This window comes from Dermacentor silvarum, chromosome 1, assembly GCF_013339745.2.
Source record: "Dermacentor silvarum isolate Dsil-2018 chromosome 1, BIME_Dsil_1.4, whole genome shotgun sequence".
In the NCBI taxonomy this organism is placed as follows: domain Eukaryota; kingdom Metazoa; phylum Arthropoda; class Arachnida; order Ixodida; family Ixodidae; genus Dermacentor; species Dermacentor silvarum.
The window spans coordinates 344,639,126-344,711,214 of NC_051154.1; the positions used below are offsets into that span (position 1 = coordinate 344,639,126).

The window sequence follows — 72,089 nt, forward strand, 5'->3', positions numbered from 1 at the left end:
TTCGCTCTTATACTGCTCACAAGCCGCAATATGTGTCGAAGGTATTTATACTTTTGCGCTTGTGGACACCGGCGCCGCCGTTTTTGTTATAGCCGCCAAACTCTGCCGTTCGCTGTGCAAGGTGACCACGCCGCTCTCTGGACTGTCGCTTCACACGGCAAGCGTGCAGCACGTTATACCTGTCACAGCCTGTACTGTCCGTGTGCTTGTACAAGACGTTTTGTACATCGTCAAGTTTATTGTTCTTCCTGCCTGCTCACATGACGTCATCCTGGGCTGGGACTAATTGTCCCGTCATCATGCCATCATCGACTGCGCACGAGCTGAAGTTGAATTTTCGCCGCTGTGTGACGCACCATCTCACGACGCTCTTGATCAGCCGCCTAAACTAGTCGTGCGTGAGGACACCGACATTCCGCCTGGCTCTTTTGCCCTTGTCCCAGTCGTCTGCTGTGCCGTCACCAATGATACGGCCTTCTTCACAACCATCTGACATCTTTAGGAGTCGCAAAGCCCTTCCACTGCATTTCGCAACGATTGACATCGCCGCCGGCATCAGCAATATTTTTGTGTACAATCCCCTTTTTGCGTCTCTTACGTTGCTTGTCGGCGAATGTGTCGGCCATTTTCCTTGGCGACTTTATTGCATGGCACACCGAGTGGGGGTACGGGCGAGATACGAGCAAGGGAATCAATCTACTCAGCGCCACTCAGGCGCACGAGTTACTGCTGCTCACACACCCGGGAGTTCCTACAAGGATACGCAACAGCGTGACTCGGGACACTACGCCGGATCTTACCTTTATCAACAATGACAACGGTGAATACCTGGAGTAACCTCGAGGAAAACTTAGGCAGCGACCACTACATCCTATGCACGATGGTGAACACGGCAAAGGTCCGCCTAGCCTTAGGGACGGCCATGCTGACGGACTGGAAGAAATACCGAGAACGCCAGCAGACAGCCCCCTCGACACCCACTACGGCAGAAGGATGGAGCAATTTCCTAAAGGAACTCTATACTGCCACCACTAAGGAGCTCCAAACCACACCAGACACGCCGGCTATAGACAACCACCTAGCCCATCTCTGGGAAGCTCGTACAAGTCTCAGCAAGAGGTGGAAAAGACAGCGCCACAACCGTAACCTAAGGCGACAAATCGACCGACTGGCGGAAGAAGCAAACACCTACGCTCGAACACTCAATTACAGCAACTGGCACAGCTTCTGCGACTCCGTCAGAGGCACACTGAGCACCAAGAAGACATGGGCCATACTGCGATGCATGCTGGATCCGACCAGTACGCGCACGGAAACGGCTAATGTCATGCGGCGACTCATGGGAGAGTACCAAGGGACGGAGACTGAGCTGTTGCAACAACTCAAGACCACCTACACCGGTGAGGCTCAAACACCTACAACAGCACCCAAAGAATACCATGGGGACGCCAACGAAGATCTAGACGCCCCCATCACCTATGCGGAACTTTACGCAGCCGCGCAGACTTTCAAAAGGAACACAGCACCAGGACCAGACCGCGTCACCAATGCGATGCTTCGCAATCTCAGTGACATGGCCATCGGACAGCTTGTGCATTTGTTGAACGATCAGGTCTGGAGGCAGGGAGGTGGGGTACCAGCGCCATGGAAATCGGCCAACATCATCATGATCCCAAAACCTGGTAAGCCGCGAGAGATCGGACAGCTGCGGCCCATTTCATTAACATCGTGCATGGGCAAGCTCTTTGAAAGAGTCGTGCACACCCGGCTGGAGAATCAGGTCGAGCGTAACAACCTTCTTCCCGACTCGATGTTCGGCTTTCGCAAGGGAGTCTCTGCACAGGCCGTCTTCCTCATGCTAAAAGACGAGGTCCTCGGCCCTCCCCCGGGCAGCCTAGACAGAATCGTGCTCGCCCTTGACGTTCAAAAGGCCTTTGACACCATATCTCACTCCGCTATACTACAAGGCCTTGAGGACGTCGGATACGGAGAAAGAACATTTCATTACATTCAGGACTTTCTGCGTGACCGCACTGCAACAACTGCGCTTGGAGCGTCACTGTCACTCCCATATGAACTGCCGGGCCGCGGCACGCCTCAGGGTGCAATTTTGTCTCCGCTCCTATTCAATATTGGAATGCGCAAGCTCGCCCTACAGTCACAGGAAGACGAAGACCTCGGAGTGGCAATTTTACGGCGACGACATTACGCTCTGGGCGACCAAAGGCTCATACGGGGACAGACAAAACACACTTCAGCGATCCCGAGACACGGTCGAATCATACACAAAACATGCCGGCATGAAATGCGCACCGAACAAATCAGAATACATACATATTCGGCCACCAAGAACCCAAGCCAACAGAGCTCCGCCGTTACAACTACTTCTAGACGGAGAATCCATCCGAAAAGTTCAGCAGCTACGAGTACTCGGAATGCATATACAGGAAACGGGCAGTGCCGGCATCGCCCTGTCCAAACTCAAGCGCACGGTTCGCAGTGTTACTAGCCTCATTAACAGAATAACACGTAGCAGAGAGGGAATGACGGAGACGGACACTATGAAATTAGTACAGGCCTTCGTCATAAGCAGAATCACTCACGCTCTTCCTTTCCAAGCGGCCCGACAAACTGACATCGACCAAGCAAATCGACTGCTCCGGATTGCCTGCAAGGCGGCACTCGGCCTGCCCGAAAACACGAGCACTGACCGTCTCAGCGAGCTGGGCATGATGAACACAAACGCAGAACTCGCCGCGGCCACACTCATGGCCCAGCGCGAAAGACTAAACGCAACACCCCAGGGGCGCTCCGTGCTAACACGACTACGATACCCTCTAACGCCGCAGTTCTGCGGAGACGAGACCATACTTATGCCACCTGGGGTGCGATCTTGTACACGTTCCAAAATGGAACGGAGGCGGTCCGTTCCATCGAGCCGCACACGATTGGTCAATTTGATCGTCACGGTTCAAATTGACCAATCGTGTGCGGCTCACGGTTCAAATTGACCAATCGTGTGCGGCTTGATAGAACGGACCGCCTCCGTTCCATTTTGGAACGCGTACAAGATCGCGCCCCTGATCTACGAACAAGAATCCATGTGAACCCCATCCCACGTCACATGAACCCTCACTTCCACGTGAAATGGCGACAAGCCCGAGCAGCCATCCTGTGAAAAAGGTAGGAGGACGCAGACACATACTTTACTGACGCGGGCTTATACCCCAGAGGTGAGACAGCGACTCCTACTTATGTGGCTGTCGCGACAAACCGGGGGAGACCGATCGTAGCAGCGTCCGTACGCACGACTTCAAGCGCCACGGCGGAATCCGCGGCCCTAGCCCTAGCCATCCGAGACGCTGAGGCCAAGAGCCAGTCGGCTTATATACTCACAGACTCGCAAGACGCCTGCCGGCTCTTCCTTTGAGGAGTTCTACCTGCCGAGGTCCTTCGCATACTAGGACCAAGCCTCCAAATGGACCAGGGGATAACCTGGTGTCCCGCGCACACCGGAGTGGAAGGCAACGATCGGGCGGATCGTCTGGCTCGAGGTATAACAGGCCGAGCCGCGATACATACCGCTCGAACGGACGCCTCTCCGACACCCGGCAGCACACCGAGAGACATACTTGAGGCACAACAACTAGGAAGACGAACCAAAGCTCCTCCACCTCACCCCAAGCTCAACAGGCGACAGGCGAGGGACTGGCGCCGAATACAAACACCTACCCACACTTATATAGACTGCACTGCACAAAATATTTCCTAACAAGCACAGCGACAGATGTCCATGCTGCGACTCCACCCCGACACTAGAACACATCACTTACCAATGCACGCAGCGTCCGGCAGACGCCGTCTCGCCGCTATTTAACGGTACACTTAGCAATTGGTCGTGGGAGGCGCGACTCTCCGAACTGGACTTGGGAAGCCAATTGGCGACCCTCGACCAAGCCCGGCGCGCCGCAATAGCCAGTGGGGCCCTGGAAGAGGGGCTCCACCTACATCGTGACCAAGCACGATCTTTATTTAAATAAAGTTGTTTCTCACTCTCTCGGCCACGTGGAACACCTTGACTCTTCGTTCTTTTTACCGTGCCAGACGAATATTTCCATCTTGACTCCAACGAACTCCTCGCCCTTTCAACGCTTGAAGAGTCGTCGCATGACATGTTCTCCAGTTCTATCCGCACTACACTCACCCCTGCCGAACACTCCGAGCTACTTCTGCTTCCACACCACTTTAGAAATTCTTTCGATGTTTCTCAGCCGCAACTGGGCCGAATGTCGGAAGTGCAGCACTACATTGATACCGGCTTACACCAGCCGTTGCGTCAACGACCGTACCATGTCTCTGCCGACGAGCGTCGCGTTATTAACGACCACGTCGACGATATGCTACGCCGTGGCATTGTTCAACTATCCCACAGTTCCTGGGCATCTCCTCTCATTATCGTTCGCAAGAAGGACGGGTCTATTCGCTTTTGCGTTGACTACCGTCGATTAAATAAAGTCACGCGCAAGGACGTCTATCCTTTGCCGCGCATCGACGACGCCCTTGACAGCCTTCAGGGCGCAGATTTTTTTTCTTCCCTAGGCTTGCGTTCTGGCTATTGGCAGGTTCCCATGGCTGAAGCCGATCGCCAGAAAATGGCATTGATTACACCTGACGGCCTATACGAATTCAACGTGTTGCCCTTTGGACTTTGCAACGCGCCTGCAACGTTCGAACGACTCATGGACAATACGCTGCATGGCCTCAAGTGGTCTATGTGTCTTTGTTACCTCGACAATGTCACGGTTTTCTCGCCTGACTTTCTGACCCACCTACTTCGCCTTAGACATGTTTTGACGTGTGTCACCAACGCTGGCCTGCAACTGAACCTCAAGAAGAGCCGCTTCGCCGCACGGGAGCTGACCATTTTAGGCCACACCGTGTCCAAGCAAGGCGTTCTACCGGACTCTGCGAAACTCCAGTCGCTCAGTTCCCGAAGCCTATTAACGCCAAAGAAGTTCGCGGTTTTGCGGGCCTGTGCTCATATTTCCGGCGCTTTGTCCACAATTTCGCATCAATCATGTCGCCCTTGACCAAGCTCCTACGTGGTGGCGCGGACCTCTCCTCCTGGTCTCCTGCATGCGACGCCGCGTTTGCTACAATGCGTCGTCTTCTTACCTCTCCACCAATTCTTCGCCATTTAGACCTGACAGCTGCAACTGAGGTACGTACAGACGCCAGCGTGGTCGGTCTTCGCGCCGTCCTCGTGCAACACAAGCCCGGCTACTCCGAATACGTGGTCGCCTATGTGAGTCGTTCGCTGACAAAAGCAGAGGCCAATTACAGCGCAACTGAAAAAGAGTGCTTGGCTCTAGTATGGGTGCTTCGCAAGTTACGCACATACTTATACGGCCGCCCATTTGATCTAGTAACGGATCACCACGCGCTTTGTTGGCTCGCCACATTGAAAGATCCATCTGGCCGCTTAGCACGCTGGGCACTCCGAATCCAGGAGTACGATATTCGCGTCGTCTACCGCTGCGGACGCAAGCACACTGACGCCGACGCCCTGTTCCGTTCACCTCTACTTCCAGACTCGGCCTGCGGAACGACTTGCACACATCCCCTGTCATCTCTTGACCTTAACTCGATTGGCACCGAACAACGCCGTGACCCGTGGATCGCTTCTGTTTTCTCCTATCTCCCTGGATCATCGACCACCCCTGTGTCCCGATCGCGTATTTCCATTTGCTAGTCGGTACAGCGTTTGACCGCTGGCGCCACGCTGCGCCGCTCGCGCGTACCATGTTTCGAGCCGCCGCCGTTGGAACGGAGGAGGCGTTGACGGAGAAAACGCTGGGTGGTGGTGACTTAGCCTGCTGTTGGGATCGGTGGTATTATAAACGCATCACTGTTTTGATGATCCAAATATAATCTCACTATCAGGGAGGGAGCAGTCTACCTGACTGGAGCAGTATATTTTTATTTGGGGTGTTGCTACGCTGCGCTCCGCAACGTAGCGACCGCGCTGGCAAACAGTGAGAGCAAAAAAAAAAAAGGGAAAAGCGTGATATTAAAAAAAAGAAAAAGAAGCAGCCAGAGCGGGTTTCGATCCCGCGTACGCAAGATCCCGAAGCGAGCGCCGTAACCACTCAGCCATACAGCCCACTTCGAAGGATTACATTCGTGCAAACCATATCATTGCGTTCGAGCGCCCTCGGTGAACGGAACCACCTAGAAACGCGGTACGTGCGAGCGGCGCAGCGTGGCGCCAGCGGTCAAACGCTGTACCTACTAGCAAATGTAGTGTTGCGTCCCGATCCCCCCAACGCCAAGCTGTTCATTTGGCCATTCGTAATCAGCTGCTCCACCGACGCGACTACGATACCGAAGGCCGCAGATGGCTACTAGTCATTCCCCGCAGCTTCAGATCACAAATCTGTGCCTCTTTTCACGACAATCCGCAATGTGGCCACGCCGGAGTATTTAAGACTTACGATCGCTACTACTAGCGGGGAATGTACACTTTCGTACGAAAGTTTGTTCAGTGCTGCCCTTACTGTCAACGTCGCAAATTACCACCTTTACGCGCGTCCGGCGCCTTGCAGCCGCTTCCGTGCCCGGCCAAACCCTTCGATTGCGTTGGCATTGACCTCTACGGCCCGCTTCCCACCACACCGGATGGCAATCGGTGGATCATAGTTGCTGTGGACCATTTGACACGCTACGCCGGAACTGCTGCTTTACCGAATGCTACAGCGCGGGATATAGCCTCTTTCGTCCTAAATCACTTCATCCTTCGACAAGGCCAACCTCGAGAACTCCTCAGTGATAGATGTATGTTCGCGCCTTCCTCTCCGAAGTCGTTGAAGCTCTGCTTTCGGAATGCAACATTATTCACCCAACGAGCACGGCATACCATCCGCAAACTAACGGTCTCACAGAACGGTTTAACCGCACTCTCGGTGATATTATTACGATAACATCGAAAGATGTTGAAGAGACGAGCCGCCGCGCGAAAGACGACGAAGTGTGTCTGTGCTCTTGGTGCGAGCGATTGTGGGCCTGGCTGTCTGGCTTCTGTGTAAATAGCCTGTAAATAGCCTCTTTCGTCTGTGTCCTTTCACACGTAACAATATGCTCGCGATGTACGTGGCATCTGATCATGGGAACTGGGACCGCGTACTTCCTTTTGTAACGTCCGCATACAACACCGCGATTCAAGCTACTACGGGATTTTCACCTTTATTCCTCCTATATGGACGGGAGCCTTTGCATACCATCGACACTCTCCTTCCATACCGTCCTCACGCTTCCGAGTGCCCACCTGTGTACGAAGCTGCCCGACAGGCCGAAGAGTGCCACCAGCGCGCGCGCACCTTCACATCACAAGAACAACAGCGCCAGAAGGAAGGCCGCGCCGGCTCACTTCCAAATCCCACGTATGCCCCAGGGTCTCTTGTATGGCTGGCTGTTTTTTGCCAAACTCCTGGGCTTTCCTCGAAAGTCGTTCCAAAGTACGAAATGCCTTACCGCGTCTTGGAGCGAACGTCCCCGGTGAATTTTCTCATCGAAGCCACTTTCTCCATCTGACGACATGCGCCGGCGTGGACGTGACCTCGACCACGTGGCGCGACTCAAGCCCTACCGTGACCGTCTGCCTCCAACCTCTTAAGTCGCCAGGATGGCTCTTTTTTTTGCGGGGACGATTGTGAAGAAGACGCGCCTCCATCCAGCGGCATCGCCAACGCTCGGCCCGTTCTGCTCGCGCTGCTTGTCGCTGGTGTCTTTGGAGACGGTGCCCACGCTGCCTCACCGTTCCTTGAACTCGTGGCGTCGTTGACGGACACCGCCAATAAACCTCTTCTCAACATGGATATCTACGGGGAATGTCATTTTGCTTTATACGATAATTCGCTATATTTTCGTTATAACGACGTTTCACTGGAACATATTTGTTAATTTTTTGTCTTACTTTCTAATTACAGGTGCCAAATCTTAGGTCAAGTATAATTTTAGGAACAAGTTGCATTTACAGCCGGTGCATCAGACTGTGGAACTGTATAGGCGAGCTCCCTGAATCGTGAAGTGACCAATATGTTATAACAAACCTCCAGAAAGCAAAAGTCTAGAAGGTGCATTAGAAACATTTTGCTTATGTAGTGGCGTGTTTTTGATTTGATTTAACAGAAATAATTTGACACCTTTCACCACTTAACGCTTTAATTGTGTGATTAATCGTGCTTTATGTTCAATCAAGCGTGGCTTTAACGTGTTATCAGTTTTAGGGTCTTGCCAATATTTCGCTGATGCTATGGTGGGTTGTAAGAAACGGGCCATAGGGATTGGTGCTGTCGGTACAGCCAAGATTTTCTCAATATTGGGAGGATTAGGAACATTCTCATTCATTTGTCCGTTTAGCAGGTAACAGAGAGACACTCAATTGCTTTATAATTGATGCTATATGGAAGGGTGTTCAGTGTTTCCATGGAGGAAGGAAACAAAACAGGAGAGGCCCTGACGTCACTTTTTTGAAGCCGGAAGTGCAGCCATGTTGGTGTGCCACCTCTCTTTGCGCCTGCAATCAGGGGTTCTGAAGCTCGCCGGAGCAGATGGGCGCGAACTTTGAACTTGCATCGTTACGAGCCGCCGGAAGTGTGTGCTGCCGACGCGCGTCAAAACAAAGCCTACAAAACTTCTGTAGCAGTTTTAGTGAAGCAGACGCGCTCCTGTGTTTTTTCGTGGCACGTTGAAGAAGACGACGAAGACCCGCGCCGTGATTGCTTGAGTGTATCTGTTGCTGGTTGACATTCGTACTCACAGACCCAAAACACAACTTTCAAGTTTACACACCAAACCCCAAAGTCAGCTTTTCTCGCGAACAAAAGGTGCTGCGGGAAAGACACCGGCGGAAAAATCTTATCTCACTTTTCAGAGACGGAGAGCAGCAGCGAAGCTTCAGGAGCGCGGTTGTCATGGCAACGTTGACATTTGGGGTACCCATCCCAGTGCTCCTTTGCGAAAAACAGCACGTGACTTCCGCCACACCTTCTCCAATACGCTCGTGCTGGCCAGGGCCGTTCCTGGGGTTTCCTTCCTCCATGAGTGTTTCGAAAGCCTTGTGCGTGCCACACATCCATGCAAGAAAAACTTGTGTGATAGTGTTGCGGGAGTGTTTGATATATTTCTGTCTGCGAATCTCGATCAGTGTTGACAAGGTAAGTAAAATGATCTTGGGTCTTCCAAGACCATCGCAATGTGCAGTGCATGCCGTTTCTAGGCAGATCACTGAAGCTAAGGAACATTTTGTTGGATAGTTGATATCGGAAGGAGACAGACCATCTGTATTGCAATGATATGATTGAATTTTAGCGTCTGGAGACTACTTAGGATGTCATATTTGTGCTAGTGCATCCCCTGGCAATATATTATGTGTTGAACTAAAATTTAGAGAGAAGTCCGTTGTACTTCATAGATGATGTATATATTCACTGTCACCATGTTTATTGCTTATTTGTTTCTTCAATTTATTTCCCTCAAGGTGAAGATTTAGTAACTTTATGGAACACATTCTGTGTTAAAATTCAATTGAAGAGCAGCGCATACCCACTGATCCAAGTTGGCGGCAAAGATGTTAACTAAAGAACGGCGCATACACCAGTGGCGCATACCCCGGTGTTCCATTCCCAGTTATCCAAGTGTTTTATAACACTTGGTTTCGAAGTCGGTTCCCTCAGCAGAGCAGCCCGATGCTACACCCATTAGACCATGGAGTATCCGGTGACCCATGTCGGCACTAATGAGTTAGACGAAGGCAGACATACCGCAAACTGAATGACGTTCCCATAGAATGCCCAACGTATCAAAACTGACACTGCATGACGACGAGCATGTGCAATCTAGCAGGTATGGTTGTCACAAAATATTCCTCACGTGGCGTTAAGCTCATCGCAAAGGAAAGCATTGTGTTCAAGGCTACATGGTACATGGTACAGCTCGGCGTGGAGACTGTTGAGGATCACTGAAGGAAGTGCGTGTAGATACGTGCGGCGTGCGCCACCCCGAGGCAAGGTATGCATTCCGTAAGCGCGTGTCGTCGGTATTCCAGTTTCTCGACAAGTTTATTTGGCTGATTTTGCACATTTGTAGTCATACATTGCGGAATTCGCATCGAGTCCAATAAAATTATTTTGATTGGCGTCCCACCGTTTCTTGCCCGTGAAAGGAGAACTCTTCCATGAGGCCAAGTAGGCTTCACACGCTAAGCACGCTCACATTTACCCTACTCCGCTTTCAACGCAAAACCCACGTGTCCTTTTGTACTCACAATTATTTATTCTGCAAGGCAAAACAGGTTAACCTGCTACGCTCTACCTGAGGCGTTGCATCATGCACTACCTTCGTTTATTAATAACATATATGCAGTCACGGATACCGGACATTTCTAGCGCACTTGTGTTGCTCCTGCTGTAAAAGAAGCCGACCCTGAGGGCGAATTGTTTGGAGGGTCCACATGTCTCCAAGGCACGTGATGAACGATGACACAAATATTATCTAAAAGTGACAGCTGGGCTAGTTGGAAGTTATATCCTTTGTGGCATTTCCAGAGCTTCAGTGGAGGGGAAAAAACACTTGAGAAAAAAAATACAGACGGGAAGGGCGCCGGTCTTGTTGAATAGCGGTGCCTTTCCGGTCCTGCTGTCCTTTTGATACGATATCATTTTAAATGGACTTCAAACACTTTGTAGGTATCCGTGTGACGAAAAATATGGGCCAATCCAGAAGGCAGTGCAGTCTAACAACAGTATCCCATCATAAAACCAGCTGCTACCCACTTCATCATTTTCTCCTCAGGACCTAAATAAAGTTCGTACTCAGTCACTCTAGATGTGGTAGCTTCGGGAGCATCAATAGCATAGTTATGCATTTTAACAAATATTTTTGTTACATTGGCATCGACCTCATTAACTTGCGCCCAACGATTCAATTCACAGCATCGATATCACGCATAAATAGTGCATTCGTTTTTTTTTTTCGAAATCAGTGCTTTTGAAGTTGTCGCGGTGTCAATGTCTTGAAAGTACAATCCCAGCGGAAAAAGATTGGCACAAGTGACTGGCGGCCGAAGCGGCAAAATCACGACAGGCTTTCTGACGGCCACCTGGGTTTTGGAAAATGGAATGTGCTGCTCCGGCCACCAGTCACTTGTGCCAAGTTTTTCCGCTGGTACTGTACATGTTCTGCCATCAAAGTGCATGTATTAGGCTGTGATGGTGCTCCATCATCAGTATTAAAGCGGTGCATAAATATTCTATGCGACCCCATAGCATTTGTTTTCTTCTTTCGTTTCTTACTTCGATGTTCCCTGAGCTAATAAAATTAACTAAGGCCATTCCAGTTTACAAGAGCGGGGATTGTGATAACATTAAAAGCTATCGTCCAAACAATATTTTAGGATGCGTTATACGACGTTTTAAAAACCTATGGCCAAGCGCGTAATGACATTTCTAGAACGTGACGCTATTCTTACCGATAACCAGCATGGATCCCCTGCTAAAGCTGTTTTATGCTTGACAGACCTGATAAACTCAAAATTAAATGATAACCTGCTGGTAATCGGCGTCTGTTTAAATATTAAAAATGCTTATGATGGTGTTTATTATCGTATATATTTTTACTCAGTAATTAAGAATGATATGGTTTCCGTGGTTTCATGCCTAAATTCTTTCAAAGTTTCCTTAGTAGGAGAAAGCAGCTTGTTTCTTTATCTCCACATTCAGTGCTTTAGAAACGGGTATTCCCTAGGAGTCTGTTGCATGGCCCGATTGTTTTTTGGTTGTATGCAAACGATTTTGCTACTATTCTGAAATGTTTTACAGCAGTGATATGTGTCGATGGCACTGCGCTTATCTTGAACATTAGTCGTCTGTCGAAGCTTTTGCAATGGCTAATAGCGAAACGGACGTCAAACTTACGTTAAATATAAAGGAAATCGAGCACGTTGTCTTTCATTACCCTTGGAAAAGCATTGACTGACGATAACATGTTGCTCACATTCCGCCCTACAGTTTTAGATTATATGCAATACTTGGGGGTGGTGTTGGATGAAGGTATTTAGTGGAAACGTCACATTGACACACTCTATAATAAATTATCCAATATTTGTTACCCACTGTATAAATGCAGCCAATACTATAACTTCCCTATGCTGTGTTTGATTTATTTTACTATTTTTATTAGCCATCTATCTGTTCTACTGTATGGTGTTCTGGGGTAGTAATTATCGCTCATATCTTGATCGAATAATTAAACTACAAGAAAAGGACAGTTTGGTTCATGACGTTTTTCAGTCCCAATGTTAAAACTATTTCGCTCTTGCAAGCATATATTGCCCTTTAATTTATTCTTAGATTTTATCACAGCTGTATGATACATAAGAGTACTGTTCCTAACTACCCCTTTCATTCTACGTACTTTAGTTCATCGAGTTAAAAAATACCAGGTATGCAACGCGGTAATTGCTTACACCAATTATAGAAAAATGTATACGGGAAAACAAGCACTTGCCGTGCTCGATTTTCTATTTGTAACAACCTTCCTGATGATGTAAAATACAATCCCGACTTCCACGTTTTTTCAAAAATGTATTTTGTGATCGACACTTCCTGTATCGCATAAGTTGCTTTCCTTTCTGCTACAATCTAGTATCCTAGTCTAGCCACTTTATGCCACGTTTTTGTTTTTTCACAGTGTACGTACTGAATGGAAGTTAATTAGCCGTTGGTTTGGGATTCAGATGTTTGCATACACTTTTGTATGACTCCTTTTTATTTCTGTACAAATGATGATGATGTTGAATAAAGAGTAAAAATGCGAGAACCTGGTAGATGATTAACACGCCAGGCGTTTCACAGAGCGACTTTGGCTCGAGAGAAGCATGCGTCCGATCGTGGCCTAATGGCGAGAGTATTGGACATTGCAATACAAATGTTCGATCCCACCATCGGTCACGCATTTCTTTCCAGCATTATCTGCAGACTTCATCCACTTTGCAGGTGTCTCACAGAAAACGTGAGGCGTGTTGAGTGAACGCGGTTGCGGCACAGTGTGCACAAAATCTCGAAAGAGATACGATGTGTGCAAGGTCGCCCGTGTACACACGCACGCAGCTGTCGAGACGTCACAGTTTAAGTAGACTGTCGCATGCTGGTATGACGGTGCTAAGTTCTAACCTCCTCCTAAGGGGGTGTTTCTTATTCCTATGAGCGCAGGAAATGCCACGAAAGGACGACCCAAATAGCTCAGCAAGCGATGAAGAGATTCACTGCCGCTTTGCAGAGCACTGATCTGAATTGCTGTCTTTGCTGCACTCTCCACTTTGTCGCAGCCAGTTCCACAAGATAAAAACAGCGAACACAGCGGCGGTGGCTAGGTTGACGGCTGCCAGCATCCGGTAAAAGTTGTCGTATGATCCTGCCATGTCGCGAAACACTCCTGCAAAGTAGAAAAGGAAAAGAAAACAGTGAATTGTGGTCGCACTCGGGGATTTCTGAACGCCGTAGGTACCACCTGCAGGAACAGAAATGAGAACACAAACGACAGAACTGTGAACACCTTCCGTGCTTAATAGCCTTTCTTTTTAGAGCCCAGCTCTTGGGCGCCCGTTCCAGCGTTGAGCGTCGGCGTTGTCCCTCGGCGTAACCGAGCGAACGAGCACAGCAAAAAATGTAAGAGCGAACGCGGAGCGCAGCGGGCGATGGAAGACGGCGATAGCGAAGAGAGCGCAACCGTGAAGCGGAAAACGGACGAGGGGGTATGGCGAAAGCACGAGAAGAAAAGCGTAGTGCCACGCAAGACGAGCGACGACCGCTACGAAATGCCACCAGAGTAGCGCGCCGTCGTCTGTTCGGCGATGACATGCGGCGAGCTCGTCCAACGATACCATACATAGAAACAAAGTGCTGCATGAGCGAAGGTCTGTCTGCGGCGGCTGCTGTGAATGCTGCGTGGGTGACTGCTGCGTCACCCACACACTGCCTCTCCCGATCTCCCGATTAGCAAAGCAGTCGCGCCAACACTTCGGTCCGTTTGCAACGTGCCCACGCACGAGACAGATTGTCCGCGCCAGCGAAATATCGCGAAATGAAAACACGTAGACAGTTGCGTTAAATTTCGCATTAGGGAGTATCGTAATCGTCGGTGAATTTTTTTTCTGGAAGCGGAGAGTACCTGCGCGAACCTTCTACGCTAGATTCACAGAACGCAGCGGATCGCTGAATGAGACCGCACACGATCTTGATGTGAGTTTGAGGTGCAACGAACAGCGCCGCTGGCAGATTGTATGCGGCTTCATTGTGTCCGACATTATTCAGCGGCACTGAGCCCCGTCATGCTCGTCCGCGAACTGAATCAGCGACCCTTCCCGTCGTCTGAATCCAGTTTTATGCGAGACACCTACAGGCCTGGCGTGGAAAACGAACCCGGTAAAATTTGGTGCACAGGCTCGGATTGCTGAAAAAAAAACGAAACAAGTAATTTAATTGGCGTTGGGCATTGTCCTTTTATTTTCTGGAATTTACCTGCACCACCTTTTAGTATTCCTTGTGGAAAAGATGATCGTGCCCCATTGGACACCACGGGTACAAATGTCTTCGTATAGTACCGTTTCGATCATTTCACGTGGCACTATTTTACACCACAATAACGACTTCGCGAGTTTTCACAGAAAGGTACTGATTACTGTGCACCGCAATGGGCGACAGTCATACTATTTCTAAGCATGCCGCAGTCCTAAATATCATTGTCGCATGGTGTCTTAATGAAACCGACGTCATGAGCTCCGGCGAACGTGGAAACACAACCTGGTGTTCTGGTTGATATTGAATTGTTTGTGCCCCAGTTTAAGCTGATGCTATAGTTCGTGGTGCTCACAGGTGTAGTACGGCGTGGGAAAGACAATATGCGGTAAACAAATTAAAATCAAGCGCACATGTGGGAATCTATGTGAAGCGAAGTTTTAGTGAATTGGTAAATTAAACGCTATACAAGTAACAGCGCTGTATACAATTTTGTTTACTTTCATACCATGCGACGTGTAATCTAACGCACTGTATATGTGTTCATCCGTCAGAAAGGTCAAAAATTAATCACGGGCATTATTTATGTTTACGAACTACACCTCTCACAAGTTATGTCGAAATGTAAGCGCCAAATCAGAGAAATGCACCGTGCCGGACGCCCGTGTGGCGATGTCAGGAGGACGAAATCGATGCCGAGGGAAGAATAGCGATGCACAGCGAAGTAGGACACATATATTGCTACATTTAGGTGACAGTGACAAGAATTTTTATTCGTCCTGAGAAACTGGCCAGGGGGAGCCGAAGGCTCCCTCAGGTCAAGTCGGTGGCTCCGCCCACGATGGCACCGGGAGGCGAAATCCCGTTGCGATGTCGTGGGCCCTCTGGACTGCCTGCAGTTGGATGTGGTGGTGGTCGCTTCTTAGGAACTCCTCCCACTGTTCCTTTATGGCAAGCATAGAGTTTTCTATGGCTGGGCACAGCCAGAGCATGTGATCGAAACAGTATGAGTCGGCGCCGCATTTGGGGCATGACTGCGGGAAGTGCGGGTCTATCCTGCTAAGGGACCGCGGAGTGGGGTACGTGCGCGTTTGTAACATTCTGAGCGTGCTAGCTTGTGGTTTATTTAGTTTTGGGTGAGGAGGAGAGAACCACCTCCTTTCCAAGCGTATCCTGTAGTTCCTGTGGCACCGTGTCACATACCCCTTACAGAGGATAGGCAACAGTAGGCACACATTCAATTGCACATACCGAATGGCTAAATTAAAGAAAATCAAGGAAGTCAAAGAATCCATTGAATATACCGCGCTATTCCGATGGATGGATGGATGCTATGAGCGTTCCCTTTGAAACGGCGTGGTGGGTTGCGCCACCAAGCCCTTGTTTTATTGCGATAGCAATTATATGGACACTCCAAAGCAGATTTCTGCCGTCGGCGTCGCCGTCGTCGTCGCCGTCGCCGTGAGGTTCCGTATGACGTCAATGGAGATGAAATCGTCGCCGCGCGCCGCCGAACGCTGTATGTGCGAGTGAAAGGGCGCTAGGGACGCGCGCTTTCACGGGGAGTAAACCCACGGCGGAGAACAAACGCGGGTTCTGTGCCGTGCTCCCTTAAGGGCTGCAGAAGTAGGCGTCTCTTTCCTCCTTTACAATCACCATATATGAAGAGCAAACGCGCCTTCTTCCGACGCACGAAAGGCCGTGGGGCGGAGGGGGAGGGAAGAGAAGCAGCGACGTTTAGCTGCGGCACCAAGTGCCTATTTATATCAGAGGCTCCGGCAACAGTCACCAACGCCGCACGCATTTTGTGCGAACGCGGGCAAAACGCCGACGGCGTCGACAACAGTTCTGCGTGTTGCCGGTGCTGCTGCATGTCCAAGTTTAAACAGCTGATAAAGCTACTATCATTACTCCGTATAGCTCTCTACAAATTTGCTATCGCAATTGATGCTTCGCCTTTCAGGTGAAACTGCGACAACTTTTTATTTTGCCTAATGCCCTGCTTTATTTTTTAGAAACACACAAATACAAATAATTCCAAGCATCAACCTTTTTGAACCATTACTGGGAACTATGCTTCTGTACGTTTCCGTTGTTTCTGGTCTCCCTACTTTTCTGCCACCAAACCTCCAACCGCCTTTTACTAATTTCTATAGCAGACATGTTTACTTTGCCCCCTGATATGCCTGAACCCAAGGGCTTCAAGGAGATCCGAGGAGCCTAGACTTGCAGCTGGGTAGATTTCTTCACATTCCAATAAAACATCTTCCACCGTTTCTCTAGCCTTAACTCAGCAAGCACATGCGTCTTCGTCCTTGGTGTACTTCGCTTTATAACTGCGCGTTCTAAGGCATCCTGATCTCGCTTCTATAAGTAACGAGCTTCCCTTTGAGTTATCATAAGTTGTTTCTTTCCTGATTGTGTTTTTTCCTTTGAGGTAGTTAGTCCATAGCAGGTTTCTTTTCCATTGCCGCCACCCATAACCTTGTCTCAGCCTCCCTCACTTTGCGTTTGACGGGCTTTGTTCCCGTGTTGCTGGCCATACCGGTCGCATATTTGCTGGTAAGCTTCCTAGTTGTTTTCCTCCACTGTGAGTCAATGTTTCGCCTGTACAAATACCTGAATACTCTTGCATCCCATCTACTTTCTTCCATTTTCCTCAGTCGTTCTTCAAAATCAATTTTAATCTGAGCCTCCCTCATTTGAAAATTTGTCCAGCCCATATCACCCTTCACAGCTTCATTAGTAGTCTTCCCGTGGGCGCCCAACGCGAGGCGTCCCACTGACCTCTGGTTGCCATCGAATCCTGATTGTACCCCGGACTTCAAGCAAACAACCGCATTTCCAAATGTAAGCCCTGGAACCAATACACTTTTCCACATACCCCGGAGCACCTCGTACCTATTGTATCCCCATAGTGATCTGTGCTTCATTATGGCCGCATTTCTCTTCCCTTTCGCTATTATTGTTTTTTCCTGTCGCCTTCGTTTATCCATATACCAAAGTATTTCTATTCTTTTACCCGAGGTATTTTCTGACCCTGTATCAACACTGTCTGTTCACTGTTTTCATTGAATACCATAAAACCTGCTTTTTTTAACGCTAAATTTTAATCCTAAATTCTCACATTCTTCTCCACAGATATCAGTCAGACGTTGCATACCACTTTGCTTATTAGCAAGCAACACATATTTTCCGCATTAAATAAACCTGGAAGCTGCTGCTCAACTATTGCGCCGGCTTGTTTGTATGAGACGTTAGACCCGATATTGATTCCTTCCAGCGCCCTTTCCATCTTTACCACGTACATCATAAACAGCAGCAGGGGTAAAGGGCAACCCTGTCTCAGTCCCTTGTTGATATCAACTTTATCCTCGCTCGTCATCCCTTCCCATTCAACGCAAACGGTATTTTCTCGGTAATTCTCGGTAACCTTCCCCTTCCAGAATATTCCACAAAATGCTGCGATCTACGTTGCCATACGCTCCGGTAATGTCTAGAAAAGTCACATGTAGTGGTCTCCTTTCTTCTCTGGATATTTCAATACACTGAGTAAGGACAAATGAGTTATCATCGAGACGCCTACCGATTCTGAAACCATTCTGAGGATATCCCAATATGCCATTATTCTCTGCCCATGCTTGCAGCTTCAATTTAGTCGCCTGCGTTGCTAACCTGTATATTACCGGTGTAATGGTCAACGGTCGATACGAGTGATTTCTATACTTTCCCCCCCCTTAGCTTTATAAATTAAATTCATTCTACTTTGTCACCAACTGTCTGGTATTCGCCTATGTTGTAAGCATTTCACAGCGAATCTGTTAAGGGCTCAGTCTCCGATGGTCATGTCCGCGTGTAGCAAAAAAAAAAAAAAAACAAAAAAAAACGTCTCATTGGCCGTATGCTGTATGAGAGAGTGAAAGCGCGCGAGGGGCGTGCGCTTTTACTTACAAGAATTTGTAAATTCTTGTAAATAGTTGTAAATAGAAAGCGTTTTTTTTTTCTCTCGTCATCTGTGTCTATTTCAACCTAGCGAACCCGTCGCCGCTATTCGTAGCGGCAGTATATCCTCTACTTGCGTCGACCGGCTCTGGCGGTGCGTCTCGGCAATGCCGCCTTTACTAGATGCCTGCCGCGTGGTCCGGTAAACTCGGTTCCGTGCCCTCTCTCTTTTCTCTTCTCCGCGAAAAGGCAACGAGCGCCGCTTGTGGCGCACATCTGCAACTTAGATCACGTGCTGCGGCCTCTGAAATTACTGTAGCATCTGTTACCGTCTCGGAGTCGGCAGGCGCTATAGAAGGGCCGGCGGAAGTCGTCCACCGCCGCTGCCACCGCCGCCGGAAGTTGAAAAGGCAACGAGCGCCGCCTCACGGAATTTATGCTGAACTAAGGGAACCGCCGCCCCAATGGGAAAGCGAGCAACGTGACGGGCATCTAGGAAAGGAGGCATTGGTCTCGGACGCCCAGGTAGAGGAGTGGTACGAGAAGAACCTGAACGTTACTGGTGTTTTCTTTATTTCGCCCCCATCGAAATGCGGCCGCCGTGGCTGGGATTCCATCCCGCGACCTCGTGCTCAGCAGCCCAACACCATAACCACTGAGCAACCAGAGCGGGCCATAATCTATTAATTAACAAAAATCACTAATTACGTTTTAGCTAATTACCTTACGGTACATATTGCAATTTACAAATTCTAGCCGGGGAGTTTGCAAGGCGTATCCACTTCGAACGAATTCTCAGGATGACACAATTAAGTTTCGATGTATTAATTCCCGAACTTTCGGAGAAATGCATTGGCGTTCCAGTTACTATCGTGCGTCAATGGATAAAACCACTTATCGTTAAAGGGGCCCTCGACAGGTGGCCCTTTTAAGCTGACGAGCGCAGTGCATACAATGCGCGCTAACGATCCTGCCTGCTAAGCATTAACGCGCCGTGGAAAGAGCTGAAATTTCAAACCAAACGCCTCTTTCCCTTCTCCTCGCTGGCGCTGCGCTCCCAGCCGGAGAGTCGACGTCACTCTCAGTGACACATGACTTTGAAAATTACTCAAGGGAACATAAATTATTTGTTTGATCTGTTGCTTCAATAGACAAATTAAGGTTTGGAGAAATAATAGAAAGTTTTAGAATAGCGTTTATCGGCTTACGTACGTTAAACGTAAGCACGTTTGCGCGACGTTACGGTGCGTGTTCTTTCAAGACTTTTAGTTTACCGCACGGGAACGCAAACGTAAGGAAGACGTTATAAAACTGGGCGCCTTCTGGTGCCTCGTGCCAAACGTATCCAAGCCAAGACAATCCATTAGCATCCATCCTGGTGTTGCTATGCGGCAGCGTATGAGGACGCGTCGCGGTTAGACCTACGGTCACCGGAATCGCCAAACGATCTCAGAAATTGGGCGCGCTATGCACTCAAAACTAACGTTTCAGGTAAATTTAGAGAAAGCGAAAGCTCATTTCTATAGTTACTGGTGATCTACGCCAGTGAGAGCGCAATCATCACGAGAATCCATGCTGAATCGGGAGCCAGTGGTGCCGCCATGTTTGACAACGTTATTTCTTAGCGTCCGTAAACATTACGAACGTTATTCTCGCCAAATAACGTACGTTATCATAGCGCACGTAAACCGCAGAAACAGTAGGGAGTTTTAGTATAGCGTAAAACAGCAAAGGCAAGGATTTAGCGTTAGCGTTAGCGTAGCGTCCTGCAAACTGCGCATGCGCAGAACGTAAACGTAGCCAGAACTCTTACGTATGTATGCTATTTCCGGAATATATCGTTCAACGTAGCACGCAAGGGATTCCGTACGTAAGGCAAAATGGCGGTGCCTGTTGAAGCGAGAGCCGTCCACTTCGGATCTATCGAGTCGTCGGCCTGCACTGTTCGGCTCATTCGTTCCCCACTAATGCTCGTGTTTGCTTTAGATTTGTGTGATGATGCTTTGACAGCGGCGTACAGGTGGCAAATGGGCGTTGTTTTCGATATACGTTCTCGATTAGTGGCGGAGTAGGCTTAACGAGAGGGTTTGCTTGCTCATGTTTGCTAATGTTTGCTGTATCCGCCTCGAGATGGCGCCCAAGTGTATTTGCGTTAGCGTTAGCATTTTGCTCCTTTCTGCTATTCTAAAACGCTACCTTGTACCGCGCAGTGCTGCCTTTCCTTGCGTTAGCGTTGCGTCGCACGCTAACGCTAACGTAAGCGTTTTCCGCTATACTAAACCTCCGTAATATAACGTTCAGAGCATGCGCAGTGATGACAACGCTATTTTTTGCGTACGTAATGCGTTTGCGTTTGCTTGCAAACGCTAAACTAAATCTGTCTAATAGTCCTTGCAAACTGAATGTCTGCGTGCCTTTGTTTTACCTCGTACCGTAGCAAGAGAGCTGTACTTCCGTTTCGTCTGCTTGTTCCCACGTCCTGCAGTCGCGCCCGCAGACGACGAAACTACGTCATTTTCTACCGTGTTCCAGCGCGATCGGGCTCTGTTGCGTCTGCCGCAGTTAGCACTGACTCATACCGCTAGCCCGGTGTTCTCGTGCACAGCGCGCAAAATCGTGTGCTGCGTGAAACGAGACAAACGCAACCAACTCTCAATCCAGACGAAGAAGTGGAAGTGGAGATAGTGGCTATGTTGGCGGCGACGCTCGCCTCCTGAAATCATGCGTTCGCGGCAATGAAATATTTCTGTCCTGGCTAGTAATGAAAATTCGTGCAGTAGAACGCTCTCTAGATGGCATTTAACAATTTCCAGTGTATAAACAATATTTACTATGTGGCCTGGTGAGGGGCCCTTTAAGGAAGTAAGTGGAACGACAGTGGATTTTTACCGCAGTTTGACGGCGCATATTTCGTAAATGATGTCATCCCCACAATTCTTTACAAGTGGATATGTCTTGCAGTCTCACACTCTAGAATTTGTAAATTGCTATATGGCCGTGCGGCAATTAGTTGAAAAATTAGTGGATTTTGTTAATTAGTCGCTTATGCATTTCAACTTATGCAAGTAATGTCCGCCTCTTGAGTAGATCAGCTCATGGACTAGAATTGTGCTATCTTCCAGAGGCAATTTAAAAACAAAATTGCAAAATGTTCGCTGGAGCACCCGGCCTATAGACCAGATTATTTTAGCCTCGCACGCAGGCAGCGGGCGCGTTCCAATGATGATGATGATGATGATTTATTGGCATCCCCTTTGAAACGGGGTGGCGACAAATAGTCACCTAGCCTGCTTGATTTAATCAGGTATACTACACATGTTCTTTATCTAGCATTTTTGTATACCTCTCATTATCTTTCTTTTTCAAAAATTTTGCTTGTACCGCTGCCTATGATTTTAAGAGATCAGAGATCAGGTCGTATCCATCTTTTCCCTGCTTTTTTTCCACCAGTACTCTAATCGTCTCTTCCTGATCTCTACGGCTGATCTGTTTATGTTTCCTTCCACTTTAAACCCAAGCGCTTCTGGGAGTTGCACGTTACCTACGGTTCTCGCTGGGTGGATCCCGTCGCATTCCATTAGGATGTGCTGAGTGGTCTCTGGATCTTTACTGCAGAGACCATTCTCGACACCAGGCGCCACCTCTCGGCCTGGACTGCGGGAATCGGCGGACTATCGTGTGTTTATTTGTGCGTGGCGCTTGGGGTGTTTGTGTCGTTGCTACTCACGGTTTGAGGGAGTAGCAACGATGTACAAAAGTTACTCGCCTGGGCGGCACTGTGCCATAGTCGGCATTCTTGATAGGAATATTTAAAAATTCCCCTCGGCGTTACTCATTGTAACGGTTCAAGGCGGAAGCCTGGTGAAAATTTAGTCATGCATGGAGTTATACATTAAGTTACACATTAGGTTATTACGGAATGATAGGCTTTCGCTACACGTAAAACCCCGTGTGGCGCATACCCGCATATCACGGACTTCGGTATAGAGCGGGGTATGCGCCACACGTGATCGGGTATATGCATTTCCATAGGGCCACGTGACACTTTTCTGCCATCCTCGGCGACGCCGGATTTTCGACAAGGCCATTTGCCAACTCTTTAAAGGACACCTCCGCATGAGACATATTAAAGTTTTGTCTAATAACTACTGGGGTTTTACGTGCCAAAACCACGATGCGATTATGATGCACACCGTAGTGGACAGTTCCGGACATTTCCACCACCTGTGGTTGCTTAACGTGCACTGATATCGCACAGTACATGGGCTTCTAGAGTTTCGCCTCCATTGAAATGCGACTGCCGCGGCCGGGATTGAATCCGCGTCTATCGCGTCGGCACACCCGAACACCGTAACCACTGCACCAACGCGGCGGCGCCGAGCGATGAGTTTTCAAGAAATGAAACGCTAGGAAACCAGATTATGTATATTGTTGCGCGGAACAAAGGCTCTTTTTTTTAACAGCGGATCTGTATGAGCCGAGCGTTAGTCCGTAACGTGCGAACAGAAAATGTGGGCCGATCCTAGCGGTAGTGCAGAAAGGGTCCAAGCGCAATGGCAAATACCCCTGTGAATCTAGCGAAGCTGAGCCTGGTTAAGTCTAGCTAAACATGGTTGGGACTACTGAAGCTTAGTCAGTCATCGATAGCCAATCAATAGCTAATCGATAATCGATAAATGATCAATAAATTCCGGAATATGATTGGGATGATTTGGCAGTCTCTTTAGCATTGCGCCTCCAGTGCATGCTACGCTATTTTTTTTCATGACCTTTTTTCTTGATACGTGAATAAAGCAAGCGCGCTTTGGTCACGTATCGCGTAGCCAACGAAGCTACTCGAGAAGCTTTCAGAGGCGGTTCAAAAGAAAACAAAGTGCTTCGCGGCAATATTGTTACTGTCATCGCATCCTTCACTCAGTAACATTACACGAGGTGTGAAACACATTTCGAAAACCGCTACCCTGTTTGGATAAGTATTTCGAGGTACGAATGAAATCTAGTTTTATACCTTGCGAGTTTTACTTTTGTCAACAACTAAAGCTTCGCCACAACACACTGTCATGTCACTGCGAAGACTCTGTGACAGCGCACAGCGATGTTACATGCAGCTGTAGCATGCTTATTGGCCCTAATTACCTTGCACTATGGCTGGCACTTGCCAGAACACTTAATCTAACAGAATATCTCGCTTTACGAGGCGCGAAAACCAATGCATACGTTTCCCGCAAACGAAAATGCGCCGCCCTTATTGCGACCATGATATCGCGAAACTTCAGAAAAGTCAAGCGTGCCCTCGATCCAACGCGTGTTCTTCTGCGTTCATCATGCGTGCATAATGCAGAAGTGAAATGAGCATGCACTGAGCAATTTTAAGCGTCAACGGTCCGCTTGAAGAACAATTCATTGCCACCGCTCCTGCTTCCGCCAGTGCCGCGATTCGCCGTGTCAGCAGTCCACAGCCAATGCTCGCACCGCGGCGCCACCGTCGCGAGAAAATGGCGGCGCCCGCGAACGGCTCTGAATTCTATTATTGCGATAGCAATTATATGCACACTCAAAAGCAGATTTCTGCCGTCGCCGTCGCCGTGAGGTTCCGTATGACGTCAATGGAGATGAAGTCGTCGCCGCGCGCCGAACGCTGTATGTGCGAGTGAAAGGGCGCGAGGGGCGCGCTCTTTCACGGGGAGTGAACGCACGGCAGAGAACAAACGCGCGTTCGGCGCCGTGCTCCCTTAAGGGCTGCAGAAGTAGGCGTCTCTTTCCTCCTTTACAATCACCATATATGTAGAGCAAACGCGCCTTCTTCCGACGCGCGAGAGGCCGTGGGGGAGGGGGGGAGGGGGAGGGAAGGGAGGCGCGTTTAGCTGCGCCACCAAGTGCCTATTTATATCAGAGGCTGCGGCAACAGTCACCAACGCCGCACGCATTTTGAGCGAACGCGGGCAAAACGCCGCCGGCGTCGACAACAGTTCTGCGTGTTGCCGGTGCTGCTGCATGTCCAAGTTTATACAGCTGATAAAGCTAATATCATTACTCCGTATAGCTCTCTACCAATTTGCTATCGCAATTGATGCTTCGCCTTTCAGGTGAAACTGCGACAACTTTTTTCTATACATACGGGGTTGTCATTTTTAAGTTTTACTGAATTTTTAAAAATCGGCTGTGGCCGATAGCATAATTCTTGTCCTTGAGCTGTATTATTCGAAGCGGTGGACATTACTAGGACGAAAAATGGAAACACATATTCAACTAATTAGGGAAAACTAACAAATTAACTTCGTAATTAATAACTTGACGGCACATATTGCAATTTATGAATTGTAGCCGGTGAGATTGCAAGACGTATCCATTCGAAATTAATTTCCAGGATTACACCAGCTTCGATGTATTATTTCCCAAAGTGTGAGATGAAATATATGGCGTACCAGTTACTTTTGTGCTTCAATGCATAAAATAGCGTTTTGTTTAGAACGTAAGTGGAATAACCGCGCATTTTTACGAAGAGTTTGATGGTGCGTATCTCCAAACTGGTGCCATTCTGGAAATTCATTCCAAGACAGAGGCTGGGCCTTTGTCAGCTGTAGCAAAACACCTTTAGCTCAATCTTCCTCGGTCTGCAGTGTATACTGTGAACCAAAATAAAATGCGTTGTTGCTGTTGTTGTTGTAAGTGAATACGCCTTGCAAGCTCACCGGCTACAGTTCTTAAATTACAATATGTGCTGTGAATTAGGTATTTTTTTAATTAGTTGAATATGTGTTTTAATTTATCGTGTAAGTAATGTCCACCTCTCTGAATAATCCAGCTGAATGACTAGAATTATGTCATCTGCAACCGGTGATCTATAAAAATTCCGGGAAAGCTAAAATTGATTACCCCGTAATCAGAGAAGTAATAAGCAGCACTAAGCGAAAGAAGATTGAGCAACAGCTATTACCGCCTATGAAGGCCGCCTAAAAGCCCTTCCAGGAGATAGTGAAAAGAAATAGGGATACTTATTGTAAGGCAAAGACAAAGGCTCAGAGATCAGACTTCCAAGAAAACGTGCAAATCTGCATACCTGCTAGGTTCAAGTGATAGAGGCGTACATGCAGGACGCTTATTGTAGGATGGAGGTAACCCATGTACCTGTGACGTGAAGAAGACCGATTGATGTTCTTGAGTATGATTTCTGGAAAGCGATGGATGGGTGAGCATTGTTGAAGTCTACAATAAGTGACCCGAGTTCTGTCTCTCCGTGGTGCCAGATTAAGAATACGTGGTCAATAAAATGTTTGTAGTTGCATGGTTTTATTTCACGTGTGCCAAAAAAATTCTTTTAAAGTTGATTCGTAAATATTTTAGCATAGTTCTTATTTTCGTGCTCATTGAGGTTACACTTCCCTGCATAAAGTGTGTGCCATCAAACTCTAAGTTGCTTAGCGTCATAAATTTTAGTAATATGGCTAGTGCAGTGCTGTCCATCGTTTTATCTGGAACCGTATGGTCGTAAGCCTATAATACCGCTCGGTTGCCATAATTATGCGGAATGTTACGATTTAGCGAGGCCACGTCTGGTACTACGTCTGGTGCTACGTCTGGTGCTACGTCTGGGGCTACAAGTAATGAACCAAAAGGCACGTCTAGGTGGATGATATCAGATAAGAAGTGGTTACTGTCCTTAACATATGAAGAAAAAGTAGGTGAAATTATCTTATTTATGCTGGCGACGAAGCTGGAAAGTGGTTCTATGGTACCAGACACGATAGGGCGAAAGGGATTGTTTTGATTTTGCATTTTCAGTAGGATTAAAAATCGACCCTGGACGGGGCTGAGAGAAACTAGTGAGCCTATCGCTTTCTAAATAATTTTGTAGTCTTTGTCGAGTTCCCTGATGCTGTTAGCAAATATTTGCTCGAAATGCTCCGTCGGATCGTTGTCAAGGCGCATATAAAACATTTTGTCATGCAGTCGGCTGTGGGCTTCAGCAACATAATAAGCAATATTCATTATCACTACAGCGCCACCTTTATCCACTGGCTTGATAATGATGTCCGTGCAAGCTTGTACCGTTTCTAGGGCTTTATTTTCACGAATTGACAGGTTTTGTTTAAATAAGGTATGTTTCTCCTAAGCCTGCAGGATCTCCCGTTTTACTACCAAAATGCTTAAGAAATTTGTCACGGTGCGCTGGCGGAGTCCAGTGCTCACCGCATTGCGTGTTATTGGACGCTGGCCGTTCATGAAAAAATTCTGGTAGCCTCAAGTTTCGAGCGAGTTGTCTAAGTGCTTCACCAGCTGGAACTCACTATAGCTGCCAGTCACCGGGAAGAAATTTAAACCGAGATGAATACAGCCAATTCGGGGTCAGATAAAGTAACATTAGAAACATTGACTATGTTAGTGGGCAGAAATATTTCTCTGTTGTTAGAAGGCGGTGTTGTGTGAACGGAAGCACTACTTTTATGTTGCGGAGGCGACGACAAACTTGTCAAGGAGCAACTTTTTGACCTTTTTACAGCAAAGCTGTATACCTCTACCAGCCAAGGAAATTTTCGTGTCGGCGTAAGCAAAAAACGCCAGGCTAAAAGTAGAATACAAACAGCATATCTCCTTTGAAATCAGGCATACAGCATACGGCTCATAACTCTTTTTCAAAAGAAAAACCACAAAACATGCAGCAAAACGACATGATGGATGATTAGGCGCGTGTGAACAATGATAACACCCTCCGACGCGTTCCGGTCAAGATTAGGTTTGCAGCTGCTGCGAAAGGGGTTGACGTCATTCAAAACACTCGTGAAACCAATGTCTCTGGTTTCACTCATTGTAGAGCCACGTGTGCGAATTCAAGCGACGTCACAATGGGTAATCGTTGTGGGTGTCGTTTACAGCGTTCCGTCTCCCGCGTGTGTTTCCCGGTAAAGATTGCGGTTGCGTAAGTTACTCCGAGTGGAAAAGTACCCAGCACCATAGAAATCACGTACTGACGTCACCATGGCCTAGCAACTCATTCAGTTCATTCCAGGCTACCATGGGTAGACCACGGAAAGTGAGGACGCCAGCCAAACAGCGTGAATATAATGTCGTTGTGAAGTGATAAAGGGTGTGGTTAAGTACATTTCACTTGTCTCTGGTTTCACTCTTTGTAGAGCCTCGTGTGTGAATTCAAGTGACGTCCCAATGAGGAAGGGTTGTGGGTGTCCTTTCCAGCTTCGCTGTCCAACCACCTTCACAGCGTAGATTGGAGCCACAGTTTTTTTTTAATCATAAGTTCTGGTGTTTTACGAGTCAAAACAACGATCTGATTATGACACACGCCGTAGTGGAGGACTAAGGATTAATTTCAACCACCTAAGGTTATTTCACATGCACCCAATTTGCATGGTACACGCGCGTTTTTGCATTTCACCCCCATCGAAATGTGGCCGCCGCGGCCAGGCCGGATATGATTCCGTGACCTCGTGCTTAGCAGCGCAACGCCAAAGCCACTAAGCAACCACGGTGGGTTGGCCCTTTTTGCGTGGATTTCAGTTTTCTTTCTTACCTCGTAGTAATTCAGCGAAGCGATGTCTGAAGGACTCATGGCGCGCACGGCGCGCAGTTGTCTTTCTTTTTTAACTAATGCTTTGCAAGATGATTTGTAGTCATGGACAACGACGCGTGTTAGGTCTCATGAGGCATTTCTTAAAATGCTGTTCCATTTGTCAACGCTAAGGCTAGACATTTGGGAAGTAGCTGGTTTCAATGAAAGCTGAAGACAATTTGGTACCGTTAGAGCAGTTATGTACGAAGTCAGCGTAGACGCGTGAAGTTCGTGTCGGATGCGTTTTCAAGCGAAGCTTGTATTGGCTCGCAAGTTTCGGTGGTGTTGTAGTCACGCAAAAACTAACGTGTGGCACATACCTACATTGCATATGCGGGTATGAGCCAGGGACAAGAAAGAAGAAAGGAAGGAAGGAAATAAATACAAAAAGAAAGAAAGAAAGAAAGAAAAAAAGAAAGAAAGAAAGAGCAGGTGCGGGGAAAGCTGCGCCGGCTCCAGATCACGTGACGCGCGCGACCAAGCAGGGTCGTTTGGTGTGTCGCGGGGAGGGAAAGTGAAGGAATTGGCGCGCGCTCCGCCGGGCTTCCCTAGCCTCAGATCAGTTTCGGCGGCCAGATGGGAAGGCTCCGCGTAGTGCGTTCTGCCTAGGAGCAGGCTGCGTTTGAGCAACGGCGCATAGGGAAGGGCTCGTCGTGGACGTGCCGATTCCAGCGTGAGGGCTTCCGAAGCCCAGGCAAAACGTCAGCGAAGAGCCACGGACCCCGAGTTGCGGGAGCACTATGTTGAGGCCAAACGTCAGCGTCGTCTTGCCTTCCAGGAACCCAACAACGGTGGTGCACGCCTCGGCAACGCTAGCGCCAACTTCCCCGGTGGGATTGCCAGGTTTCAACGCGAGTTTTTCAACCAAACTTCGGAGCCAGCTGCAGTGAGTGTGACCGGTTGCGTTTCGAGCACAACTTGGTACTCGTCAGTGCAATTCGTTCCGAGGAACACCGAAGAAACACACGACAAGGTTTGCTTACTCCCATTTCCTCGACAGGGGAGGGGCTGCTGATTTTTTTCGATTACTTTTCTAATTTTAGGGAAACCGCACGAACAGTTCGCTACTCCGGCAGAATCAGTAACTAGTCATTACTTGGAAACCTTAGCGGGGCAGGTGCGGCTGCCACTTCTAAGGATATTAGAATTAGAATTGAATTTAAATTGCCACTATGGGCATCCAGCTGGACTGCTGTTTGTATTTCGGCAAAGCGTGTGAGTGGTGTAGTGCTAAACATAATCATCTCACGAGATTACACATTGCATAAGATGACAATAAAATGGCTTGGCTTGACACATGGCATATAGTTGAATGGGATTTAGTTAGTCGCTTCACAAAAAGCCTCGCTTTGCATAGAGTTCAGCGTTCTTGTAAACCGCATCAGGTTTACGGACCAGCTAAAGCGCGTTAATGTTTCGCGAACGCTAGCGACAAGTATTCCACTCACCCGTGATTCGTGGGCTGATCAGGGACACCGGGATTGTGACCACTCCGATCACACCACACGCGACCGCCGTTCGCTCGACGCCCAGGAAGTCAGCTACCAGCACCAGCTTGATCAGTATGATGTATCCCACCGCAATCCCTTCCACCACGGTGAGTGCGACCATGGCTGAAAAGCTGAACACGTGCGGCGTCGCCACCATGCAAGCGGCTGCCAGTACGAAGCTGAGCGCGTACAGCGGACGTCGGCCGATGGGAGTGACTTCGGCCAACGCCGGCACCAGGAAGCGCCCCAGAAGCTGTCCAACTGGTGAATAGGTGATCAGCTGCCTTGCCCTGGCGAGGTCGATGCCCTTGTCGATGCCGTAGTCCACGATGGTCTTGCTGAACTCGGAAACCGTGTAGTCTCCGGCGGCCACGGTTAGCGCGAGGACGTAGAAGCTCGGCTCGCGGAAGATTCCCAAGGCGTGCTTCAAGGTACACGGCTCCTCCGCTGACGTTGGCTTCTCTTCGGGTTGTGAACCTTGTTGTCGCTCCGACCTTTGTGGAAGACACGTCATATGCAGTCAAATATTTATACATCAAAAGCAAAATGCGCGTCCTTTGGAGTCAATATCTGTTACGTTAGCCAACAGAGAAATTAGCGCTGAGTACCCGCTGTGGTGGCTATATGGCTAAGTCGTTTTGGTGCTGAGTGCTAGGCCGCGGTTTCGATTCCCGACCACTGCGGCCGTATTCTGGACCGGTATTTTGTAGCGATGTCTTTCCGGTAATAATGCCTTTTCGCGCTTATCGCGCTTTGTCAGTGGTCGGAGCGACGGTCCGATCGCGTTATCAACGGGATCAACCGGCCGTGAGCGGTGGATGATAAGACTAGAGTAGAATAAGTTATAAGGCATCGCTACAAAATACCGGCCCTGATGCGGTCTGAATGCAAAAACGCTCGTCTAATGTGCTTTGATATATGTGTACGTTAAAGAACCCCAGGTAGGCAAACCTGTCCGGATCCCTTCACTACGGCGTCCCTCCTGTGCAGTTTTGGTATGTTAAACCACATTTTTTTACTGACGCTGATTATTGCTCTATTTATAAGGCTCACAAGATGGTGTGAGAAGTCGCAAGACTGGGGTAATTGGAGATCTTTGGGAGAGGCCTTCGTCCTCCAATGGTCATAAATGGCTGATGATGATGAAAGTTCAGTTTGGCTCATCGGACTGTTAGGCGCAAAGAACGTTTCGATATAAAAGCACGTATTTCTCTTTTTTTGTATACAATGAGAGGGAACAACAAGCGGTAAAGACTTCCTCAAGCTTTTGAAAGTACTGCCTTTCGCAGACAAAGTGCATGCAGCAGGGTCGACCCGTTCCCGCGCTCTACGCGCATTATCTGGACGTCTTTCCCAGGACGCGTTAAGGCAGACGCTGCCAGTGACAAAGCTCGAGCCACATATAGCCAGAACAGCTTTCCGCAATGCTCAGTGCTTGATCACGTGATGACGTTTATATTGCTTACCTCAGCTGGCCTCCACTGCCTCTGCTTACAGTGACAGCGCATGAAGCCGGTGCCAAAGTTTCAGAAGACATGTAAATGTCGCCATATCCATTCTTCCCATAGCTTCTTAAGTCGAAACTACACATGCACTTGTTGGCGCTCGAAATCTCGCGCCGGCGCGTTAAGCGTTGGCCGCGCCTAGAGAGGAATGGCGGTTTGCCACTTTTCGGCGGATAAAGCAAAAGTAGCACTGATCGATGGCATGTCTGAGCATAAAATTAGCTTATGCTCTCTCCCTATTCAAGACACTAGTTTACCACAAACACTAATCGCAACTTTTTCAGATTTCAACAGAGCTGACGATAACAGTATAGTAGACCATCTGTTACGCGAACTATAAGCGCTTTCGAACAACTAGCCAGCGTTTCCACTAGTGACGTAGAGGTACTCTGGCAAAAGTTTAAATCTATTACTTTTTACTGCATTCACAACTATGTACACACACGAACAAAGAAAAGAAATGAACGCAATCCTTGGATTACACGTGACATCATCCACGCGAAACGAACGGTCCAAAGGCTAAGACAGACTACGAAAAATAATGCTCAGGCAAACTTCAAACAAAAGCTAACTCTAGCCATAAACACTATGAAAGCTAAAATAAAGGCAGCTAAATACAATTATTTCCAAAACACCCTCAGTAACTTTTTGAAGTCCTCTCCTCGTAAATTCTGGAACTACCTGTTGCCAAGGTCTAACCCTAGCCCCGAAGTTACACGAGAAGAAAATGAAGCGCGAGCTAACAACTTAAATGATTACTTTCAATCAATTTTTACAGTGGACGATGATAACCTGCCGCACCTTCAATCTTCCTCTAACATATTTCTGGGACCTCTGATTGTAACACGGGCCGGCGTGCTAAACCTATTACTGAAATTAGACAATAAGAAAAGCCCAGGACCAGACAAAATTCCAAATGCTTTTCTTAAAAAGTATGCTGAACTAGTATCTCACTATTTAACCCTAATCTATGATAAGTCTTTATCCACAGGCACTCTACCAAATGACTGGAAGACCGCTAAAATTATCGCTGTACACAAGTCAGGGAATAAAAATGAGCCCTCTAACTTTCGGCCAATCTCTCTCACAAGCACCGTGTGTAAACTACTCGAGCACATCATCCTTAAACACACAAACGCTTACCTCGATCAAAACCACATTTTAACTCCGGTACAGCATGGTTTCCGTCAGGGTTCATCCACAGTCACTCAACTAGTCGAAGTAATACATGATGTCTCCAGAGGCATAGACAACCAAAACCAAACAGACCTTATCTTCCTCGATTTTTCAAAAGCATTCGATCGCGTTTCACATCAGAAACTAATGAATTTGAGCACACTTTCGGAAAGGTTCGCATTAGCGATTGGATAAAGGACTACTTAACTAACCGGACACAATTCGTACAGATTAACCATACAAATTCTAAACTAACTCAGGTTACCTCTGGTGTGCCCCAAGGCACCGTATTAGCACCTGCATTATTTCTAGTTTATATTAACGACTTGCCCTTTGACATTCAGGTCAACATAAGACTCTTTGCTGACGACTGTATACTGTATAAAGAAATTACTTCACCAGATGACCATGTAATCCTAAACAATGCTCTAAAATCCGTCTATGCGTGGTGTACAAAGTGGCAAATGACACTTAATGCTAAAAAATCAGTTCTTTTGCGAATAACAATAAAACACCATGTACAGGAGTTCCCTTACACCATAAACGACGCCCCCTTAACAGCAGTCACAGAGCACAAGTATCTCGGTGTAACACTAACGTCTGACCTTAGATGGATCTCCCATGTTAATCATATTACTTCAACGGCCCTAAGCCGACTTTTCTTTCTTAAGCGGCGTCTACGTCAAGCCCCACGAGAAACTAAATTACTAGCTTATAATGCACTTATCAGGTCAACCTTAGAATACGCTATCTTAGCTTGGTTTCCATCGACTAACAAGTAATTAATATGGTAGAGGGAGTACAAAGAAAAGGAATTAGATTCATCTTCAATAAATATCGACTTACAGATTCTCCAAGTGCTCTGCGAAAAACTGCCGGAATACTCACAATCCAAAACCGAGCGACACTCGCTCGATTGAAATTACTGCACCAGATAATTCATAAAAAGTTAAATGTTAACAGCTCCAAGTACGTTACCATCGCAAACGCTAGAATAACAAGGCTTAAGCATTCGTACACTCTACAGGAATATCGTTTTAAAACTGACTGTTTTAAATACTCTTTTTTTCCGCTAGCCATAAGGCAGTGGAATGGTTTACCTTCCAATATCACCAATAGCTTGTCAAATACACATTTTTTGTCACTTCTTGAAAATTACTTACTAGACTCTCAGTTATGAAATGTAACTGTTGCACACCTTCTTCTCTGTTGTTACTAGTGAATTGCTAACCTTCTTTGTAAGGTTTTAAACGCCTTTGTAAAATACTGCTGGACTGTATAGATATACATATTACCCCTCTTTATACTTCTTAGTTTGATGTTGCCACTTATGTTTGTTATACTGAGATTTTGTGTTTGTATTTTGTATTTTTCTACATTACTACTATGACTTCATTATGTTTATTGTTTGACCTTGTGCCCTACCTGCAAATAATCCCTTATTAGATTGGCAGTATTTCAAAATAAAAATAAATAAATAAATAAATAAATAAATAAACAGGAGACGCTTGCCAGCGCGCGCCCACTTGGCTCACGGATAGATGTTTTCACAGACATCCTCTCGTACACTGTTAATGACAGTGCTTCAGAAATGCTGAAATATCGTTAAACGCAATTGATTTATGTTTAGAGCCGTCATATCAGTGCAAAAAGTAAAGAAAAAGTACATTCTGCCTCGCTAAGTGTTGATTGTACCACGCCGTAGCTGCGTAGCCATGCGCGTGGAAACGCGAGGTAGCCTGAGACCGATATCTGCGTGGAACAGATATTTGTGCTAGTGCATTGTATCCGTGCTCGCATCACGCTTGGAGGCGTACGATCTGTCCCGCACCATCTGCGCAAGCGTTGGCGAGCCGGCGCGAGCGTGCGCAGGCCGGCAAGCGTACGTGTAGTTGTCTCTTATGCCTTGTCCAAATGCTGCGAGCATTGCCGTACGGTGCGGGCGTATAAATTGTCTTCAAAGTGGTACTTACTTTCAGCCGATGTATTAGGTCGCGATTACTGTCATTCACTCATCGTTGTTCTTTTAACAGCGAAGCTGTTTCACCGGGCGTACTGTGTCAACCGCGAACAGAAAATGTGGGCCGATCCTGGCGGTAGTGCAGAAAGGATTTAAGCACAATGGCACATACCCCTGCGAGCTAGAGAAGCTGAACCTGGCTAAGTCTAGTTAAGCATGGTTGGGACTACTTAAGCTTAGTCAGGCATCGATAGGTAGTCAATAGCCAATCAATAGCTAATCGATAATCGATCAATAATCAATAAATTCCAGAAAATCATAACCGGTAAGGCCAGGACCAGCTAGGTTCCGATCAGCTCCGCTGTTTCTTGAGCCTTGCGCCACTAGTGCAAGCTACGATATTTTTTTATTTATAGCCAATGGCTTTGAATGCAAAGCTTGTCATGATTTTCTTTCATTATCGTTTTTTTGTGCGATGTCCTTAGACTATTTACTTTTATGTCATCACACGTGAATGTGTCGACTGCACTAGATTTACTTATGCCACACTGCGAGCTTAACACATCCATGTTCTAAAGCTTTTTAGTAGCTTACAAAAAATATGTAATATCGTTCGTCACTCGTTTACATTGTGCCTCGTGACTAAACGTTCAGTTTGAACATTCTTGCGTAACGTATGCAAACCACTCATTGGTCGGCATAATCTCCAACGAATGCACTTATATCTATTACGTGACTGTGATCGAGTTACAGTGAATTGGGTAGGATGTTAGTGGAAACCAGAAAATAAATATTTACAAGCGCGAGCAAGCGTCTACTAAATTTGAGGGTTTATGTGACATATTTTTCTGGGAACTTTTCCTTTGAAAAAAAAAAGAAAATTCAGAGCCCTTCCACTACTGTGAAGATGGAAGCCAGCGAAGCTGTGACTACGGTAGGCCTGCTATAGTGAATATTGCTATAGTGAATTTATCATCATCATCATCATCACCCTATATTTATGTCCACTGCAGGACGAAGGCATCTCCCTGTGATCTCCGATTATATCCCTGTCTTGCGCTAGCGCCTTCAAATTTCCTAACTTCATCACCCCACCTAGTTTTCTGCCGTCCTCGACGGCGCTTCCCTTCTCTTGGCATCCATTCTGTAACTCTAATGGTCCACCAGCTATCCACCCTACGCATAGGGAGCCTACATGCAACGCCGTTTTAGGTTGGTGACAACACCAACATTTTGACCGCTATTTACCGCAAAATTTGGTGGGTAGCCATTTTGGTCCCCAGTCTTTCTGCTTTTTTTTGTCACGCTCTGATGTACTCATGTTGGCACGCGATCTATTAAATTTCTTCAATTTAGTTTTGCGCCAATGCGCACAGGAAAACTGCATACATCTTTACTATACTAGTTGTCTTGTCCTTTTATTTTAACACATCAAACCTACTTTTGTATTGCACGTCCAGCGACACATATAAAGCAACAAGGGATAAGGCACGATGGCGTGCTCGTGGTAGGATTATCTCACGCCAAGAATGTGAACTGCATTAAGCAGTGTCGTTGCCTTCCAGTTGTACATAATATATAAAGGGTACTTTTCGAAGTGCGCTGTAATAAAGACTGTCCTTACTAGTCTGTTTAACCAAAACATAGATGTGCCGCGTACGGCGCTCAGACGCGCCATTTGTCCCTGGCTGCTCAGGCCAAAGTTTATTAAAAGAAGTTAATTAATTTCACGTCACCAAGGGTTGCGAGAAATGTGGTCTGTCAGCTGGTGTTTCGCCATTTTGTGCCCCAGATTTAACCCGCCAATATAGCTGGCGGCGGCAAGTGCCCTTACAATGGCTGTCACCACCCTAAAACGGCGTTGCATGTAGGCTCCCTACCTACGCATAACATGGCCTGCCCAGCTGAATTTTTCCCTCCTAATGTCAACTACGATATCGGCTATCCCCGTTTGCTCTCTGATCCACAGCGCCCTCTTCCTGCAGGGCTTTGTCCAGAATTTCTACTTTGAGGGGGTGTTGCCAGAACGCAGGGGGGGGGGGGGGATACAAAGTATTGCGGATCTTTTTTTTTTTTTTGAGCGAAAGGCCGGGGGGAGGGGTGTTCAAGGAGCTAGCGCTCTTTTTACCTCGTTGCTTTAACGCGATTGCGTTTAGGGCCCCGTGTCGCAGAAAATCCGGCGTCGGCAACCGGGGTGTCATCGCGGGTGGCGGAGAAAATCATCCAACCACATCGACCACGCAAGCACTCCACGTGGTGAAATTTTTTGGTGAACAAAAATTGAATTTCTCACAGTGAAATCCGTCTGAAAAATGGTAAAGTACGACTTTACCATCCGGCGTCGGATTCGCCGTCGGATTGTTTACCAATCGGCGTCGGATTGTAATTTGAATGTACGAGAAAACCTAATTCTGCAACGAGGAAACTCAAACATTTCTACCAGACCTGCGCGCGTCGGGGCAATAGCAAACAATTAACAAAATAATAAGAAAGGAGCTAGGGCCTTCACATTTTAATATAAGACCACTTATATTGCCCCTGGAAAAACGTGTTTCCAGCAATTCATTTCAGTTTAAAAGTGAAGCCGACTTTAAGGGGATCGGTGTAAGCCTTGGTCTTTGTAAGCTGGCTTTCCCACGTTCAGTGTTGCAGTGAATGAAGTCTACTTGTCGTATGCGAACGATGCGATGCGAACGGGTCCCGATAACGCTATCGCGTTCTACTCTTAAAGGCGAAGCTTAAGTATCCTCCAAGCTTTTGTTTAATTAAGGCTTAATGCTTTTTTCACCTGCTAATTAGCAGAAGTAGCAGAAATCTGCTAATTAGCAGAAGTACACTAATTAACCTTTTAAGCAAGCATATTAAACCACATCTTACAAGGAAGTTTGTCCTTGTTGGTGCATGTAGAACTGATGTTGTTGCGCAAACAATACTACAACGAAGGTGGAGACAGGCAGGCATCAACGAGCGCTGTATAGAAGGCCGAAATGTGTGCCTAGTTTTTCAGGATTATAAATTCAGTACTATATTCAAAACTCATGGCATTCTGTCACCACGTTTGAAAATTGCAAGAACTTAAGGGACAGCATTTAGAGTTTTTATTTTATTGCACGAAGTTTATTCTTTCTTTCTATGCAGAACAAAGTAAAGCAAGTTCTTAATCTACAAGTATATTGAAAGAACAAAGTGCAGACATTTTCAAAACTAAGTACAATATCACTTTGCACGAGAAAAAGAATATCAAGCACAATAGACACGGAAAAGCCATATACCTTAAACAATACAATTAAAATATAATAACTAAGAATAAAAAAAAGCCGGCAGATCCCACGCCCTGTGGGAATCGATGTTATGCGAAGCAGTGTTAAGGAAAGTAAACGAAACAACCATGAGAGCACCAAGAGGTATGTGGCTGTTTCATGACCTACATGACACGCATGTCGTGGCCTATCATTTATGTTCGTCATACACTCTTGTCATACTATGCCAATTTTGGTGCATACCAAGTTAACGAAACGACCATGAGAGTACCATGACGTAGGCGGTAGATAGATAGGATAGATAGATAGATAGATAGACAGACACTCTCAAAGTGGTATATGATCGCCAAGAAATGATTCGCATTAAAAAAATTATATATGTGCATCATGTCCGCTACAATCCGGTACATACAATATCCAAAGAAACTACTAGGCCAACCGTGGCTGCCACATTCACAAAATAATAATTTTAAAAAAGTTGGGACTACACAAACTACACAATTGCACTGTGTATCTACAATGCCCGACGTGGTTTCTTGGTTCACATCATATAGGTTTGGTTTGGTTTGGTGCATATGTGTATAGCACAACCCACTACGGGGGATTAGTCATGAATCGGGTGACACTGGGTAGAAAAGGGAAGAATACTTAAATAGGATTTTCATATTTAAGAATGAGATATGAAGTGAATTCTAATCGTTAATATCAATTTTCATGGCATATTATCTTAAAATTTGAAGTTAATATTTTTCTTTTCATGTATGCTTGGTCCACAAACTGCAAATATTCATCCTTTTCTTCGTCTTTTGCGTTACTAATATTTGGGATTCTTGGAGCTTCACGTGGGGGCCGGCATCATGTGACATCTATCTGATGTTAAGAGCCTGTTCATGGTGGAAAAGCTTCTTTCAACGGCAGCAATCACGACGGGAAGAAGCAGTATCTTCATTGCAGCTGATGACAAAGCAGGGAACATCCTTTTTCTCTCTACCTCGCACGCAAGCATTAGCAGTGCTTGCTGTGAAGCCAGCTCTCCAGGATGCCGTCTGTAAATTCTACTCATTCTCCAGTCTAGTCGTTTGGAGCCGATAACGAGAGCAATATGTGCCACATTGTAAATTTTACGACTAAGCACAGGGGTTGTGCTCATACGGTACGTATTGCGCATATGAGTACGTTGAATTAAAAATGTAAAAACAGAAAGACCAAACATGAATCTCGCATTTCATTCACGCGCAAGCGTCTACCGCGACTTCAAGGATTCCCCGCTCCCTGCAGGTCGCAGTGTAGCACTGTCGTCTGCGCGCTGAACATTGAAATTGGGCCTCAAAATTAAGGTCATGTAGTGTATACCTCCGCAAAGAGTAAATATTGATTAAAGGGATTACCACAGTGCATGGGTTCAGCGTAATTTTTTTCAAGGATGAGTGCCTGTCTGAAAGAGGGGAGGGGAGGGGGGGGGGCTTGGTCCGGAATAATTTTTTTGGGGGTGTCCAGATTCTCCTGGTGGGGGGGGGGGGCGGTGTTGGGGGTGTGGTAGGGGGGGGTGTATAAATCCCTGTTAAGACTTACTGTCTCTCAACGTTAGGCCTAGTATTTTTTGTTCTATCGCTCTTGGTGCGGTCCGTAACTTGTTCTCGAGCTTCTTTGCTAACCGCCAAGTTTCTGCCCCATATGTCATCACCGGTAGAATGCAATAATTGTACACTTTTCTTTTCAACAACAGTGGTAAGCTCCCAGTTGGGATTTGGTAATGCCTGCCATATGCTCCCCAGCCCAATTTTATTCTTCTGTACATTTCTTTCTCATGATCAGGGTTCCCTGTGAGTAATTAACCTAGATAAACGTACTCCTTTACAGACACTAGAGGCTGACTGGCGATCCTGAATTCTTGCTCCCTTGCCAGGCTATTAAACATTATCTTTGTCTTCTGCATATTAATCTTAAACCCCACTCTTACACTTTCACGGTTAAGGTCCTCAATCATTTGCTGTAATTCGTCCCCATTGTTGCTGAATAGGACAATGTCATCTGCAAAGAGATATTCGCCGTTGATCCTCACTCCTAAGCCTTCCCAGTGTAAGAGCTTGAATACTTCTTCTAAGCACGCAGTGAATAGCATTGGAGAGATTGTGTCTCCTTGTCTGACCCCTTTCTTGATAGGTAACTTTCTACTTTTCTTGCGGAGAACCAAGCTTGCTGTGCATTCCTTGTAGATGTTTGCTAAGATATTCACGTATGCCTCCTGTACTCCTTGATTACGCAATGCCTCTATGACCACTGGTATCTCTGCTGAATGAAATGCTTTTTCATAATCTATGAAAGCCATATAGAGAGGGTGATTGTACTCCGCAGATTTCTCTATTACCTGATTGATGACATGGATATCATTCATGGTAGAAAATCTCTTCCTGAAGCCAGCCTGTTCTCTTGGTTGGCTGAAGTGTTGCCCTGATTCTATTTGAAATTATCTTGGTGAATATTTTACACAATACCGAAAGCAAGCTAATGGGTCTACAATTCTTCAATTCTTTAACGTCTCCCTTCTTATGGATGAGTATAATGTTGGCGTTCTTCCAGCTTTCTGGTACACTTGAAGTAATGAGGCATTGCGTGTAAAGGACCCAAGTTGTCCCAACCGTGCTTAGCTAGACTTAGCCAGGCTCAGCTTCGCTATAGTTCACAGAGGTATGTGCCATTGCGCTTGGGCCCTTTCTGGACTACCCCCAGGATCGGCCCACATCCCATTTTTTTTCTGTTCTTGGACCCTTTCCGCACTACCAATAGGATCGGCCCACATTTTTTCCGAAGCATGGCGGACTTACAGCCGGCTTAAACAGCGCCGCTCTTAATAGCGCTCGCGCAATCGTGAAATACAGACATCTGGGGCGGTATTCTGTAAGAGTCCAATTAGTGGACTGTCCATTTTGGCTGTCGCTGATTGGCTGCTGCTTCACGTGCAGGAAGGTGCCAGCCAGTCTCCTTCCACCAGCAGCAGCCAATCAGCGACAGCCGAAATGGACAGTCCACTAATCGGACTCTTACAGAATACAGACATCTGTATTGCCTTTCTTTCTGAATTATCCGCCGTGGCGGCTTAGCGGCTATGGTGTGGCGCTGATAAGCACGAGCTCGTGGAATCAAATCCCGACCTCGGCGGCCGCATTTTGATGGGGGCGAAATGCAAGAGCGCCCGTGTCCCGTGCATTGGGTATACGTTAGTGATCCCCTCGTGATCAAAATTACTGCGGGGTCCCCCACTACGACGTGCCTCATTATCAAATCGTGGTTTTGGCACGTAGGACCCCATAATTTAATTAAATTCTTTCTGAATTGTGCAGCAAAATAGTAGAGTTACAGGGAAGTCATCTATACCAAACTGTTTACATAGGTAGGTAATGGCTCATTTTGTTCTTAGCAGGCCTGCAGCTCACGGCCACAAAACAAGTATTTTCTTTGCCCGTGCCACTTGAACTGTTCAGGAGAGTTCGGAAAAACAACTCTGTAATTCATTATCAGAATTACTCTGCAAAGTCACGTCTCTGAGCTACGAGGAGTGGAGTGTTTGCATTGACAAGAGTTGCGTCTGAGTTGCGCTTCAGGGCCCGCATTCGCAAAAAATCTCTTAGGTTTGAATTTTACGTAAGGGAAAATTCTAGCCAATCCTGATGCACGGCATATCATTAACGATGGCGGGCGACCAATGGCAAATGCCACTTCCGAACGGAATGTATTGTGAATCTTGGCTCACGGTTTGTTATATCCACACAACACACACTGATTTAAAATACGACTATCCAAGTCATGAAATTGCTTCACTGCCTAAGATAAAGGCTCCATTTCTAGATTACTCCGTTCCTGGCCTCACGCTGGCTCAAAAGCTACGCACTGTAAGTAACCCAGAGTAGGGTGTCATACTGAGGAATTAATATTATGATGATGATGATTTATTGGCATCCCTTTTGAAACGGTTCGGTCACATACTATAGTCGCCTAGCCTGCTTGAGTTAATCAGGTATGCTAGACATGGTTTTTATTCTAGCATTTTGTATACAGCTCCTTAATCGTTTTTCTCTTCCTCAAAACTTCCATATTCACCTTGTACTGCTTCGTATGCCTGTAACGGATTATTGACGTCCTGACTGCCCCTGATGAGCACCCCTGACTGCCGCGAGCTCAAAACAGGCGCAGTTCATACGGGGAAACGCTTTACTCGCCAATAACTTATCCCAGAGGCTATTATTCAAAAACGTCTGCTAGAAATAGACTCTACACGCCTATTCTCCACGCGGCACTGTTTGTCGTGGCCGAAACCTCGCTCGAAGTTGCGTGCGACGAATGGGAGCCTCCGGAAACCGCCGACATTTTGAGGCGTACTTGAGTGGAAAACGATTTGCGAATCAACTGCGGGATCCACTGGCATATTATGATGGCTGTGCAAACGTCAAAACTCCGCTTTCAGCTTGTCACAACAGCACATCTTGAAATGACCGGAAAGTCATTCCTAAATTGCTATTTTTAAGAACAAAGTGGCACAAAGGAACCGCAGAATATAGATAGAAACTGGCTAATGAGAAAAGTGCTCGGTCCTGCCCAGCCCTGTTCGGTTCGACCCTGGCACGCGTTTTATGTGTTTCTCGCCTTACTCGGCTCATATTAGTTATCGGTTGCATCTGGCGATCTACGTCATTGCTTGCGCCTTTGCAATACTAAAGCTCAGGGGACGCCGCGTCGTTGTTGGGCGGCAGTCACGAAGCTCCGCTATAATGTTCCTAACAGCCCGCATTTGGAAGGGGGGAAAATGCAGAAAACACCCGTCTACATAGATTTAGGTGCACGTTAAAGAACCCCAGGTGGTACAAATTAATCCGGAGTCCCCCACTACGGCGTGCCTCACAATGAGATGGTGGTTATGACACGTAAAACCATATAATTCAATTCCCGGTTATTTGATCTGATAGCCCACACAGGGGGAAGCGCAAAACGGCTCATCATTGAGAGAGCTAACTTACTGAGATCGTTTCTGTGTAATTGCGGACAGTGGCTTACATGTTCCTTTCTTCTTTTTTTAACAATACCAGAAGTGAAAACATAAAAAAACGAAGAAAAAATTCTCTCTGACTGTGTTGGTGGTTAATCGCTGCGTTATTTGCGGAGTTTCGTAAAAAATGGCACTAAGAAGCTTGACATGGAGTTGTAGGTACAGACAACAAAAACGAAAAAAGCGAACAAGAAATTGCGATATATCATACTTAGAATACTGTATGAAGTGGCCATTAAGGTACAGCATGAATTCAAGAGACTGCCACCCTTTCATGTGCCCAGTTATACTAAAGTGACTTTTGCCTGAACAAAGTCGGAGACAGCCACTTCGTAGGTATAGTAGTTCGTTGACCACGTGGTTTGCTGTAGCAATAAGAAGTATCGAAATGCATGTGACAGAGCTTGGTTCGTGATTATGTAAAGCTACGGCGGGGAATGCGGGTCGGTGAGCTCGTGTTCCGCAAGAGAACGTCATCGCCTTTGAGCCAGCGCGTTGAGTTGCCTATGGAACACCGTTGAAAGACATGAACGGAACACAGTTTCACTTTTCTTAGCTATTTGAAATGCCCCCGGATGCTCGAAATATTGTGCTTTCTTTTTTACAACTATGACATAACTAGTGTCCGCCGCAAATAGCTAGTTCGAATACGCTTGCACATGGTAAAAAAAGAGCGAAGCAGAAGTTGGTGACAGAATAAAGCAAAATGGTCATGCATTGTTTTATACAGGGTGTCCCAGCTATCACGCAGCACGATTTAAAAAAAGAAGAACGGCGTTATGCGAAGCAAACCTAGTGTGCATTGTTTCCAGTATAGTGGAGTTGCCGCCAGTAATGTTTTCGTTACTGAGATTTAATTCGGTAATTGTAATTAATTATCTAACTCGAGAAGTACTGTCCTAATTATTAAAAATATCAATGAGAAAGTTGTAGACCAACATGAAACACTACCGATACAGCTTTCTGTTGCTCAATACGTGCTACATAAAAGTGTTTTTCCGAGCGTGAAAGAAGTCCGCAAATGCACGCAAAGTGCCTGGAGCGGCCAGTCGTGCGGCAATCCTGCGTGTATTCGCGGTCTTCTTTCACACTCGGAAAAACGCATTTATGTAGCACGTATTGAGCAACAGAGAGCTGTATCGGGAGTTTTTCATGTTGCTCTACAATTTTCTCATTGACACTTTGACAATTAGGACAGTACTTCTCGAGTTAGATAATTAATTACAATTACCTAATTAAATCTCAGTATCAAAAAATTACTGGCGGCTACTCCACTGTACTGGAAACAATACGCACTAGGTTTGCTTCGCGTAACGCCGTTCCTCTTTTTTTTTTAAATCGTGCTGCATGATAGCTATTGGACGCCCTGTATGTGCACGAAAGGTGTGATTCTTACGTTTGAGATTCGGAAGCGCTATACAGGTCTCATTTGAGCACCTTTTTATGGCGCACGACATTTTGCAGTGTGGCTGTGGATAAAATAAGTATAATTTATTTAGAGCATAGGATAACAGGCATGCGACATCAGTTTCAAACTAAATCGTGGTGACGGGAAAACAGAAAAAAATAACTACACTAATCTTTCCTCTCTTAAAATAGCTGTAACGACCTAAAGTTCATAACGTTTTACTGTAAATGCTATACAAACATAAAAACCAAGACAGCGCTTGGCGGAATAACCTGCGATAACACGCTGCGATACGGGACGTCCCGTCTTACTGAATTAAAAATAAATGCGCTGCTATGGTTACCTCGGATAAAGCTTAAACCTTGTCCTTAGCGCTATTACCACATGCTAGTAGACATTTCTGCAGATATAAAATCAGAACTTCGTGAATCCCGGCGCAGAGTTAAAAAAACGCATTCGTGCAAAAGCCGCAAATGGGATCGAGTGCTATCACGGCGAGTGCAATTAGTCCTTCAACACTGAGTGCATCAGCTTCTTGGGTTGTATAAGACAGGTTCTATAAGTTGTATAAAGTTTTGTATAAGGTAATGGAAAATATAGATGTTTCAATGAATACAAAGAGCATAAAGTAGAGATATAGGCAACGACGCTAAAATGCAGTAGATGTAGTAAAGCCTGATTAGCTCAAGCTAGGTGGCTATTTGTCGCCGCCCGTTCCAAAGAGGATGCCACTAAAAATCATCATCACCATCGTCGCCTATTCACCAAAGCAGTTCGTAGAATGGAGCATTTACATTCTTCTTCTTCTATTGGGGGTTCTGCGTATTATCTTACCAGTCATCGTTTTACCAATTCGCCTTTAAAGAATCAGCAAGTCGCGAACGCGCTTGCACCGCGTTGAAAGCATTAATTATACTGATTTAAGTAAGGAATATAATGACATCCTTTGGTTTGAGGCGACTTTGGTTTTCTGGACTTTGACATTCTGTTCAAACAGCGCAAAATACGACGGAAGAAGAAAAGGGAAGTACGTAGCACTGCTAGCTTCCAGCTACGCCGGGGCAACAGGTTTTTCAGAGTCGAGATGCGCGAGGATAACTCGCTGCACGTTACATGCACACCACCAGAAAGTCAGAGCCCAACCCGGGCCCGCGTAAAAACGCACATGCCGTGCCCGAGCCCGGCCCGAGCCCGTGAAAAAACTGCCCTACCCGGCCCGGGCTTACTTATTACGCGAAGGTGGCCGGGCAATAGCAAATAGCTCTTACGAACGGGAAGCTTTGTTAATTCAGCCCCGGAAAATTTTAACGGGGCTTCTTTCTTCAGAAGTGAAACTGGCGCATAACTTGCCGCTGTCGGCTCAGCTGTCCCGTGTTTTAGAGAAAAACTGTTCAATGCTCACACATATATAAGACTGACCAACGAGCCCTGATATATTCTCATTTTCGGTTCGGTTTTTTAACCGAGGTTGCTTTACTTGTCACTGCAGTGGAACGCTTCCACTCCGACTTTATCGCGCACGACTCCGTTACGTGTGCAGGCGCCAGTTAAGTGCGCCATTCGCCTTTTTTTTTTCAGAAAATTGCGAGCGTTGATCCTGCACATTCTCGGTGCAAACAATTTACACGTAGCAAGTAGTAGGAAAAGCCGGCTCCAGTACACGTTTGAGCTTGCTGGCGCTTGGAGGGATGAAAAAGCAAATTAACCTAAAGCCGAGTCGTGCCCATAAGTATAATGTTACTCGGTCACCTTTGTTCAGTCGAGACCATGTCGCTTATGGTAGACACGCAGCCGGACTTGGTGTCGCCGTTTTCCAAAGAGTGAGAGTTTCTTCGCAACGGCGGCAGCTTGATCGACGACGGATTTGCCGCCAACAGGACGATCGGCGTCGCCTGCATCACCAGTCCTCCGATGAGGAGCAGCGCCCCCTCGAGGCCATACGCATCGGTGAGGTGAGCGAGCACAAACTGGCCGGTGAGTTCGGCTGCTGCCCACGCAATGTACACGATAGACGTTGCCATGGCTTGGTATTTTTGGAAATAAAGTAGGACATATACGCCAGCCGATATTATGAAAGTGCCCATTCCTAATCCTGCAAAAAAAAAAAAAAAGCGCAAATTCTGATCGAGACATGTATAGTGGTATCGCAGAAATAATGGAAGCCTAATTCCCTGGTCACTAATTTATTTATTTATTTAGTGATTTATTTATGTACTGATTTATTTATTTATAATTGATGAATACACGATGACGCGATCAACGTATTGACCAATTATCAATAAATAAATAAATATAATCAGCTACCAGGAAATTAAGTTTCCTGTATCTCTGCTTTTCAAGTCACTACTTACGTGAAAGAAGCAACTAATAGAAAACAAGGGCAGCATCAGGCAAAGCTCGAGCGTGTTAACAAGCAAAAAGCAGAAATGAACATCAGAACGCGAAAGCATCGCTGCTATTCTCCGCGTCAAACTATTGACCTCTGCCGTGTAATGTGACGTTCAAAGCAGTTATCAACAGCCTGAAAATTTTATGGAAGCCGTAAGCGAACAGCTCTTTCGAAAAGATAATGACTCTCAAAAGACACAAGCATACAAGGCTGTCAAAAGAAATGCTCGCGTTGTGTGTCTTGCTTTATAATTCCCGCTCGTTTTTAAGAGTTATACCAGCCTCTTTCCAAGAACAAATTATCGGGTAGAGCTAATTCGAAACGAAAATAACATACGTTGATTAAGTTAAAGTGCGAGGTATATGACAAAGATCAAGGATGGTGCTTCAAATTTTAAAATTTTATTGAAATCGCCAAATTACTGTTAAACGTTCATTTAGGCTCGCGTTTCCACTGAAACACGTTTGTTCCTTAAGGACATTCGCTAATGCAGAAGGAGGAACTAAAGAAAATAACGATGCGACTTGATTCAGTAGTAAGTGAGAAAAAGACTGAGCTGTAAATATTTTAAAGTAGCAGTAAACAGAACGGAAGCAGCAATAACATGCACAGTGAAGTGACAGGGAGCAACCGAATACAGAGAAATTCATCAAAACGAAAAAGACGCATAAATCAACTTATACGGCGTTATTCTGGGAGAACTTCACTGCAGCAAATTAAGAATAAATTCAGCAGCAAGTAAAACTTGAACTTCGTGAATAAATTTTGAGCCAGAACAAACCGACCAAGGCGTTAATCCGATTAACTCATATATGCACTATTTGAAAGGCCGTATCCAAGCATTCAGAGAAGAATGGACGGCACTGATAACGATACTGAGCGTTACTAATTACCTTATTAATCGCACCAGCAGCAACCTATCTCAGGTCCCCTGCAGGACGAAGGCCTCTCCCATTGATCTCTAATTACTCGGGTCTTGTGCCGCCCAACCCCCATCTCACAATTTTATGCCGTAAAAAACTCCAATTTCAGCAAACCACCTTATTCTCTGCCATAATGGTCTGCGCCTCCCTTCTCTTGGCACCCATTCTGTATTTACAATACACCACCGGTTAGGTGCCCTACGCATTACATTGCCTGCCCAACCACGTTTATTATTCCTAATTTCAACAAGAAGGTATAGGCTACCCCCCTTTGCTCTCCAACCCTCACCGCTATCTTCCTGTCTCTTAATGTTACACCTATCATTTTTCCTTCCATTAGTCGTTGCGCCGTCCTCAGGCTTCCCTTTTATCCTGCAAGTATCAGCCTGATGGATTTAATCTGGCAACATCAGTACTATTACTGGTATTATCCTCCTAAGACCATTTGTGCATTGTATTGCACCATTACCTTCAATAATTTTTTTTTTCAAATTAACTCGGAAGCGATTGCTCAAAATATTTGTCCTGGACATGAAGTCAATTGCACGTACAACATTACGGAAGTGGTTCACTCGTATTCTTGTCATCCGCTTTCGAGAAATTTGGCACTAAATTGAGCTAGACTTCTGTGTTTTCAGAGAGAGCGGAAAGCAACGTTAAAGTTGCGCTTTGAATCCCTCGAAATTGCGTGAAAATCTCGGATGCAGCAGCAACATGGCATTGTACTACGCACACTTACATCTTAATATTTGCATTTAGGCAATGAAATACAGTTTTTATCATAGCGTACATGAGGAGATGGTTACTTAATTCATGTGCATGGAGATTCAGCTTTTGGCACCTGTAACCGTGATATATAAATAAAAAAAATTCTTTCACGTTCGTCACATACCAATATACAATAATAACGAGTTTGAAAAGCGATCATGTCCCATTGCTGTATTCGGGCCTCAGGAGGTTATGTCGGCTGAAGGATCAGAACGTTTCCCAACTACCACTGCCCTGCATGAGCCCAACTCTCTTTGTGCACTTTCCTAATCCCATTCGAATCTGCTGAGCTGAGCTCCGTTTCACTTCCCTTGGCGCACATTCTGTTGCTGTATTGGACTAGATCTTATCTCGTCTATATGCAGTACGTCGCCCACACAATTGCATGTGTTACATTTAATCTCCGTAGCTTTATCACATACTCACGTTTGATTTGTAATCTTCACTACGATTTTTTCAAGTCTTTACCTTGACCCTATCTTGTTTCTTCCTTCGTTCGTTGCATGGTTCCTAGCTTCCTCCTTTCTTTTTCGACCTCTAAGTTTAGCTCGCATACATAGGTCGCCATGCAATCTAAATATAGTTTACACCCGTTGGGGTGTATCTTGTTCCCGAACAATAATAATCGTAACCTGTGTGGCATGCGTTTCCCTGCTTGAAAACTCTGCTCTCGCTACTTTCCTGTCAAGAATGCTATGTCACGCTCATAACTCGCATGACAATCGTTACCTGAAAGAACGGGGTGCGCAGCGCATTAAAGAAAGGAAAGGCAGACAAGGTAGCCTGACGATTATTGTTTCAGGACAAGACCAGCCCCCAAAAGGTGCAAACTTTGTTTTTAGGGTATATAGGTTGGGTACCCGCAGCAGGAGGAGGAGATGACATTTATCAGTGTCACATGATCCCAGTCAGCCACACCACGATAATAAATTTCATCAAGTAAACATTTGTGGTCGCCGCCGTCACGTATGCATATCGCGTCCTGAAGCCCCACGGTGCCTAGATAGCAACACACACACTCGAGCCAAAAACAGGAGGGGTCGACTCTCACCGTACACCGCGCCGAAGGTGACCGTCATCCACGCGATGTCGGGGGAGTACGCGGAAGCGACGATGCCCACAAAGGCGACGAGCGTGCTCAGCAGGACAATGGTGTGCATCTTGATGTAGCGTTGTAGCACGTACACGAAGATCGCTGCAATTGGTTGCACAGGGGTCGGTAAACATCGCAAAGGAAATTACCTGATGCACAAGAATGCCCTAAGTGAGATAAAAAAAAAGAAAAGAATCAACGTGCCCCATTCTCAGGAGTAATTTTAAACAACATAGCAACTATACCACATTTTTTTATAGCCCCAAAGACTGCCAGAAAAGAGCCCGATGCTGGGAATAGATGATAAGTATATATAGATAATAAGTAAATATAAACGCCCTGCACTAACGGAGTATCTTTAATGCAGTGCAAAATTTAAACTTTGTGAAGTAACGGAGTCGATTTTGTGCAGCACGATGTGCGCACAATGTCGTTAAGAGGAAGCTTTAACTCGGGCTAACTTCGATTTTCCTATTAAAATACGCGTAAAACGCAGGAATGCTCTAACAAGACAACTGCCGGATCGATTCAAATGAAACTTGTCGCATTTAAGAGAGAAAGCTTAATTATGCCGACACTAGAAAGCAGAATTTATATGTATAGTGCTTGATGACTTTTGAAAAAAAAAATTCAGCAAATGAATTAGTTCGAAAATTTAAGCACAGTGTTTACGAGTGCGTAACTCTGCATCACAAGCAGACATCGCAGTAAACTGCATCTGTTGTTGAGAGAGAGAGAGAGCTTAATGGAAACTGAAGATGTGAGTCCTGCGATATGCAGGGCTTGCTACTCCAGATCTGTGGTGCCGTCACAAACGGACAAACGTGATGTATGCGCGTACAGCTTACCTCACAATATTTACGAGGGTTTTGCAAGAGTACTGCTCTTAATTTAGAGGTATTTTCAGAGCGACATGTATTGCATTAATTTTGTCCGCTTTATATGCATCTTTAAGTGCAGTTTGCAGACTTGTGATATCACTTTTGTTGCTGAGCTACAGAGTCTGAAACTTGATGTCTGCTTTTTTCCTTAATTTAGCGATTTCCAACTATTTTTTTGTAAGTGCACTGATGACATAAATAAAGATTTGTTTCATACTGTTGGTACATTTAAAGAGTTTATTTTAAATGCAACACGTTTAATCAAAATTGGTGAAGTGGATGCCAAGAAAAGCGATTTTTTTCCTTTCCCATGTATTTAGGTGCGAGCTCCCGAGCTAACGCTTCTCTATTAAGCGATACCAGGTATGACTTAAAAACGCCTTGCGTGAGCTCACCACCGTACCACCATAGACCAACACAAAACCAACTCTAACACGACAATTAACAATGCCGCTTCGCCCACCATGCGACGCCACTCAGTCATGTCTGGAAAAAGCGAAAAAAAAGAAAGAAACTGCTATCCGCCGTCGCCGCATGCCCCGGTCTGGCCCTCTTGCGACGCTCCGACAGGTGATCCGCTGAGGTGAAGTCCACCCCCCCCCCCTTTTTATTTATTGCGATAGCAATTATATGGACACTTCAACGGGATTTCTGCCGTCGGCGTCGTCGTCGCCGTCAGGTTCCATATAGATTCCAAGGGCGATAAAATCGTCGCCGCGCGCCATACGAGTAAAAGCGCGCGGGGGACGCGCGCTATCACGGAGAGCCAACGCACGGCGGAAAGCAAACGCGATTGTCGCCCAAAAGGCCGTGGGGGTATGGGGGGGGGGGGGGGGGGGCTGGAGGCGGGCCGACGCTGTGCTACGGCACCAAATGCTTATCTTGCAACCCAGCGCAAGAAGAACTGGCAAGGCAATCTCCTACGCGAAAGCAAAAAAAAAAAAGCGGGGAGGCAGCGCGGGAGGGACGGGGGGGACCAGCTTCTACTCTGCCAACAAATACGCTTGCACTGGCTGTGGTAGCCGTCGCCCGCACCGTTTCTTTATCTCCACCACGGCCGGGCTCGACTGGCGCGCGCACTCGCTTCTTAAGAAGCGAGCGAGCGCGCGCGCCCGTCGAGCCCGGCCGTGTCTCCACACGGCTCTGACCCTTATGCGCTGTCCATTCGCCGCTCAGTTTCCGTTGAAGCGATAGACCGCACGATTCTTCGCCCGCTGCAGCGGCCGCGCCAGCGTTTTTGACAGTTGTTGTCTGCGGTCATTCAGTGTGATCTAGTCATGTTTGCTTGTGCGCGATGACACCACGCTTGTCAATTCAGTTAGAAAGCGAATGTGTCCAAGTTCATGCGGCCTATAAAAGTACTCTACTATCCCTACTCCGAATAGCTCTCTACCAATTTGCTATCGCAATTGATGCTTCGCCTTTCGGGCGAAACTGCGCCATTTTTCATCACAAGTTGCGCCTCGCATCATCGTTGTTTTGTTGCTGCGCGTGGTGGCTTTCTCCCCGCTGATACGTTCAACAATGGCTCGGTCGAACCTTAAAAATGGTCAGGGCTCATGAGGGTGGCTATTAGTGGTTCGTCACTGCCGCTTTTCACGTGGCTGTCATGCGAGTGCGGGCCGCTGCTTCGAAAGCCGTCCTGGCAGATGGCCTGCAGACTCAGTGCTTACTGCAGAACATTGAGTGACGTTGATCGTCAACTAGTGTTGTTTCTTTCTCTTCCTAGTGTGTATATTTTGCATTTTTGAAAGCACGGGCCCGCTAAACGAAGGCTCTAGGCTGGAAATGGTCACTTTTGCTTTGTGCCTGTAAATATAAATAAAGGAAAAGGGAGCAAATTGCTACGCACCGCAGTAACTGTCTAGCGCAGTCGGCTGACACCTGAACAGCGGCCAGCAGTGGAGGAGGGGTGGCGGTAAAAGAGTAGGGGTAAAAGTTAGTATAGAGTAACAACGAAATATTTACAACAGAGCGACTAAGTAAAAAGAAAAAAAAGAATACCGTTTTGGGAGTGATTTCCTCGAGAAAGTTTGTCCCCGGTCCCGCACACTGGCACTGTTAGGTTGCGTGGAACAGCCGGGTGTCGGGGCCCTACAGTTCGAAGAAGTAGCAGTGCTTTTGTGAGCTACCCACGTCCACGTGCATAGAGATTAGAGTTGTGGGCACGGCTGACACCAGTTTTGTTTCGACCGCATGTGCCGCTTGACCTAGTGCCTATTTCTCCACGTTCAGAAGCCCCCCAGCCAGCTGGCAAAAAATACACAGAGCCCCTATCGCGCGCCTTGCAGAGCGCCAAAAAGGGTGCTTTTTACATACATGCGCGACGGAAAGGCTTTGAGTGTAGCCAACTAAAGCACTATTAGTCTCATGTGTTCCAAAACATATTTTTTTTTCGCGCTGTTTGCAAATTGCATGAACACGAATGGGGGAATGGAATGGACTGGCGAACAAATGTTCCTAGGGCGTCGGCCATGTTTTGGTGCCGGAGTGCCGGTTTCCGCAATTTTCGAAGCTATGCAGCGTTGATACGAGCACAGTACATCAGATCGAGACCACTTCCAGGAACGCCGACTGACGATAGCTCCGCCTGTCGTGGAATAGTTCAAATCTTCACCTTGTGCGACAGCGGCAAGTTGGGCTAGTTGGGGGATGTTCATCTTGTAAAAGGGGGATACTGCGCTATAAGAACAGGGGCAAGATAAATATAAATGGACAGGACGCGCGCCTACTCACAACCGAATTTTATTGGGTGAAAGAGGACATATATGCAATGAACAAAAACACCTCATCATGCTCAGTGGCCATCCAAAACGCTGCCGTCACATTCTTGCGCCCAGAAATTGTACCTCACAATCAGCAAGTACCACGGAAGGATCGCTAACGCACTCAATTTTTTTATACGCCTTGAACTTTTTGTTCATTGTATACATGTCATGTCATTGTATATGTCAATCTCCATGTAACCGAAATACAAGCTGCTTGCAACAGTTCATGAGGGTACTGACAGCACTCGTGTTCTTTTATTCTGTCCGTGTCTACGGTTGCGCTACCCTCATGTACGAAACTGCCTGTCACTTCAGGATCCATTCAAGTGGGAACAAATATGTTTCCAACCACAGAATTTCATTTCAATTGTTTTGAAACTTGATGCTCCAGTTACGTTCAATCATTTTTCTCGTTGTTCACTGAAGTGCATGTTTATTGTTTTGTTCAATATCATTTGAAACACTTCGGAAAACCTTGTGTTGTCAGGCGTTCGCTTTGCCAGGTGTCTGAAAACCTTGTATACGTGCACCAACTTTTGTCAATAATTCGCGTAAAACACGAGACAGCACTTAGTCCGAAGAGCAGAATGCCATCGGGACGTGGGCGTAGCACCTGGGCCGTAGGACAAAGTAGTTGCATGATCCTGCCCAACTATCAGCTCCTGCTCATCCACCAACCCACCTCCCCTCACAGGTTTTTCTCTCTATAATGTCTTGCCGTCGCGGCCACTAGGCGGAGGGGAACGAGTCGACTCTGCATTCACGTCCGGCAGCACCCTTGTTTTGTCGCGTGCCATTCTCGCGGTCTTACGGAAACTGCCAGTTGCGCCGCAAGTTGAGATAACTGGAAGAGCGCCGGCCCCCGGGGAGTCCTCTCTCTCCTCCAGTATCCCCCTAGCCCGCACCTTTCGAGATAGCGCTATAGTATACACTGCGTCTTTTATTGCGATAGCAATTATATGGACACTTGAACCGGATTTCTGCCGTCGGCGTCGTCGTCGCCGTCGCCGTCGCCGTGCGGTTCCCTATAGATAAAATCTTCGCCGCGCGCCGTATGGCCGAGAGGAAGCGTGCGGAGACGCGCGCTATCACGGAGAGCGAACGCACTCAATCTCCCACGCGCAAGCAAGGAAGCAGGAAGCCAGCGCCGGAGGGAGCAAGGGGGGGGGGGGGGGGGCGCACTTCTCTGCCAACAACCGCGCTCGTCGCTCGCTCGCACCGTCTCTTATCTCCACACGGCTCTGACCTTTAAGTGCATTCGCCGCTCAGTTTCCGTTGAAGCGATAGACCGCACGTACCTTCGCCCGTTGCGGCGTATGCTTGCTGCCAGCGTTTTGACAGTCGTTGTCTGCTGTCATTCAGTGTGATCTCTTCGTGTTTGTGCGCGCTCACACCACGCTTGTTCATTCAGTTCGTAATAGTCGGGCCACATTTTCCAACGCACGCTACACACGCAATGCTGCCCGGATCGGCAGTGCAGCGCTACAGGTGTGTCCCTTCGCACGCGCTGCCCACGGGAAGCGCTTCTCATCAACACCACCGTTTCACACGCGCCTTCTCGTGGTCATCGAGTCTCTCTTCATGTCGGTCTACTTACGCCGCAGCACACCTGCTTACTTAATCAGCTCATGTTTACTACAATTCATATTGCTACCAAAGCCGCTCACCTTACTTCGTATGACATTGCTGTGTTGCTATCGCATTCATTGCTTCGCCCTTAGGGCGAAACTGTGACATTTTTTTTTCTTAGCCTTTCGTGATCGCCAACCAATGAAAACCTTACCGTGACTTTCGATTCGTATTCAATTGGGTGACAAAAGTTATTATTCGCGCGCCCCTATCAAACAGACAGCATAGTACACGTGGTTAGGCTGCTTTATTGGGGTAGAAATTGCGCACATAATCGCGCTGTCACGGGTTCGATGGCGCACCCGCTAGAGAGCCCGCGCGAATAGTTTTGGAGATCCCGTCATTCGAGTCCCAGAGCTGCGGCACAGTGGAATGGTAAATGAAGCAGTTGCACAGAACGTTTGCTTTAGAAAATTCACACGCACGCGCTCACCGCTGCTAGCGCTCATCGCACTAGCGTTGTGATTACGATGACCATCGCAAGCACTCGCGCACAGCCTTGCGCGCCGCCCCCAGAAGTTGTACATATTTCGCCGACAGCCGTTTTCGTGACACAGGCGTCCAATACGAAGCCCTCACATTAGCCTATGGAATACGATCACATGATCTAAACAAGCAGGGACTGCATAAATATTATATGCTAAAAGTACTTTTTCTAATAGTCATCAATCTATATAGTGCAAATTGTGCGCGTGTTGTCTGCCTTTTTGGCGCTGTCCATGCTTTCCTTTATCTCTCTCTCTCTCTGAACTTTTTTCTGCTGAATTCGGAGACTTTCCAGCGCATGTGTCACTGTATTCTGTTGCGCACACTGTTGTGCATGCAAAGATGGAAAAGCTTCACAAAAATAAATGGCAGAAAACTCTGCTCGATCGGCTGCCATGCACCGCAACAAGCAAGCTGCAGTCACTGCAGTGATTTTCAAGGGTACGATGATCACTCGTAAAAGAAAGTGGGGGTGGGACCACTATGCGAGTGCGATGATTACGCGGATAAATACGATATATCTTTCAACGAGAAGAGCACCTACTGGAAATCACGTGTTTCAAAACTTCACTGGGTGTCGGAACACGTGACATTTGGTTAGTAGCGCGCGGCTTGGAGTGCAGCAGGTCACGCACCCATCAGCACTTTTCGCTGCAGTCTGTAAGGCTCGCTCATTGTTTGCTGCTAATCCTATCGTTCAACCGGCGTCGCGTGCAATAGTCAAACACAGTACCCTGCCACACACATCACACCTCACCCGGTGGGTAAAGCAAGTTTCCAGATATCGTCGTACGAGCCTTCAAAATAGAGGAGGCGAGGGCAACTTGCAATTCTCCTTGGCACAATGGCACAATAGCCTAACCTGCTGGCTAGCTGGCATGCACTCATGATGTACCGTGCACGGCGCTTTCTTTCTTTCTTTCTTTCTTTCTTTCGTATTTTTCTCCCCGCAGGCACAAGTAAGTGAACTAATGTAGGACTACATTGAAGGCGTTGCAGACACGTGTGCTTGAAAGACTGTGGGAGAGGCGCCGTGACTAGACTGAGCCAAACACTCAAACCTGGAGAGAGAATTCCCTCCGCATTCTGCCCGCTTTGTAATGTTTAGTGGCGCCACATTTGACAAACGTTGGAACTGACGTGAAACAGCTTGATATCTTTTGGCCCAGATGGCGCCCCCACTAAAAATCGCCTGTGAGATTTATTATTTATCGAAAATCTTCTATTTCAAGCACTGCTTAGTAAAACTCGTGAGTGCTAATAATTACATGACACTGTATGGTTATAAGGATTATAAACAGGGATAAGGTGCCTCAGAAAGGCTGGCCAACGTTTCCATAGGAGGACCTATCTTCGTCAAAGGCGGCCTCGTCATCCTCGGCGGGTTAGTTTTAAAGGATTAGTGGAGTGACCTCACGTCGATGTCGGCTGTGGCTGACTGTAAATCCTCCCTTTACAGTCAGCCACAGCTATTGAGTAACGGTAGCATAATCCTTATTCCTGGTGTGCTACTCCATTAGTCAGCCACCTTTTTTGATACTGTATGGTTATAGTAATGTGCAGCAGTTGTTGTGAATTAGCGTGTTCATGAAAAAGAATGTCAATTTGCACGAACCTGGTTAGCAGATAAATTAGCTAAATTCATTACTCCCCTGTAGATTCCCTAATTAATATAAGCCAATTTTCTCTTCATAAAATCCGAGATAAGGGCTTGCTGCTTGCTTATTGAAAATTTCAGAGTTTCAGCTAGAATAGTTTTGTCCCGTCGCCGGTAATGCGTGACCAAGTATAGTCATAAATTGCCAATTATAAGTAATAATACCTCACGAACTGTTCATCAGAACACAAAACAACTTTGCATAGATAATAAGCACACTGTAGCCTAGAAAACCACAAAATATTGTTGTCCTGAGTTTAAAAGGAAAAAAGATATTCATTCATAAACTTTTGTAGTTTTGCCCATTTTTATTGGCGCCTATTGAAATTTCTAATTGCTTTACACGCAATTTCTCTTCATAGAAACCTTGTATAACATTTTATTTAACGACACAACAAATTTGATTTTCTTATGTGGAACAGTTTAGCCGGAAGCGCAGTACAGCGGAGGCTAGTACAGCAAAAACGCCGTCTTTTGCTCCCACTGTTCTGACTGCCGTCAGGTAACGCTTCAGGCTAGGCGATAATACTAGGTATCTTTGGAAAGCGCAGAGAGTAAGCTTTCTAACGCAATAAAGTTCACATTTGTCCAAAGAGCACAGAAAGCACAGTGCGTCCACAAACAATGGCTAAAATGCCGAGCGCGTGCCGCTGGAGTGGGACTGCCACCTTAAGGAGATTATCAAAGTAATTTCTGGAGTGGAAATCACTGCAGGGACCTTTGTGGACAGCCGTGCTCAAGCAGCACATCTTTTGTGGCAAAAAGAAGGCCGCACCACGGAGTCCCTGCGCAAAGCGCGAGTTCATTTGGTATGCACAAATATACTGCAGACTAAAAAATAATTTATAAAAATCAAGCAATAACAACCCGCTGTTCGCGGGTAAGATTGTCCTTTCAAGTTGCATGGGAACTTCGCGCTAACTAATAAAAAGTTCACAGTGCTAATCTATCCTAACGAAGCCGGTTTCATAAAGATCCGGATGACCTAAGCGTGTAAATATCTGCGAATGAGCTGCGTATAAGCTTGCTACGAGCCACAGAAGGACCTTCTATTCCCATGGTAAGATGGCGTCCTCGGCTTTAATATATACTAGAGCGTCATTTGCATTCCACAAGCATTATGTAACCTAATTGGCATTGTCCACAAATGGACTCTGTCGATATTGGGCACGTATTCTAAATAAATGCCAAATTTATCTATTTATTTTCTAGATTCCTCTAACTGAGAAAAAAAAATAACTGGAGTGTACTCAGCAATCATTCTGTCACAACTTTTTGAACAATCGTTACAGTGTACCACATTACCCAGCGACTGGAAGGTGGTCCCTATCTTCAAATCAGGTAATGCTCATTCAGCAGATATATATATATATATATATATATATATATATATATATATATATATATATCGTCCGATCTCACTGACAAGCACACCATGCGAAATCATAGAACACATCATACATTCGCAGCCAATTGGATTTTAGGAGAACAATTCTTACTTTAATAACTCTCAACATGAATTTAGGAAAATTCTTTCATGTGAGACCCAACTACTAACGTTTACTAATCTATTTATAGCTACTGATCTTGGTTTCGATATAGACTTCATTTTTCTCGATTTCGCGAAGACATTTGACTCAGTACCTCATGACTTACTCCTTTTCAAGCTTAGTAAACCTAATATCGACACTAGCTTATTTAACTGTCTTTCACACCGAACTCAATATGTAACGGCTAACGATTATTCTTCTGCTCTTTCTTCTGTTACGTCCGGCGTACCACAGGGGTCCGTACTGGGCCCTTTGTTGTTTTTTGTATATATAAATGATCTTCCTGACAGTATTGTTTTTTTTCGTCAATTAAGTTTTTTGCGGATGACTGCGTAATTTACCACAAAATAACAAACTCATCTGATTCACTAAATATTCAAAACGATCTTGACCAATTATCTCTATGGTGTGACAAATGGCTTATGCAATTAAACGTTAATGAATGTAAAACCATGAGAATAACCGGGCGCCTTCACAGTACAAACTACAGTTATTACCTTAAAGGAGCCCCCTTGAATTCCGTTAACTCCTACAAATACCTTGGCATTAATATTACTAACGACCTATCCTGGAACATGCACGTTGATTACGTAACCCACAATGCTAACCGCACTCTTGGCTACCTGCGCCGTAACTTTTCCAAAGCGCCGTCTTCCTTAAAATTAATTCTGTATAAAACTTTAGTCCGTCGAAAACTAGAATATGCATTCAGCATCTGGGACCCCAGTCAATCCGTACTAATCGCCACCCTCGAATCTGTTCAGAATCGCGCAGCCCGGTTTATTCTGTCAAATTATTCCCGCTACGATTCTGTATCCACAATGAAGAACATACGTAACCTGCCCGATTTGTCTTTGCGTCGTAAATGTCTTCGTCTCTGCCTCTTTCACAAAATTTATCATCAAAATGAAGTGTTAATAAGCTACTATTTTCTTCAACTGACGCACATTTCATCGCGTGTGGACCACAAGTTTAAGGTTGGTGTGCCATTTTGCCGAACCAACTTATATAATGATTCCTTTATTCCCAAAACCAGCGCAGGATGGAACCACCTTCCTGCCTGCGTTGCTGCCATTATCGACACTAAGTTCAGAAGTGCCACTCTAGATTACTTATTTTGTTAACTTTTATTTTCATAAATTGTATTATTGCACACTTGAATATGTATTAACCACTCCTTCCTGTAATACCCTCGGGCTCTGAAAGTATTTGTAATAAATAAATAAATAAATAAATAAATAAATAAAGAAATAAACGCGTGCTATGTCGCATCAGTACATCGCCTTTTTTTTCTTCTTCTTCTTTCTCTCTTCACCGCGCGCATCGCATCCCACGCTATTGTTGCGGAACTTTTCTTCTTTGCCCTTTGTTTTTGTTTTTTTTTTTTTACTCTGACATAGAACGCGTGCCGTAGAGCGACTCGCACGGCTATTTTTTTCTTGTTTTCTTCTCGCCTGCAAGGGCAGCGCCGAAGGTGAGGCTCCCGTTCGCATTATGGCTGATAGCGGCAATAAGCCAGGAAACGAGGGAGCAGCAGTACGCGACGGTTGAACCGGCTCGGCAGGCGGCCTGTCTGGCTTCCGGGTCGAAGAAGCTGGCACGCAACGTCGTACGAGTATGCTATTTAGCAAACGCCAATTGTTGGCGTCGGTGCATTTTGGCATAGACGGCGATGTGACGCCCACGCGGTTTTGGCAGGCCACACGGGCAAACTGTCTGCCTAACAAATTTCGAAGAAAGAAATAACGAGCTTAGAAACAAAGACTGGTTTGTAATTGTTCGCGCTGTTGCTTTCTGTTAAATGAGTACGCTGCAACCACTTAGCCGAGCCCGTCGCTTTACTCTGTCCGCCTGCAGTCAGAATGGCTCCTGGCTATAGCTAGAGGTATTGAAACTACGATGTTAGCTAATATTCGTCAACATTGCAGAACCGTGGCTGCCCACTTGCTGTGCAATCATTTTTCGTATTGTATTACCGGAAGAGGAAGGGCGCTGACGTTCTACATGCTTTTGGGGGTACTCGTATAAATTTGTCATAAAACTAGCCAATTATTTCGACCCTGCAATCCGTACGGCAGCTATGTGCTGTTCCGTTCCTATGAGCAATGGCACCGTCAAAATACGCAGGTCCAGCCGACTTCGAGTTTATACTTGCTAATGTATTCCTTTATTTAACCCTCCAGTTCTTGTTCTGCCAAGTTAGTGAACAGATAAACGTATTAATTGTGGGCTTCCTGTGGTGCTGCCCAGTACCTATTGTCATCGGTCGGTTATTTCAGTTCGCACGTACACTGCGCGCTTCCTATCACATACGAAAATTAACCTACAATTTATTAGTAATCTCGGTTTCTGTGACCACTACCAGCGTGAGATGAAGGCGCGTCATCTTAATCAGATATTAATTGGTTAATCAACTAAACTTCAATTATGACTCTTTTAATTAACTACGATACAGCACACAATGAAATGGTGGAATCCGAGCCATTTGGTGCTCAAGCTGCATGTCCACATTGCATGAACCCTAAAAATTTCACAAGCGTGGAGATTGCATATAAAAAAGAACGCCTCAAAAATACTCTGGTGTTCTGCGTAGTTTTGCCCCGCAGTGCGCAAGGTATACGCTTTTTTTTCGAAAATATGAAGCGGAACATCGCTGAATGGGAAATGTCCAAGTTATGCGTAGCATTATATTACAGTCGGCAGGGTGCGTAAAGTGTTATGCGTGGTAATGACATGCGTCGGGGTAATGCTGATGTAGTATGCGTTATTTATTTATATATGAGTGAGAACTACAAGCAGAGAGATGCAGATATTTACATTGCCGAACATATAGACCCTTTTCGCGGAGCAGTTTTCTCTAAAGGAACGAGATGGCACTGTCAGCGGCCCGCCGCACGTTGCGTGGAGAAAGCGCACGAATACGAAACCATCACCGCTTCTGCCATATTACTGTCCGATCAGCTGTCAGAAATGCAAATGGGTATTCGCTACTGACATGATCGCCATTCATTCTTCAAAATGTGTAACGGTAGAGGAAAGACGTGCGCAGTAGTTGGCTGCAAAAATGGCAACTGGCATATTAAGGAATGAATGAATCTGTTTGACCAAGTCCTGCTACACAAGGAGTGCCTGTGTTGCTGGCCGCCCTTCGCGATGCACGGCTTTCCTACACAATAAAAAAATCCCTCATCCGTCAGCCTTGTATCGTTAACCTCCAAAGAAAGGACTTCAACTCTGGAACATCGCCAAGGGTGCATAAGTACCGCTCGTTGCACAGTGACAAAGGGAGTAGCGTCGCTTCCTGGCCTAGTACATTTCTCCCACGTTATCTACACATATCCACCCCAACCTAACACGCAAGCTTACACCCACTCTGTCACCAATTTATCTAGAATGAGTAAATAGGCGTACACTTGAATCAATGCTCCAAAGCATGGGTGACGGTGACTACACCGACAGCACACAAATGTTCGAAGATTAAAGCTTTGTGACGGTCCACACAGTAAGCAAGCGACTAGCGATAATACGTCTTTGCAACAAGCTATTACGAATTACCGAATATTTACGCTCCAAGCACAGTAAGAACAAATTCATCGCAACTGAGCCCACCCACGAGCGATTGGGTAGAAATAGCGATTATACGCAGAAAATTTTAGATAGTGTCCGCACCGAGGAACTGTGGAAACAGATAGTGTCCGCGCCGAGGAACTTCATTGAGTCCGAAACATGACAAGCCGCTGCTTCAGAGTGCTAGCCAAACAAATAACGAAAGGCAAAACACACGGATCCTGATTTAATTCATAAGCGGAAAGTTTGGAAAGCTTGGTACACATTTCTAGCCCCTCTTTTAGTACAATCACAATATACGCTGCTCGCGTCGTTTAGACAAGGCATAACGAGCTCCGACAGTGCTTACATGTCCTCTGTGAAGCTGCGGCGAAAGCTTCATGTCGTCCACTTAGTCACCGTCTACAATATCCGCCGAAACAGAGAGAGAGAGAGAGAGAGAGAGAGAGAGAAAGGTAAAGGAAAGATAGTGGAGGTTAACCAATGTTTATCTCCGGTTGGCAACCCTGTACCGGGGGAGGGGTAAAGGGATGCGAAAGGAGAATTGCTGAGCCGCACCGGGCGTCATGCACATTCATTGTAAACACGGAGGCAACGGAGGTGACTGAGGCAAGCAATGGACGCGTCACCACGTGATCAAACATGGTGGCGCCCACGGAATCACTGTAAAAAGAATCTAATCTTCTGCACCACGCAGACCGCCATGTAATGATACGGATATCTTCGATTGTACCCGTTCAGGGAGGTTCCGCTTAATTGGTTTGCGCGGTGCCCGGCACGGCATAACCAACGAATTAATGTCCGCATCGGCAGCGGAGGGGGACGGCTACGCGTAAATGCGTAAATGAAGCATGAGTGGCGCATCCTCTCGTTTTGGGTGCCCTTTAGTCACGTTCCATCTTCAGTGGTCGGGTCTCTGCGAGGGCGTCCCATGTTGCTTGCTATCCTCTTTGTATAGTAAAGGCGTAGTCATTTCTGGCCTAGGTTTAACACCTCCTTTCTACACATGGGGAATGGCGAAAGCGGACGGGCTCGTAGAATATTATGCGCCGGCGCGCCTATTGTCATTGCGGACATGCGTGATGAATTTTTATTTTATTTGGAAGTTTTGCATTAGAAATGTCGTCACTGTACTCCTGATGGCAGCTATCAACCGCGCACACAATGGTCTCTAACTGCGCATTCTCGCCCAGTATTAGGAAAGGAATTCTCTGGCTTCACATGAAATTGTTTGACCAACGTGCCATAACATGCTACGTAATAAAGAAATGGCGGGAACATCAGCACATTTCTCCGGAAGTTTTGGGAAAGATATCTAGTAAGCTGTGCTACAGGCTTAGAGAGAAAGAAGGTGCAATAAGGGGGAAAAGCGGGTTTTCTTACAATCTGGCCTGGACGTGCCTTGAGCTCTGACAGAGGCTTAATACTTTCCATGATGTGCGCAAAAGCAAATGATTAAAATACAATCAGTCAATATCAGGTCATTGCTCAATTACAGATTATATCACACGTTTTCTGATATTAACTGCCAGCACTGTTGCTGCGGTGCCGGCAAGAAGTTACATTATCTTTACTGTAGTATCTTCAAGAAAGATTGTTCTTCGTTGACGCCGGGGCTGTATACACACAGGAATGCGTACGGTGGAGGACACACACGACGTAAAGCTAGATGGTTGCCGCGGCTGAGTGGCAGGATTAACAAATATAGGAGAGGATTTTCACTTTCAAAAAATAGTTTTTTTTTGTTCATTTTTTGATATTATGTAGCGTATCTGTATATATCAGCTGACACATAATATAGCATTTTTTCCGGCTTTTGAACTCCGTCAAATGTCCAGTGCACAAAATATACCTGGTGTTTTTTTTACAATAAAAATTAAAAAAATTAGCGTAGCTTGCACTGGAGGCGCAATGCTAAAGAGACAGCGGAGCTGATGGGCACCTAGCAAGTCCTGGCTTTTGGGATAGGCTAAGCACTACCAAGTCATCCCCAGCATTTTACGGAATTTATTGATTATTGATCGATTATCGATTAGCTATTGATTGGCTATCGATTGCTATCGCAAGCTATTGGTCATGTATATGCGCTAGCCTAAGCACTACCGAGTATTTCCCATAATTTATTGTTTATTCGTCGATTATCGATTAGCTATTGATTGACTATCGATTGCCTATCGATGACTGACTGAGCTTAACTCTTTCCCTACTATGTGGAAAATAGGTGCTTTTTGTATGCTACGGCACATGTTTTTTTTTCTGAAGGAACTACAGCACTCAATATTTAATGTAATATATAAACAGAAAGCAAAATGAATGCACTTTTCACGCATCAGTTTTATTAACGAGATGTATGTCATAAAAGAAGATATAAATTGTTAAAATCAAGATTGTGCGATAAAAGTGAACAAAGTTTGTAAGGACACGCTTGGATCTACGAAGAAATAAATTTTACCAAAATTATGAGATATACAAAATGTATTGCCGTCTATTAGGCACTATCTCCGAAAAAATTCCATTGAACAGGTATTTCGCTACAAAAAAACCCGCATTTCCCCGAAGGGGAGTATGAGGAAGTGCGAAGCACGGGCTGATGCTATGAGGGGGCGCGCGCGACTAAACTGCAGAGCCGAGCGAAGGAGACGGCAGCGAGAGAGCACGACTGACGCGCCGGCGCCACACACACACAACACGTGACGGCGGAGCGAAACACGCCAGGCGGTTGGAGAGGGGGTGAGCGGTGGGGAGAGTACGCACACGAGGGGCTGTTACCGGGCGAGGAGGGAGCTGTCAGCGCGAGGGGAGAGGCGGCGGCCGAGGGTGAATGCAAACCTAACAAGGGGAGAGGCACACCAGCTGCATGGCGCCGTGACGTCATGGCGCGGAGAGTGTGCGAGGAGCCGGCGCGGCGCGCGCAGCCACGGCGCGGAGGCGCCAGCTGCACAACGCGCCGTGACGTCCCGGCGCGGAGAGCGGTGCGGAGCCGGCGCGGGGCGAGCGCAGCCACGAAGCGGAGGGCGGAGCGCGCGCAGTCACGTGGGGCGTGACGTCGCTGCGCCGTTGCTACAGACGCTCCTCTCCGCTCCTCGCGCCGTTGCTAGGGGAGAGGAGGAGGAGCGCGGATGCCGGCGGAGTTTTCGGGGTCGCTTAAGAAGTGCATTCGCACTTAAAATTTAACTGCAAGCACTACAGTTAGGCGTGCCTGGCTGTGGCCGCTGATGTTCCGGGCTGTTTTGCGTCGTCATCGCTTTCAGACTCAACGTCCGACGAAAAGTCAGCCTCCTCTGACTGGCTGCTATTCGATGTATCGATAATATCAGCCGCAGAGGCAACGGAATCGCGATATCTGCGATCTCCCGACGCGCGCACGCCGTTTCCGGAGCCGTTCTGCTTTGACGATCGCGAAACCTCGGAGCGCGTTTAAAAATCACCGCGTCGTGGGAAAAAAGCGAACTGCTTAGCAATCTAAAATAAAATTCTCCTCCTTCACGTCCGATAGCGCAGTATGTCCGTGAGCGGCGCGGAAGGTCTCGAAAGCGGCGTTTCAACCATCGATAGAGGGCTAACCATGCTCAATGGGCGCGGTACGGAAAGAGTTAATTGCTCGAATTCGTATAACTTACAGAACTGTGATACCTGTTTATCGGTGCGGAGGTACGGAGTTGCGAATTTCGCAATTTTAAAAAGTACTTTTTGGTGTTATGCAATTTAAAAATAAATTGATGCCAAAAATTGAAATTTTGCTTCTTGGCTTTGATAAAATATACTTTAATGTCTCAAATGCAACAAATTTCATCCAAATTGGCGCAGCGGTTGCCTCGTAAGAAACATTTCTGCGTTTACGTGTATTTTAATATAAAGAACGGAATTCGCACGGAATCTGCAAAGAGCGGAGCTTTCAGGTACAGCTCTCCACAGCTGTCAAAGCGTAACCGGCCATATGCGCGAAGTGGCTACGTCATTTTGTATATTGCATGCGATGTTTTCCTTAGATTATTCATGTATCATTACAAGAAACTATAAGGATTCAGTGGATGTAAAGTTACCAATACCTTTATACCGAACTGTAAACTGTGGAGGCCCAGGAAATGACATTTTGAAGGCAGTGAGAAGGATGCCCGCCAGATCTACAATTAAAACTTTCTCTTTTAAGTCAGATACGAACAGATGGCCAGTAAAAACAGGGTTACAAATAAAATGGAATTCACGTGCCATGGACTGTTAATTGCCTGTTCTGCCAAAAACCGGAGACCATTGATCATGCTTTCATGGATTGCTTGGATGCAATATTCCATTGGGACACACTGCAACGAACGCTCAAAAAATATCTTCCACTCACACCGACAGGTCTCTTACCCACCGATAATGAAGCTGAAACACCGTGCAATATGTTCATGCTTGCGTGGATCCACAGCTTGTGGATGACAAAAATGGCGGTGCGCCATGCGGATATAAATGTTCGCACGGCACGGTAAAATTTCATTGCTAGTATTGCAAATATTAGGGGAGAACATTATCACTCGCAAACCGAACCTCTTGAATGGGTGGCTGGTCTGGAGGACCTGGAGAAGTTGAAAATATTTTAATATGGCCACGTTAGTTAAGTGCGACTGATGTGTTTTCTACGCGCACTCACGTTTTATCTGGCGTATAGTGGGTAAATCAGGCAATAAAGAAAAAAAAAAGGCGTGGTCGTGGCCGAGTGGTTAAGACGATGGACTCGGAATCTGTTGGGGTATCCCCGCGCAGGCTCAAATCCTCTCTGCTGCGTAGTGGGACGTCTTTGTTTCTTTCCGGCCTCCGTGAACGCGTATCATCGTGGCTAACTAAGAAGTGCTGCGACACATGCGCGCAGTCGTGGCCGAGCGATTCCACTTACGGACACCGCAGTGAACGGTCACAGAATGTCTGGCTCCCACGGGGCGGTTACAGCGACCAGGCAGGGCCACAGTCTCAGTTTGAAAGATACACCGACGCAAGATTACCAGGTTATGAATGCGAAAGCATTATATGTCCCAGGAGTCAGAAAAGCCGGCGTAGTTGTCCGCAACGAGTGATATCAAAAATGGCCGACGGCGCAAAAGGCAAGAACGCGTCAGAAAACGCTTGGATTGACGTAAAATTTCTCGGGAAGTTCCTGTAAACAATGTAAATTAATGGCTTTGAAACGAAAATTCGGTAAATTTTCGTCTGGGTTAAAATCGATCCCGGGCTTCCGGGGTGCGGGACGAGCACGATTCCCCGATGCCATGGCAGCAGCACGGCTCTGGTTGACTAAATGTGTGCCTACAGTGCGTGCGTCATTCCGCACGTCACGTCGCAGCTATCTGGCTGACTAAACCTGTGGCCTTGTGCGTGCGTCGTTAGGCACGTGACGGTGTAATCGATGGATAGGAGGTGGCGCCACGTCATGAGTGTATAAAATGGGTGTATAAAATAAAAAGCATTAAACGGGTTCAGACATCATACTGTGGCTTGCGCGTTGTTTGTTTCAAACGTTTCTTACTGCTCCAGGAAGCATGATACACGCTCGAAGATTCATATATTCTCGGTAAATAATTTAATATTGCATTAGTTATGTGAACGAGTTTTGGTTTCAATTTCTGGGCGCCGAGTTGGGCAGTGACGTGACTGTCTAAAAAGCTTGGTCAAGTGGGCCCACAAAGCTGTGACACACGTACTGCTGCATCGTCTGTATATTCGCACACACATGCTGTACCAGCGCAGGCAAACAAAACCACGCCGACAGTTGTCACGGCTAGCTGCGGCAGCTCCTATTCCGACTCTACGTCCGCGTCCGATGCGGCTCACTGCACTCTACACTCGAGCTTCTCTAGGCTTGCCCGGTGCTGTGGGTCACCGCTCATTGTACGTCACTCTAATGTGGTATGACGTCACTAAAGCTTTCGTTACGCATCCGACACAGTGACGTCGGTGTCAATGGTGCTAGCGATGGGTTTTTTCTCTGCAGTACTTGTCCGGAGTTTTAAAAAAGCGGCATGATAAAGGTCTTATGGACGTAATGTGTCTTTGTGTCTCGATGCGTAAAACAGCGTTTTGTTTAAACTGTAAGTGGAGCAACAGTGCGCGTTATCGCAAGTTTGACGACGCATATATCTAGAGACCAGTGGCCATTCTCACAATTCTTCCAAGTGGATATGCCTTGCAAGCTCCTCGGCTACAAATCCTTAATTGCCATATGCGCAATAAAGAAAATGGTTTAATAAGAGTCAAAAATGATGAATAATATTTGAACTAACCTCCTCCTTTATCGCCCCCCCCCCGCCCTGATGGATCCACATCCTGGGGGCGGAAACTTTTTATGACTATTTTAATAAACGTTCTAACAACACCACCACCAACAACAACATCAGCAGAGTTTTGTTAATTCACCAATGATAAATTTTGATTTATTTTGCAATGTCCGCCTCTTCGAGCAATCCAGTTCAAAGATTAGAATTGTGCTATCCGCCACAAGCAACTTAAGAAGAAGTTTATGTGATAAAAAAGGGCACCCGGTATATTCGAGTAAGAACGCCAATACAACCTTTCGTAAATTGTCTGAAATGAAAAGATAACAAAAAAAGAGCAATTAAGATGAGAAAACTGGTCGCCTTGCCTGCGAGATGTGCGGTGATTTCGAGGCCACTGGCTGGCCATGAAGCGCCTTCCCGGTTGGTAGAAAACCTTTCTATAAATAAGACGAAGAGGAGTCCGTAGCACGCCAGGGGCATGAAGACCACGAAGGCTGCAGCAGCCATTGTCACTGGCACACCCCAACACTTGTCCATGACTTGCTTGGAGCTCGTGCACTGCTGGACATCGCTGGTCCGGTCGGGATGAGGCTCAGGAGACATGGCGGTTCCTGCACAGTTCGCATGTTAGAAGGACGCTATTTGTATAGACTGCGCAACAACTGCGACAGAGCGCTGAGGTGTGCATTGGCGCTATCCACAGGTAGTAGGGCTGGTTTCAGGCCAGTTTTATTTCGCACATTCTCGTCCAAATGCGGGGGATGCTTATACTATAGCGACTTATAACTTATAGCGTTCCGCACAACAATCCCTTATTGGCGACTCTGCCTTCCATTTCTTGATAAGCGAGGAGCCAGAGCTCATACGGACTTGGTAACCATAGGCAACACATGGTGGGAATTGTGAACTTAGCGAGGTGGGCTTACGCGCCAAATTGCCATGTGAGGATCTAGGAGACTGGCACCGCGAATACAGCAAAACACCGCAATAGCAAGGATAGCTAGCTGTCAACTGCCAACTTTCGAGTAGCGTGGCGCCTTGCAAACCCGGCCTCGCCCCAGGGGCGCGCCCTGCCAAGTAGCTATGCCGTGGAAGCGAGCGCAAGCAACGTTCCCACTGTATCAACCTGCCTGCCCAGACGTGTCCGCTAGATGGCGTGAAGTCACTCCATGGCGCACCGCTCGCTGTGCATCAGACACATGACATATACGCTGCACCGATGGCAAGGGTTATTATACGTAATGAAATCGGAGCTACCAATTTTCAGGTGCAAGCCACTCGCTTATTAAACTAATTACATGAATTAAGTTATTAGTTACAAACTTTACAGCACATGGTTATATTGGGAAGTTGAAGGCAAGTGTCATAAAAGTCTTTACAGATCAATATACAGTTGAACCCGGATATATCGAACCCCTTTATAACGAATTATTTTGTATACCGAACAGCTGTAAAATCCCCTTGAAAAGCCAATGAAAATGTGTAGGGCTGGTGCACGCATATATTGAACGGCCGTTCACCAGCACATTCGATATATCGAACGCGGCGCCTCGCCGAAGACCTCAAAGTGCACTTCTTTGTGCACTTTGATGTCTTGTGGCGCCTGGAGTTGAAGATATTGTGCAGTCGTTTGAGCACCGTCGTGGTGTTCGTCTAGCCCACGTGCTACCTCGAACGTCAACATTCCTTTCCGATTTTCGTGGCGTCGTCGTGTGGGTTGAGTGCCTATTCGTGAGTTCATTTTCCGTAAGCGATGGCCGCTGCAAGTGTAAAGAAAAGAATCAACTTGGACATTGCAATGACGTTAGAAGTGATCCAGCAATTTTTTGCAAGTAAATACAGTGTCCTTGCATTTTTTTTCCGAGTTGCGTGCAGTAACTTAGCGGTTCTCGAACGCATCAATCGGTAAGCCGCCCTTTGCCTAGGGGCCTATTATTACAGCGAAAGCTGTATATGGCTAGGCGAAACAAAAAACCGTTTGTCCCATGTTTCTCTAAACGTCTCCATTGGCCGCGCCGTTAGTTACGTCGTTCTCTACGTCGCACCCAAGCACGCGCGCCATTGGCAGCGCCGTTAGTGACGTCGTTCTCTGCGTCGTACCTGCTCTGCCCGCAACGCCGGCTCCTCGGCTCGCCGTTGTCGCAGGCGTTCGATATCTCGATTTAGCTCGGCGTCGTGGTTAGCAGCATCCGCTCGCCATTGGCGCTTGCGTTTCACTAGAAACACAAGCATGTAACCAATTATCGAGAAAGGCTTCAATACAGCGTAGGGATTAAACCACTGCTAAACACTGGGGCCGCAGGTTTCAGCTTCGCTGGTTAACCATCTCTACGGAGTGCTTGGGCGATGTTTTTTATGTATCGAATTACCTATATATGTAACTTTTTTGTGATCCCCTTCAGATTCGATATATCCGGGTTCGACTGTAGCCACGTAGACCGAAATAACTGGTCTCAAATGATTCGTTGAATTCCCCCCGCATGCGGCATTGTGATGCACTACTCGCTGTACAAGCCCCTTGTGACGCGGAAGTGTGGCTTAAAATGAAGCTGCCGTCGCGCTCTTCCCTTCGAACGAGTTGATTCCGCTTGGCGATTTGCGCTACTCCCGAATAGACGCATAATGCAGGGGCGAGACCGATCGCTTTATCGCGGTGTATGTAGAAGCTTCATTTTTACGCCGCCCCATTACATGCCAGAGAGGTTGCACCGCGAACCGCACTTCACCGTTGCGCTTCCGTAATGAGGCGAATTTAACGAATAATTTGACGGCAGTTGTCTTGATATACATGGTCATTTCGAAATGTAGAAAGACATAATTAGACTGTTAGGACAATCCCCCTCAACTTTTCAGTATAGACGTGTGCCATAAACATTGTACTTATAAGAAGTTATTGATGTATTTAGTTTATTTGGGGAAACGAACTGGTGAGGGGGGGGGGCGTTCTTGGTTTTTCTTCTAAATGATGTCAACCTGGGGGCAGATAATCCATCTCTAGTGACGTAATTGTAGCACATTTGGTCACCTTCTTAAAACACAAATGTTCGACGTTAATATATATATATATATATATATATATATATATATAAGTAACTGGATTTTTCAATGGGCCAAGCGTATTTAGAAAAATCAGAAGCACAACTTCGCGGTTATCTTAGGTTTATTTACCGAACAGTTTCGGTCCGTGGACCGACCTTTTTCAAGGGAATTAAGGTTTGCGTATGCCGTAGCCTCATCTGGATTGTCAGGTTCTCGAAAGTAAAGGATTGTTCTACTAATTCCCAATCAAATATTTCTCAGCATAAAACTAAACACAGCATCCCTTGAAAAAGGTCGGTCCACCGACCGAAACTGTTGGGTAAATAAACCTAAGATAACCGCGAAGTTGTGCTTCTGATATATATATAGTAACTTGACGCCCTTATTTTTTTAACGGTTATTAGAAGGTGAAAAACACTCACCAGAAAAGTTAACCATGTAAGCGGTTCCTGTCGTCGTTGATTGTTTTCCACTGCAGATTCAATAATCTTTCCTCGGTATATTTAAAATTATAAGGCCTTGAACAATATGCCATCATTTACTTCTTGATCGATACTTCGACATGCCAACAAAAGATGCTCAATGGTTTTTGCGCTATTTTTACTAGCTGCAGATAGATATAGTGTCAGGCCAATGCCTCCTTAAGAAGATGCCTGCCGCGTGAGCCGAGAAGCTGGTTCCTGCCTCTCTCCTCTTTCCTCCTCTCCACCAGGGTACGGCTGCGAGCGCTAGCCGTGGCGGCCGCTACAAACCCAAATCACGTGGCCCTACCTCCGAGATTATAGCGGCGTCTGTTGCGATCCCGGAGGCACAAACCGCGGTCTCTCGTCAAGCCATTGGTCGAGCGCGCGTATCCTCGTAACGTCACTTCCTCCGCAACAGGAAGTAGGGTCGGCAGCAAGCGCCGTCTCTTCGCAACCACCCTGAACTACAGGAACCTCCGCTCTAATGGGAAAACGAGTGACGCGGCAGGCATCTAGTAAATGAGGCACTGGTCAGGCCCAACGCACCACGTAGGGCCAGTTGACACCAAACGAACGCACATGAACACCACGGCCGGCATAAACAGTGCTCTGTGGACTGGAGAACGAACGGCCGGGCGACGGCGGGGACGCTGCAAGGGGGGCCGACGGCTCAGCTCACGGAACAGCCAGACCACCTGCCATGC

The 72,089-nt window shown here is 46.6% G+C and overlaps 1 protein-coding gene across 1 annotated transcript; it reads right to left on the reverse strand.

Annotated features, from left to right (window-relative positions):
- Positions 1-10,309: 10,309 nt before the first annotated feature.
- On the reverse strand, positions 10,310-49,229 carry LOC119437385 (uncharacterized). Its single transcript, XM_037704417.2, has 4 exons — positions 49,052-49,229; positions 45,670-46,012; positions 29,529-30,064; positions 10,310-13,491 (listed from the first exon to the last, which is right to left on the reverse strand). The coding sequence occupies exons 1-4, from the start codon at positions 49,158-49,160 to the stop codon at positions 13,319-13,321; spliced, it is 1,161 nt and encodes a 386-aa protein (XP_037560345.2). The 5' UTR covers positions 49,161-49,229; the 3' UTR covers positions 10,310-13,318.
- Between the last annotated feature and the right edge of the window lie 22,860 nt (positions 49,230-72,089).

What these genes read in the sequence shown, in the direction of transcription:
- LOC119437385 (XM_037704417.2), bottom strand. Translation starts at nt 49,160, where the DNA reads ATGCACACCATTGTCCTGCTGAGCACGCTCGTCGCCTTTGTGGGCATC. An exon ending in CACCTTCGGCGCGGTGTACG is followed by an intron (nt 46,013 to 49,051) that starts GTGAGAGTCGAC and finishes TTTTTTTTGCAG; the next exon opens with GATTAGGAATGGGCACTTTC. An exon ending in ATGGTCTCGACTGAACAAAG is followed by an intron (nt 30,065 to 45,669) that starts GTGACCGAGTAA and finishes TCTTCCACAAAG; the next exon opens with GTCGGAGCGACAACAAGGTT.